We start from the raw sequence: 56,991 nt of genomic DNA on the forward strand, positions 1-56,991 counted from the left end.
AAATTAAGTATTATTTATCGGGTTCAATATGTGTCATGAGAAGTGGGGCCTTTAATGTGTAGAATGCGTATCAATAACTTTATGATTTAGTGATGGTCTAAATTATATAAAATTTGGTAATAATACAATTATGCTATTGGTCCCTGGGGAACACAATCAAATATGACAATGTTCCGTAAATAAGAAAATGCCCAATAAAACAAGTTCTGAATTCAGACCCGTTAAGGATCCAATAAGGAAAACAAGATTAATTAATTAATTAATTAATTAAATAAATAAATAATATAAAAGGAGGATGCGCCTAATCAGATGAGTCTGTATCCTCTCTTTAATTAATTAATTAATGAATAATATAAAAGGAGACGCCTATTAGATGAGTTGTATCCTTTTATATATATCATTAATGGGTCAACAGGCGCCGATGCTGATGGTTATATATTTATGAATGGGTCTGGATCCTTTTGATAAAATAGACGCCTCTCTCTCTCTCTAGTTTTCTCTATCTACAAAACAAAGATTAATATAGAGTGGTTAAGGAGAGGATTTTCAGTTCAGAACTTGAATCAGGTGTCTCTCTTTGTACGGAAGAGAACGTTGCCACAGCCGTCTCTCTCGCTCTCTCCATCGGACTTGAGAGGGATTACTTGGAAAGGAAAGGCTTCTGGTGATTAACAGTGATTGTGTATCTCTGGAAGACCATGGCTACCGATTAAGATAACTTTAAATTTCAAATTAGGGTTCACTAGATGATCATGGCAATTTAAGGTTTATATATGCAATACGGTTCTGCATAAAATTAAATCCTACAAACCATTGATGCAAGGTTTGCATTATGATCCGTACTTCTAAAGAACTGTCTGTGTTTTTTGGAGAGGGAATTAAGAGTGATATTGTTAGATATGCTGATGTGGACACCGTCCCCTGGGGCTGAGATCTTGAGGCGTTCAACTGTGATCGATCGGCACTGGTGGATACCAACATGGTAGTATTTGCTATCCTTTAGTGTGAGATCAGTAATCGATCCAGTAGAAATGTTTAGGAACCTCAGGGACTGCAAAATAGGCAACGTGAAATGTTAATTTTGAATGGAATAAAATATTAATGCATCTTTTGTATGAGTAATTAAATTCTGGTTATACTTGTTTAAGTCCATGTTTGATCTAATAAACCGGACTGGAATTTGTACTCATATGTGTTTAATTTATTTATCAGTGGCAGGATAAACATTAATAAAACAGATTTTAAGGGTACATATCGATAGTTAAATTGACAATTTTGTGTGTGTGTGTGTGTGTTAGATTGCTGATTCATGAAAAAAGCTGAATTTTGCTCTTATATTATGAGTAAGGCTATGGTACTATGAATAGCGTGAATTGGTCTGTACTATGCATGGATTAATGTTTTTTGTTTTCAAAATTCAAACAGTCGATATGAACCATTCAATATAATCTCTATATGAAAAAGTATTTGGAGACTAAATTTTACATTTTTTAGAATGTTTTACTATCTTTTTAGATATATTCTAATTATTCACAAGATTTTGTTTCAAAGAAATTTACTATCTATTTAATATAATAGTATTAGATTATTTCTTTGTTTTTGGAGACTAAATTTCACATTTCTTTGTTTCAATATAATCTAATAATTAATTTTTTTTTCTTTCTTAGACTCAGTAGAGTATTTAGTAATCCAAGATACTGTATCGGAGCTTGTGAATACAAATTAATATATCCTCATGGCATGTTTATGGGATAATGTTCTCGTACAAGCTTTATTTAGCAAATAAAAAAAAACAAAAAAAAAACAGAGATATGACATTAATTTTTATAGAAATTCTGTCATCGTCTAGATGCAAGTAATTAGTTGGTTGATTGTTCAAAAATATAAATGATGATAATATTCGGCAAAAATAATTAATAATAAATGCATTTTTTTGGCGATTACCCTGTTTTTTTTATAATATGAGCAAGGGACTTTTATACAATGAACAGATTCTCCTGCTGAACTCGTACTTAAAACAAAAATATATTTTGACATTACAGAAAAATAGAAGGTCAGTAAAGAAACTTAATTGTTCTAAATAAATTATGTCGAAATCACATCGACACGTGCAATATATATAATTATAAGAAGGGATCCAATTACATCATTTTATGGTGACACATCTCAACATTATATTTTTATAAGTTATTTTTATAATTTTAAAATCTAAAAAGACGATTTAAACCGTTCAACATGATCTCCATATTAAAATGTGCTTGGAGACCAAATTTTACATTTTTTGGAATTTGTTTAGTATTTATTAAGATGTATACAAAATTCTTGTTTTCAGGTAATTTTGGACCATTGAAAAATAACAATTTAAAAAAAATTCTAAATAAATAGTACTAAATTTCCAAAAAATATAAAATTTGGTCTCCAAGCACATTTTAATATGGACATTACGTTGAACGGTTCAGATTGACTATTTGAATTTTGAAATTGCAAAAATGACTTATAAAAATATGGTGTCAAGATGTATCACAATAAAATAGTGTAATTAGATCTCTCCTCTATAATTATATCCATTTCTGAACAACTGGGATTTCATTTTTTTTTTTGTGTGTGTGTGGCTCGTATCCTATTTCTGATTAATTACTACTGTCAAGCATTATTGTTATTTTTTAGTGAAGTGTTAAATAAGAAAATTTTGGACTTGGAGTTGTCTTATAATATTTATCACACTATCAATATTGATTAGGATTTTTAAGTTGCACCGAAGTTGATTGCTAATTCCGTAATTAGTTGTCATTTATGTAGTCAAACTAAAAGGTTTTTTGGCATTTGGAACCTTTTATTCACCTCATGACTTCTCGAAATTTCTATATTTTTCTAATCACTAAAACCATTACCAATCAAACTTCTGTTCATACGGAGTCCGATCAGGGGTGAAACTAGACAATTTTAATTGAGGATTGAAACATAATATGAGGTATGTGAGAATATTTTTATGAAGTGTAATTCTAACTACTAAGCTATGTTATAAGTTCACTCTAATATTCTATGAGGGACTGAATTATATTAAAAAAAATTAAATTAAATTTCAATATACAAAATAAAAATGTTAAATTATTGTGTTTCTGATTGGTTGTAAACAAGGGCGGATTTATGTATAGGTCAGGGGGGCTAAGTCACCCTATGATTTTAAAATTCTTAATTATGTATATTACATTTTAATTAAACTTTTGAGTTTTTTGAACTTTTATATAATCTAGCACCCCTCGTAAACAAACAAATGTTTATTTGTAGTCTAATGGTTTGAGTTATAGTTGTCGCGTGTGAGGTCATGGGTTGAATTAATTTCCACTAGTCACATTTTTTTTTTTTTTTGTCTTTTTCACATATTACATTTTATAAATTAGTCTCTTCTATTTAAATTTTCTAGTTCCGCCCTGATTGTAAATCAAGAGTCTAATAGAATCTCAGCAACAAAACTCTGTCAGATGCTCAACAAATCGGAAAGACCGAAAGAGACTAGAGGTTTGCTAAACCCCTAACGGGTGGAGCCCGTTTTGCCCGGCCCGTACCCGTTACCCGTGGTACCCGTACCCGTTGCCCGGGTACAAACGGGTAGACGGGTAGACGGGTACGGGTAATAAACGGACCGGACACCCCTATTTTGAAATAAACCCATTGTACCCGTACCCGTCTACCCGCCAACCCGTACCCGCCTACCCGTACCCCTATACCCGCCTACCCGTACCCGTACCCCTTTACCCGTACCCGTATCCCTTTACCCGGTTGCCCGTACCCGTTACCCGTACCCGTTATCCGTTACCCGTACCCGATCCGTACCGCAAAATTCAAATTTTTTTGAATTTTCCGCCGGTTCAAGACGGGGCCCGAGCCAGGTCAAATCAAACCCGGCCGGACCCACCCGGGTCACCTCAACCGGTGGTTTTTTTTTTTTTTTTTTTTTTTTTTTTTTTTTAATTTCAAATTTTATTCCCTCTCCAATTTTTTTCTTTAAATACACCCCTCTAATCCTCTTCCTCTCCACACTCAAATTTTCAATCTCTCAAACTCAATCTCAAATTCTCATTTTTCATTATTCTAAATTTTTAAATTTATTGTTTGAAAAACATATGGTTGTAATTTAATTCATTTTACAAATACGCAAACGGAATTAGAGGTTCGCTAAACCCGTGACGAAATTACGAAGGTATCGAAATTACAAAGTTGTGCACCTCCCGCAAGATTTCTCCGCGAAATTTAAAGGTTAGATTTATTTTATGTTAGATTAATTTATTTTTGTAGAGTAATTTAAAATTTCATATTAGATTAATTAATTTTTGTAGAGTAATTTATTGTTGTAGATAAATGTATAATTTAAATTGAATGTTAGATTTAGTTTATGTTAGATTTGTTACATTTATTTAATTTATGTTAGATTTGTTAGATTTATTGAATGTTACATTTATTTAATTTATGTTAGATTTATTAGATGTGATTATGTGAACTTGTGAAATAATTAGATTTATTTTGAATATGTTAGATTTTATTTTTGAAATTCGGATTTATTTTTAATAGGTTAAAAAAATATGTTAGATTCATTTTTGTGAATATGTGAAATATTTTGAATATGTTAGATTTATTTTATGTTAGATTAATTGATTTTTGTAGAGTAATTTAAAATTTCATATTAGATTTATTGTTGTAGATAAATGTATAATTTAAATTGAATGTTAGATTTAGTTTATGTTAGATTTGTTACATTTATTTAATTTATGTTAGATTTATTAGATGTGATTATGTGAACTTGTGAAATAATTAGATTTATTTTGAATATGTTAGATTTTATTTTTGAAATTCGGATTTATTTTTTATAGGTTAAAAAAATATGTTAGATTCATTTTTGTGAATATGTGAAATATTTTGAATATGTTAGATTTATTTTTGAAAATGATAGATTTATTTTGAATAAGTTATATTTTTTGAATATGTTAAGTAATTGTATTTATTTTTGAATATGTTAGATTTTTTTTAAAATAGATTAGATTTTATTTTTGTTTTTTCAAATTCTTTTTTTTTTTCTGTTTTTTCCGGATTTTTTTAATTTTATTTTTTTCTGTTTTTTTTAAAAGAAGTTGTATTTGAAATTCATTATATAACTAGGTTAGATTTATTTGTTGAATATGGTAAGTAATTGTATTTATTTTTGAATATGTTATATTTATTTTTAAATAGATTATATTTTTTTTCTGTTTTTTTCCAGATTTTTTTAATTTTATTTTTTTCTGTTTTTTTTTTAAATAAGTTGTATTTGAAATTCATTTTATAACTAGGTTAGATTTATTTGTTGAATATGGTAAGTAATTGTATTTATTTTTGAATATGTTATATTTATTTTTAAATAGTATATTTTTTTCTGTTTTTTCCGGATTTTTTTAATTTTATTTTTTTTAATATGGTTGAAGCGTACAAAGATAATCTACATTTAGTCGCAACCAGGGTCGAGGCATACGTGGATGCGAAGTTCGCTGAGATGTTTAACATATACAACTCAAGAATTAGTGGCAACCAGAACCCCTCTTCGTCCCGGGCTGGTCCTAGGTATGAATAAATATACATTATGCTTTTAATCTTTATTATTTATAATATCTACATTATTTGTCCACTAATTTTTTTTTATTTTTTAATAGGTCCACTTTCAGGAGCACTAGCAGTAGTGGATTGTTAGCAGATTTTCAATCAGATGGCGAACCGCACGCATCCACAAACGAGTTAGTGAGCTATTTGAATATGCGCAACGAAAATGAAAACGTTGACATCATGACGTGGTGGAAGAGGAATCAAAGGTCTTATCCAACACTGGCGATGATGGCCCGCGACGTCTTTGCCGTACCCGTGTCAACCGTCCCTTCAGAAAGTTGTTTTAGTTCGGCGAACAGGATCCTCTCCGACAAACGCAGTAAATTGGGTCCACATGTTTTTGAAAGACTTGTGTGCTTGAAAGATTGGATTAATGCTGACGAGCGCAACCAACATCAAGCTCAAGAATCATCTTCTGCAGCTGATACTGAAGAAAGCGTTACCGAGCCTCAGCCTCAACCTAATTCAGATTCAGACGGTGCGGAAGAAAACGAACAATGGTATATGAATCCAAACTACTAGATAGGTAGTGTCGGTATAATTTTCTAACCTCTTTTAATATTTATGGTTATTTTAAAAATTATAATTTCTAAACATTTCAATTAGTTTTTAAATTATTCATTTTAAAGAACAATTACTAACAAAAAAAAAAGTTAGAACTCCGCCTATGTTATTTTACATAGCCGGTCCCAAGCCCGGAATAAAGGAGGAGGGTAACTTTTATTTTTTAATCTATTGTTTTCAAATTATTCATAATTATTTTTAATGTAATAAATTAATTTAAGATATTATTATTTATATTTTATTGTTTTAATTATAATGAGAATTTGAAAATAAAATAAAATGACTTGCTTAAAGAAATAAATAAATAGATTTGTACTTAGCCGTATAAATATACAAATTTTCGTACGAATAATTTTTATATATAAGGTACAAATTTTATTCATTTATAAATTATAAAGACGCGAGTTGATAATTTCATGTATATATATACTCTATTTGATATCGAACTATTCATATTATAAAAATTGAATTATAAACACGTAATAATATTTATACGACACTGTAAAAAAAACAGAAAAAAAATATTAAACAAAACAGAAAAAAAAAACAGAAACAAAGACAGAAAAAAAAAAAACGGAAAAACAAAACAGAAAAAAAAAAAAAAAAAAAAAAAAACTGACAAAAAAAACAGACAAAAACCGGAAAGAAAAACAGAAAAAAAAAACGGAAAAAAAAACGGAAAGAAAAACAGAAAAAAAAAGGAAAAAACAGAAAAAAAAAAAAAAAAAAAAACCGGGCGGACCGGACCCGTACCCGGATACCCGGACCCGTACCCGCGGTACCCGTACCCGTCAACCCGCAACGGGTACGGGTAATAAACGGACCGGATATATGTTTTGAGAGTTTTACCCGTCTACCCGTTACGGGTTTTACCCGTACCCGTTGTACCCCTTTACCCGTCCTACCCGTTACCCGTAACGGGTAACCCGGAACGGGTCACGGGTAACCCGTTAGCAATTGACTAAAAGAGACTAAGAAACTGTCATCGAGAAAAAGGTTAGTAATCAATGCTAGTAGAGCTATCCAATTTTACTCTGCTTGCTATTGTCGCACTTGATGATAAGTTTAATTGCATATTTTTATTTAAAATATTATTTTAAATCTCAAAAGTTCCGAAGATTTTTATTAATATCCCTGAAACAAATGTAAATTTTAAAAATGCCCCTGTCCCCAATTTTTTTTTAAAAATGCCCTGACCGCCTGGGCCCAGGGCGGCCCAAAATTCCCTGTGGGGCGCCAGACCCTGGGGCGGCCCAAAGCACAAGTGAGGCGCCACACAGCAGGGCGCCCCATATTTAATCTGATTTAAACCCCGTTTTCTGCCTCTGCCACTTCTCGATTTGAGAATTTCGCTCGAGGCGAGAAACTGAGTGAATAGGTATGTTTTTTAATTATAATAATTAGTCATTACTGTAGTTATTTTTTACTGTTGTAATTACTGTTGCATACTGTACATTTACTGTTGCGTACTGTACATTTACTGTTGCGTACTGTACATTTACTGTTGCCTACTGTAAATTTACTGTTGCCTACTGTACATTTACTGTAGCGTACTGTACATTTACTGTAGCAATTTAGTTGTACACGCACTGTAGCGTACCGTATATTTACTATAGCAATTGCTGTACACGTACTGTATTAACATTGTAATTTTTTTTAAAAATTTTTTAATTATTTTTCAATTAGTCATTTATTTTTCAATTAGTCATTTATTATTGTACCCATTATTATGTCATGTAATACTTGTAATTTTTTTTTTAAATGTAGTTTGTTAAAGAAGAGATGTTAGTAGCGTACTGTACATTGGGCCGCCCCAGGGTCTGGCGGTCTTGCTGTGTGGCGCCTTGCTGTGTGGCGCCTTGCTTGTGCTTTGGGCCGCCCCAGGGTCTGGCGCCCCACAGGGAATTTTGGGCCGCCCTGGGCCCAGGCGGTCAGGGCATTTTAAAAAAAAAATTGGGGACAGGGGCATTTTTAAAATTTACATTTGTTTCAAGGATATTAATAAAAATCTTCGCAAAAGTTCAGAAGCTGGGAGTTAGGCTGGGTGCTATGGATAGCATAGTGACCTCTATGCTACGGCTCAATATTCGAGTTTTCAAAATCCAAACGGTCGATCCGAACCGTTCATCTTATTCTACATATTAATATCTGCTTGGAGACCAAATTTTACATTTTTTTGAATTTTTTTACTATTTATTAAGTATTTTACAAAATTGTTGATCCAACGGTGGCTGCACAAAACAGTAAAACTGTTGGATTAGCGATTTTCAAAGTGGCTTAATAAATAGTAAAAAAATTCAGAAAATTATAAAATTTGGTCTCCAAGCAGATATTAATATGGAGAATAATATGAACGGTTCGGATCGACCGTTTGGATTTTGAAAACTCAAATATTGAGCCGTAGCATAGAGGCCACTATGCTATCCATAGCACCCCAGCCTAACTCAGAAGCTAGTACAATATTTTTATGAGGATTCAAATCCATTTATATTTTTTTTTTCAAAAAAGAAAAGTCTATTTATTTTTGTCTTCTTTATGTTTTCATTTTTAACATTTTAATAACGAAAATTTGAAATATTATATGTTAGCATAAAACTGTTAGATGTGATATGTATTATTTTTTCTATATGTACATAAAAAATTATTGGATTTTTTATTTCAGTTTTATATGAATTATTACATTGGAAAATCAACGTTCAAAAATTATTTACATCAATTCCGAAAAAATATTCAACTATTCGAATTTGGAATTGCACTGAACTGAGTTAGAATGTAGGGTGGTTGGAATGGACGGTAAGATATCAGCAGAGTCAATTTGATTTCACACGACGCATGATTAATAAAGACAAAATAAAAAAATAAAAAAACATATGACAGCCAAATAACTTACCTTAAAAAAATATTTCACAAAAGTCAAACATTGTAAGAAAAAAAAAATGTTTTTAGTAAGCCCACAAGTTGATAAGTTGATATGCATCATCAGCTAATAAAGCGATATATCAGCGAGACGTACGACTATTTGAAATAAGAAAAAAGTATTTCAAAAAAGAAAGGGGGAATTTCACGTATACCCCTCAAGAACTTTCAAATTACGTATTTTCCCCTCTAGATTTTAAAATTACATAGTTACCCCTCTAAACTTCAAAAACTCACATATTTATTCATTTTTATTATCTTTTATATTCAAATTTATTCTAAATTTATAAAATACATATTTCACCCTTCATTAAAAGTATAAAATGTCCCATTGAACTCAAATTTGAATCTAAAGAGTCTCTCTACCGTCCGATCCATGCACATCACAATAAGATTATTGCATGTTTGCTTTAAGATTTGTGCTAATCTAGCATGCACAAATATCGAAGCAATTTTGATCCGCGTGTATCGCATTAAGATCTGTGCACATTGTTTCAATATTCGTGTGTGTTCGCTTCAAGATTTGTGCTAATCTAGCGCGCATGAATCTTAAAGCAATTTGGATAGTAGAGGAACCTTCATATTCAAATTGGAGTCAGATGAACGTTTTATGTTTTTTAATAAAAGGGTGAAATAGGTATTTTTTATAAATTTAGAATGTGTTTTAATATAAAAGACAATAAAATGAGTAAATATGTGAGTTTTTGAAGTTTATTGGGGGATATGTAATTTTAAAATTTAGAGAAAAAATAATATAATTTTGAAGTTTTTGAGGAGCATACGTGAAATTCTCCCAAAAAGAAATATTATAACAAAGCCTGCTCCCTCTCGACTTACCTCAACACATTTTTAGCAAAATGTGTCTTGTTATTTCTTTAAAAAAAATTATTAGAGCATCTATGTCGTTTTAATTTTTAATTCAATTTTAGAGATGTGAGCGAGTTTTTTAATTATTTAAAAACTATATAGTAAAGTTTCTTATTAAGAAATTATTTATAAACTCTATGCTGACCAAATGATTGACTCAAATTATTTCTTCTTTTTAATTTACTGCTAACGTGGTTTAATAGAAACTCTAAAATTAAATTCATAGATGTAAGAGTTAGAAACTTTAGAGACCTTAACTTCTAAAAAGTAATTAATAGTTATTTAGAAATTTAGTTGAGTTTCAGAGTTGTAGATGCTCTTAGTGTATAACTCCATTCAAAATTATGATGTATTAAACTTAAATAAACTATATATTATAATTTCAACAAGTGCGTATATATTGTACTATAATCATATGTAATGTGTGCATGCTATCAAAATTGCGAGGAGGAAATATATAGCTGTCAAACTTTTGCTGGTTGTTCAAATTTAAAGAAAAACCTCAAATTATAATGAGTTACATAGAAAATTAAAAATGACATGCTTTGTTGAATTCCGTTACGGAATGATGCGACACATTAGAACATGTTACAATGCACATTTTTATTGCATAATGTGAATCGAATATCTTGTGATGGGTCATTTTGCGCGACGTATTCTCTTTTAGTAAAAATTAGCACTATGCGATACGCTCGAGTGAGGTCTTGACATGCAAGGCAGGTCACTAAACATCACGTAGTCACTTATGAGCACATAATCTCCATTTCTCTATTCCATTACTAAGTATGTTAGGTGTCCGATCCGCCAACATCTATAATTGAAAGATAAAATTTCAAATTTAATCTATGTCCTCAAATTAAATAATGTCTTTTTTTATTAAATATATCTTTTTTACATGTAAAAGTCTAAATATAGTTAAAAATATAATCACCACACATATGGCCACATAATATGTTACTATTTAAATTAAATATACACTGACTTTTAGTGACTTTTTTATTAATTTCTTTGTTTTCTTATATCGTCTTCTTTGTGTAGAATCAAACTTTTCTTTGTTTCCTTAATTCTCTTTATTTGTTTCTATAGAAATCCCTATAATGGAAAATTTTAAGGTCTCTAAAAAGCAAATCAACTCTCTTTCCATATCACTTGATAAGCAAATTAAGTTATATTAAAGGGTCTATGTCCAACTAAATTGTACGTTTACTGTTAAGTTCGAACCTAATTTATGTATGTTATGACTATAGTTGCATATTAGCATCCTTTATCAAAATTTATTTACATAAATTTCTAATGCTCGTACAAACTTGTTCCTTCGTGATATTTGCACAAGTAACATAAATCAACATCTACATTAATCATCCATCCGAATATGGTAAATTAAGTGCATTTTTTAATTTCTCTTGAAACTTATTGCATTTCAAAATTAAAAACATAAATGTTGAAAACATAAAATCTAAAGCCTAACCAGATTATCAGAACCATATTGGCCAATTGTGGTTCCAACCTTCAAAATCTCTTGATTGAAAATCTCGAAATGCAATAAAATAATATGAAGAAAATGATATAATGTACTATATTTCCACTCATCTTATTTTGACAACAATTTATGTTCATCTTTATTAAGTTAGTTTTAATAACCAATACTTGTTTGGTATAAATAAATAAGAATATGTTTTTTCACCATCAGTGTTGAATGAAGAAATAAAACAATTATTTGTTTATTCTTCGAATTTAGTATACATGGATTATTTGTGTTGTAAATAATTCAGAAACAAAGAAAAATTGTGTATGCTATCTTCTACTAAATTTTATTATTTATCTATATGTTCAATTTTACAGTAATCTTATAATATAACTTTGTTGCAATGCACGGGTACAATACTAGTAACGTCATAACGCAAGATAGTACGTGACACCACATATAGAAATATATCTCTATTTTTAGAGTGGAACTAGGGTGTTCTGAAGTTCACCAAGGTGTTTGGTGAGCTTAACTCCAAAACCTATTAGATTAGTTTTAAATAATAAATCCAAACTGTTAAAATCACTTTACTTGCCGAGTGATGAATTTACATGTAAAGTTTTTAGATTTTTAAATTAATTTTGTATAAAGTCAAGTGGTAAAAAAAATGTTCAAAAAATGAATGCACTAAAATTAATTTATAAACCTTCTAATTTTGACTACTTGACTTTATACTAAAATAATTCGAAAACTTAAAATCTTTGCATGTAAATTCATCACTTGTAAAGTAGATGGATTTCAACGGTTTGAATTTGTCGTTGGAAATCGATATAATATATTTTGGAGTTAAGCTCCCCAAACACCTTAGTGAGCTTAAGAACACCCTAGTTTTATTCCCATTTTTATATTATGCACATAGATGTTCTAATCTGCAGACAACTATGATTGAAAGATAAAATTTCGGATTTAATATCAGCTCTCCAATCAAATCATTTGTCTTATTTTGATTAAATGCATTTTTTTATGTGTAGAAGTCTAAATTTCGTTAGAAGCATACTCGTTACACATACTACCACACGATATATTACAATTAAAATTGAATAGAGAACAAAATTGAAGAAAATTACTTTATTCATTTCCATATTTCTCTACTTCAGCTATCTCCTATTCCTTATTTTCTTATTTAAGAATTATGATGGATGACCAATTTATTTTTAAGAATATAAAATATTAATATCTTTTAAAAATATTTTATCAGCATTTGATATCTTATCAAATTATTTGATATTTTCAAATTCAATACATTACTCAATTTAAGCTACAATGAATCTTTTTACAATTTTACTTCTTCAATTTTGATAAGATAATTTTTTCTATTAGTATGTTCAGGTTCGTTCTTAGTTTCAGTTGTTAATTATGTATAACATATATTGAATAGGGCATTTTTAAATTTTAATCTAAGTTATAAAGTTCGAGTGTGTTCTAAAGTTATTCTTGGCAGAAACTTAGAATAACTTTGTCCTAAACTAAAAGTATGAAATAAATAAAGTAAAGATTGGAGTTTAGAGACACTTGACACAAGAGTTGTTATCGGAGTTTGACACTAACGCCTACGTCTTCGAGACCCCCGACCTTCGAGATGGTGCGCCTTTCTTTATCTAATGAGAAATGATTACAAAGTGGAACCAGTGAGCCCTTACAATCTTCTGGAAAGTCACACGGCCCGAACAAAGAGCACTGAAGGCTCAAGAAAGACAATCTGATTCACGAGGACTCAAGGATTGCTGGGTGAGCACAAAGGCTCGAAGTAGTAAATGGTTTGATCACGCAGGATCACTCTAGGAGTTGTGTAATTGATTGAATAAGCTTGAGATTGATTGTGAGTATTGAAGTTTAAGCACACATGCAACAATAACTTTCTCTAGATCTGTAAATACAAAATATTAAAGTTGGGGACGGCTAGAGTGTCAATCCAAATCTTGGTATAGCTTATATTTATAGAAAGTAAGTGATGCTGACCGTTGCAATAGTACATGGACCATTACAATGGTAGGGTAGTTCGAACATGTTTGGATACGCAATGATCAAGGACCGTTGTAACGGTCTCCACAACGGAAGTCTTCGTCTCAACTTCCGGCTGGAGCCGCTTGATTTCGATTAAATGCGGCACAGTCATTTTTGTGAATTTATTTATTCAGTTGCAATGGTTCCTGGACCGTTGCAATGGTAGGCCTCACTTAGTTCAGTCTTAAGCTTATTTTATCAAATTTACATATTAATTGTCCTTAATCTTGAGTTATGCTTTTGCTATCCATACTCTTGTGCTTCATAACCACATCCTTAATGTTATATTGCAGTTTATTGATTCATCATCGATGTGTATTTATTGTATCTCCAGTTGTCATTAACTTGCACATGTTTCAAGAAGGAAAACTGTAAAATGCAATTATGTTTGTTTTGCAAATCTAGCCAAACAAGTAAGTCGAGGGCTCCAAAAGCCAATAAGGAGGGATTTTAGTAACATTAACTATAATTAGTGCCACAAATGGAGCAATTAATTTATTAATATGAATTCACTTTCACTAAATATTTTATATTCTTTTGAATTTTGCCTATGGGATGTATATATTTATACAAGTCATTTGTTTTTTTTTATCAAATTTCTTTACTTGCATCAAAGTTTAAAATTCAAATTGTAAATCAAAATTTTGATCTTCTTCATTTTATAATATAATATGTTTCCGTTGCAACGCACGGGTATAATACTAGTTATTTAAAATAACCAGCTTTCAAATTTATATTAATTTTGTCACATAATCTCGAACTTTTAATTCGGTTTTTGTCTCAACAAAAATAATTATACAAAATTTTACGAGCTAAAATATAATAAAATATTTCTAGTATTTTTTTTCTTTATTTTAAAATATTTTCCAAATATTTTTCACAATTTTTAGAATTTTTTTCAACCAACAACTTAAAATCCGACAAAAATTAAACATGATGGTCATGTCATGTTTAACACGCCATGACAGATCGGTGTATCAGACCAACTGTGATATGTCATAGGCATGATATGCCTTTTTTTAGCCATTTTGTCATACCACATATTAAACACCCTACTTGTGCGTATGCAAGCGTGCACTCGACGCTATATTTATATTGCATTCCAATAAATTAAGTGTGATATTGATTGTTTATTACTGGTGATGCCTCTGGAAATGAAATTGCATCAATCTTTCTATTTCTAATGTTAACTTAATTTTCTATATATCTGATGGATCGGTTGTTTATTTGGGATTGGGTTTTGTCCGAAGGACTTTGAACAAATCCTCATTTAAAATCAAGCTTAAACATTCGATTTACATTGAAAGTCGTACAATATTTAAAACTTAATAAATTTAAATGGTTCTTTGAATCTAAATCTTTCTACGAATTTTGATGCAGATCGAACGATTTAGGTAAGACTTTGGATGAGACTGTCCAAAGTTGTTTGGACACCCCCCCCCCCCCCCCCCCCCCCCCCCCCCCGCCCCACACACACACACACACACACACTATTTATTAATATTTATTTCTCACTCAGTAATATAAACTAATTTTAGTGATCTGAGATATTTTCTGTCTAAAAAAAATATGACTGATAATAAGACAACGAGACCAACTCTAAAGACTATCGAGGAACAATTTAAAAAAAAATAGTTTCAGTGTCAATCAAAATAAATCTACCGTAACACGCGGACTAGGCGTTTGCTAAATTAATGCAAGTTGGTGCGTCTTTTCAAATCTGAGATTAGATTCCGGCTAACTACCTACTGACCATATTTACATATTATTTAAACAAATTCATGTTTAATCATTGGTGGGACTACCATTAGATGGCATACAAGTACATACAGCAAATCTTAAATTCTTTTAAGTGTTGAACTGCTGTTGTTCAGGTTAGCAGTATCATGCTATCCTTAACTGAATGTACCATGCCCATTTTCTTATTAGTAGAACTGTAGTTTCTTTTGATCAAGCAAATCAACACATATTTGAAAAAAAAAAAAACACAGATAATCATTTCTTAATTTAATTGGTATAGTTAGATACGCTTAAATAACGAAAATATAATTGTTGAAAGACAAAAATCATAATAAAATGGATCTTAGCGGCCTTCATTATCTATTTGTATCTCAACCCAAGCTATTTATAAGAATATAAAAAAGAAAAACAGAAAATTTCACATTTTTACACAGTTTACTTCAACATTTGCTATCACAGAACTTTGGTTTGTTAACACCAAACAGAAACATAAATTATAATTAATGATACTCTTGCTGTATGGACTTATAAGAAAATGTTTCCACTTCAAACAAAAATCAAGGGTTTACTGAGGTTTAATTGGGTGCCAAGGTAATTAAATCAAGCTAACTGGTACAATGGCATCATAACTATGTGCAGTTACATCAAGCTAACTGGTACTGCATTATCATAACTATGTATCTCTAATACACACCTGTACCTGCTTTCATGATTGAAGTTAAAAAGGATGAAACTTTCCTCTTATTGTTTCCCCAAATAACTTGCATACTGTTACAGCTGACAAAATTTAAAAATAAGAAAATTAAAAGAAATAACCGATCTCATGATAAAACCAACACATACTATGAATAAGACAATTTGCAAATGTAAAAGCTTTCATTTAAATTACCAATAATTCTACATCACGGAAAAAGTATCCGAAATTATCATATTTACAAAACAACACCTTTAAGCCTCTCGGGCATAACTGTTTTTTCATGCAATATATTTTCCTAGACTATTTTTCCAAACATGACAGTATTATTGTATCACAAAAGGCTTTTGAGCTGCACATATAGCCTTGTTTCTGTATTAATCATACAAAAGAAACTACCCATAGATATAAGTAATAACTACATAAACTAAAATTGTATCTCAAATTAGAGAAACAAAAAAAAAGAGATCGGATCAGATAAAATTACACATCACCTTTCTGACTTGTCTGACAATCGACCACCACAGACCCACAGTTCTCCTCCCAGCCTGAAATTGCCATGTCAAAACATTTGACACCACCAATCTCACACTGTTTCTGAAATGGGAAAATCCCAATTTCTGAATCTATTTTAGTTTTAAAATCCAAAAGTAAACTTCTCAGCCTAACTACCTCAGCCTCGAGTGCTGCTTGACCTTGCAACCTTTTCAGAAGCTGTTTGTTGATCAGCCTAAGTTTTTCTACCTCCTCTTCTAAGAAGGTAGTATGAGCTTTCTTCTTCTCCCGGTACTTGCGAACTGCTTCACGGTTACCTAATGGCCGACGTGTATTTTTCAGGCTGGAATTGGGCTCATCAGCTAGGTCTGTTTCATCTAAAGAGGCAAATACTTGGGTGTGTGTGTGGTGGCATGTGTGGGTATGTGAAGTTACAGCCAGGCCAGGAGGGTTGCACGTGTGAGTGTGCGTGCATGAGGTCTGTGTGTTCTTCATGAATTCTTCCAAGGCATTTGACATTTCAGGGTCGGGTAACAGTAGCTGGCTTGACAGGTCTAATTCTCCATCATCCATTTTTACTGGGGCTTCAAAAATACTCAGCTGGGAATTTTGTCGAATACCTAGTGTACCATTGAAGGAGGTGGTCTTCTTAAAACATGAAGCTCGGTAGGTGAAGAAGCTAGTAGATTGCACAAACGATCCGAATTAATAATTAAATAGTATTGTTTGAAATAGTGCCAAAATATCTTTAATTCATTGTCCGAAAGCCAATGCCCTTAAAATATCTAGCAAAATCGGACCAGAAACTTCCCAAAAATAAAAAAAAAATCAAAGCAATAGAAAGAATCCCAACAAAATCAAAGGGGTACCTAGATGGGAAATAGCATCAAGTGTCGAATTTGCGTTTAGGCCAGACTTTCATGGAGAAAGTTATATTGACTAATTCCGCTTCGCCTCAGCTATCAGGTCGCCAAAAGAGAGATTGTAAGAGCTGATTGAAGAAGCAATCGGACGAACCGAGCCAATCAGCGAAGGAACACAAAAAGAGAAAGTCTTTTATCGCTCCGCTCCTTTAATTTTTTAAATTTTTTTTGCCATTTTCACCTTTTTAAAATATACGGCTTTGAGATTTACACTTTCTAGTTTTATCATGTTATTTTAGAAAGGAAACAAAATTTGGTGTGGAACTGTGGGAAACAGAATCTACCAAAGAAAATGAAGGTCGGGTCCCCTAAAGTAGTCCAAATTTTGAGTTTATATACGGACTGTCCGATCAGAATACGGATCAATCCAGCTCGAGGTGAAATGAATGAATTCCTTTAATATTTGTGCCAGAGCAGATTGGACGGTCCGGATCCATTAAAATTTGGTTAAGGAGTTAAGGGGAATCCGAATTCAGAAAATAACATGGGTTTCATATCCTTTGCAATCAGTCAATCACAATAAAATATTGGTTTAAACTTGAATCAATAGTCACTGATAATAGATTAAAAGGACAATTATTATCTTTTAATAATCACTACAACTAATTCTTAATTTTAAATTTCAAGAGGGATTCAATATTTATATCAAGTACATTAAAAGTAATCAAACTTAACTTTTTTTTTCTATCATTCATACGACGACTTCAAATTTCCAACCGTTTATATTTAATGATATCTTGATATACATATCATATTCATATAAAAGTCAAATTGTATAAAGTTTAATATATAATCATCCATAAATTTAATAATATATAATCCTCAACCCAATAATAATTTGTAATTTCGAAAGATCGTTAATTCCCACTTCCTAGTTCCTACTGCCACATCGACAGCTTCAATAAATATTCCCGTTCAAAATTTTCATATATTTGTATTACATTTACTTGCGTGTCATATATGTGATAATGTGAAATGAACATTCTGAAAGGTATCTTCATGGTAAACATCACTCAAACTCAAATAATTTAATACTAATTATTAGAGCGAGGCTATGATATTCTGTAATAAGTGTTATGGTTATATTTCCATAATCAATTAACATGATCTCCATATAAAGGTATATTTGTAAATCAAATTTTATATTTTTCAGATTTTTTTTATTATTTTATTAAGTGGAAAATCACTTAGATCTAAAAATTCCGAACCATTCAAATATAATACTTTAGTTGAAAAAAAATACCAATTTGCGCTATACATGTTATCATAGTCTCACTCAAAATTATTCATGTATGTGTTCAGAAACAGAGTCAGACTTTCAAACTATAGGAGTTAAATGTAGAGGTGAAAACATATCGGTATTATATGACCGAATTCGAATATGTGTTAAAAAATTAGAGACAAAGATCGGATATCGAATATCCATACAGATAGTGGTACAAATATGGTTTTAAATTTTAATATCTGTATTCAAATGGTTGATATATCACATATCTCCATTCTATTATTATGCACGTTGGGTGTCCGATCCGCCAACGGCTACGATTGAGAGATGAAACTTTGGATTTGATCTCAGCTCTCCAATTACATAATTTGTCTTCTTTTGATTAAATGCATCTCATTTATGTATAGAAGTCTAAATTTAGTTAAAAACATACCAACCACATGTGCTGCCACACGATACGTTACAATTTAAAATGAACAAATTCTGAAATATAGCTATATATTTATTTGTTTCCTTATTCCTTTATTTCCATTTTTTTCCTCTTCAATTGAGAAGACTCCACCTTCCATTTTCTTATTTATTGTTTCCTTCTTCGTTTCTATACGAATCACAATGGAAATCATTTTTTTTTTAATTTCTTTATTTTTCTTTTTTTTGTTTCTATACATATTGGTGTGGGCAATTTAGAATATATTTCCAATATATAATATATCAATGTGTGTGTGTATTCTAAATTGAAAACAAAGAAGAATATAAATTGGAACATGTGTGTGAATATATATTTTTCTTATAATATGTGTGTGTGTGTGTGTGTATATCCTATACATACAAACAATAACACTTTTTATTTATGTTTTTTGATATCATATTATATGTTGATATGGAATTGTTGTATGACATTTGATATTATATTCGAATCGAGCTATTATTTGATATCATATTATATGTTGATATTGAATTGTTGTATGATATTTGATATTAGATTCGAATCGAGCTATTATTTGATATCATTGGTACTTAAAAATAAAGAATCATCACATCATCAAATTGTTATCAGAGATCACGATTAAAGTTAATTAAAAATACATAATCATATAAATTTTCTATTAACATGTGTTTTAATTTTTAGATAATTAGTATTTTCATTGATATATTTGTTTCTTATAATATGTCCCCGTTGCAACGCACGAGTATGATACTAGTAGTTTAATATAAACTACGAAAATATTTATGTATATATCTACGGATATCCAATATCTAATCTGTATCTGTTTTCATATGTATCCGTATGATATCTGATTCGTGTATATATATCCGTATCCGAACAAAAAATGGAAACAAATATGGTTTTATCACTATCTGATCCGTTTTCATCTCTAGTTAAACGTGAACGAGAATCAATCATAAAAAAGAAAAAAAAATGCTACCAACGAGGTCAAAATGTCAAATTAATAAATATACAACACACTCAAAACTATATAGAAATTTGTGTATAAATAAATAAATATATATAGATAGATAGATAGATAGGCTAACGTGCTTTCAATAGCATATGAGTCGAAATACACACGGTCCAAATTTGAAATTTCAAAATTCAAAAAGTCGATCTGAACCGTTCATCTTGTTCTCCATATTAATATGTGCTTGGAGACTAAATTTTACATTTTTTTTGAATTTTTTCACTATTTATTAAGTCACTTGGAAAATTGCTGATTCAATGGTGGCTTAACAAAACAGTAAAACCGTTGGATTAGCGATTTTCAAAGTGGCTTAATAAATAGTAAAAAAATTCAGAAAAATGTAAAATTTGGTCTCCAAGCACATATTAATATGGAGAACAAGATGAACGGTTCAGATCGACTTTTTGAATTTTGAAATTTCAAATTTGGACCATGTGTGTTTCGGCCCATATGCTACTAAAAGCACATTAGCCTATCTCTCTCTCTCTCTCTCTCTCTATATATATATATAGATGGGCTATGGTGCATTGCAATGCATGGGCACCCTTGTGCATTGGAATATAAATCACAGATTGAAAGTCCAAATGACCGATCCAAACCGTTCATCTTGTTCTTCATATTAATATGTGCTTGGGGACCAAAATTTACATTTTTTGGAATTTTTTTACTATTTATTAAGCCACTTTGAAAATCGCCGATCTGGTGGTTCAGAAATTTTTACTATTTTTACTGTTCATCCAGATTTTCAAAGTGGCTTAATAAATAGTAAAAAAATTCCAAAAAATGTAAAATTTGGTCTCCAAGCACATATTAATATGGAGAACAAGATGAACGGTTTGGATCGGTCATTTAGACTTTGACCGCTTGACTATGTAGCAAATAAACTCGAAACTTTTAAAATTTTATATGTACATGCATCACTCATGAAATACAAGGATTTCAACGGTTTGGATTCGGTGTTTGAAGTCGGTCCGATATACTTTTGGAGTTATGCTCACCAAACTCTCTTGATGAGCACATCACACCCTAGCTTTACTCATATATATATATATATATATAATAAATGGGGTCACCCCATATTGAACATCACTCCACCTTTGTATGGGTCAGAAAATTATTTATACGTCCAGCACCCTTTCAAAATCCAAATAGGTAAATCCAACAAAAAAAAACACTGAGCCTGAGGTCATTTAAGAGACTGTAGTAAATAAAAAGAAAAGATTTGATCGAGTGGCCCTGTTCCCTTTCTAGTTGAGTAGTTTCTAGTCGCATAAGACGTCATTTAAAAGATGGTGCTTTCTTCCTTTTGCTTTCAAGCTCTTTTTAGCTGCATTTCTATTCCCTGTAACTCATTTTTGCCCATGAATGGAATTAGGGCTGCAAACGAACCGAACAAAATCGAACCTGTCCTAGTTCGAATTCGAATTTGAAATAATTTTGAACCAAACCTGATAGGGCCATGTGCCCAAGACCCTTATAAAACCAACCTTGGGTCACAAAGATTAACTTGAGTTGAAAACCATCCTAATGAAATCAGCTCGAGATCAAACAATAGGCCCAAAGGTAGAGTAATATAAACAGCCTGACTACATGGTCCAACCCGAGATGGGAGCATCACGATCCAAGGCCCGGCCCAGAGTCGACTTAGGGTCACCTCCAGTAGCGTTCCGTACAGGGCGGGTGCAATTTAGTCACTGCTTCCTCTACGGACGTCACCGCTCTCTATGCGAACCTCGCATTTCGAATATACGGGTGTTATTGCGTTCCACGAAAGCCTGATCGTTCTTATGCGATCTCCTCTGACAGTTCTTGACAATGTCGGATGTTAGAATTGGAGGAGGCTATTTAAGATGAACAGTCTCATTGAATCGGGGCTAGCACATTCACTACTTGAGACATAACACAGGCTAGAGTTATAGTGTCTCACAATTCCCATCGAGTTCTTAATCTCGACTTACACAATTCGGACCGTCCTCTCGGGACGGAACGCCACACACACAAACACATATCCCGCTATAAAGCCCATTACGAACCTCGAGTCTTACCTTGACATAGGCTGTATCAAAATCCAATTCGAAATTGAAATAGATTTCAAACCTAAAATGCCAGTTCAAATTTGGTTCAGTATAATTCAAACTAGTTCGATTTGATTTGAAATTAGTTCGAAATTGAGGCAGTAATCATCAAAGTTTGATATTTTAAATCGATTTCGATACACAAGAAATCAACAAAATTTATTTAAGCAACAAAATAGAGAGACAGAGCGAGAGTGAGAGCGAGTATTCTTCGTCGGCTAGGTTTAGCGAGAGCGAGAGCGAGAGCGAGAGAGGGAGATAAGAGGGAGACAGTAATGCATCCATAATATCGCAAAGAAGGAGAGAAGAGATAACATTGTTAAATTAATTGGACGATAATGCATCCATAATAAAGCCCATAGGGGCTGTTCGGCTCAACAGGATTAAGCTTCCTTAAGGCTAAAGAAGCCTCCTTTAGCTTCCTTAGCCGCTTAATCCTACCGAACACCGGTTCCTTAGCATGGATTAAGCCTACCTCCTTTAGCCTCCTTTTGCCCGGATCTTAATCCGCTGCTCATTCCTTAAGGCACCTTCCCCCCCTCCTTTAGCTTCCTTAATCCGTTGCCCCTTCCTTTAGCTTACCGAACACTGCTTCCTTAAGCTTCCTTAGGACTTAATTCTAACTAGGATTAAGGGGTGTTACCGAACAGCCCCATAGACTTCAGCAATATTTTCAAGTCGCCCAAAACCAAATTACAAGTACTTGTTGGCATATTTGTTATAGTTGCAAAAATCCAATCTTATTTGAATTCTCCCCCACTGCCATCTATTCTTTCCCCAATGATATAATTTATTATTCTTTTGTTTCGTTATCTAAAAAGCAGTAAACTCCGAATTGGCAACGTGTCGAGTTGGCAGTGACTTTAGTAGCAAAACCCATGTGGCTTGCTTGCGATCGTGAGGTGCTTACAGCCCAATTCGAACCAAATAAATTTGCGAACCTATTTGAATCGAATCTGATCAAATTTGAATTCGAAATTGAATTAATTTTGAATCGAAATGGTTTGAGTTAATTTCAAAACAAATTTATTTTGAACTTTTTCGAATCAAATTCAAATCGAATCACGAACTACGAATTTTTTGTGCACCCCTAAATAGAATCAATATTATTGCATGCTTCTCCATCGGTTCAGAACAGTTTTTGGTTTTATTAGATAACTGTCTTCAACATCTCTCCAAATATTTTTGTATTTAATAAATTATTTTCCGTAAAATACTAAAAAAAAAAAATCTATTTGTTCTATTTACAAGTATCAATATTTTAGCAAATTATTTGAATTATAAAACAACGTCTATTTTCAAATTGTATTATATTATATTTATATTACGAAATTTAAACCCCAACAAAATTTCCGTTTTTCAAACCTGTCACTATGCCTGAGAAGGCGAGAAGGTGCATATTATTCTATTTTGATTGCTTAACCCTCATGAAGTATTCGGGTTTTCTTTTCGCTCTTCAATTACTAAATTTATAATAATTATTATTTTTTTTCTGAGTAAAAGTCAGAGATTAAACTATTTAATATTAAAAAGAGAATATTTTCATTCGGATTTTGAACATACGATCTCTCACATAAAGAACATTTTATCACTAGATCATAAAAGTTAATTCTCACATAAATACATATTTTCATTGTTGTATTTTATTGATGAAAATTTTCAATGCGAATGATAGAGAAGGATCGTAATCCCTCATCAAAAATATTAATAAAAGACTTTCACAGGGAACAATTTTCTTCTGATGGATATGCATTTTATTGACATGAACTGGCATCACAAATTAATTAGCTTTTGTACAAAAAATTTACAATAAAAGACTTTGTTGGAACAAATTGGAGTTTAGTTCCTTATATATGACAATTCAAAATTTAGGGAGCAGACTATCCTTTGGCCTCAAGAAATTCATCCCCACCGATAAAAAAAAAAAAATAGAATCGGTGATTCTTCTACCGATCTTAATACTAATAAAAATTCTCATGCACTCTTTCTATTTATTTCTATAAATAAAAAATTCTCCATGTAACCCGAGGCCTGAGGGGAGGGGAATTCGGTTATTTGACTATCTGTTCTTTAAATATTGTTTATACGGGCCATGAAACTTGGGAAGATTCTTATTTTGGGCTTTATCTACGTTCCGGCCCGATAATGCTCCAGAAGTATTAAACTGATGAGTAACTTTTTAAGACCAAACTGATCAGAGGTTCAGAACTAGTTGCCGGAAAGGAACAAGAGCGAAAAACCCTTCCTTCCCCAACTCACTGCGCAGTTGCCCCAAAACCCCAAAATGTATGCGATCCGGTCTCTTCTCCAGTCCCGCCATCTCATTCCTCCAGCGCGATCCCTTCTATCCACCTCTCGCCGCCTCTCATACTCCACCTCCGGTGGTGAAGGCGGGGGTCCATCGGATGAATGGGATCTGTCCGGCTCATCCTCCCAACCCCCACCTCAACCCCCGTCGAGCACGGAAACCTCCAATTCCGCGGAAGACTGGGGCGATGCTCCGTCCTGGTCTAGCGGGTCCACTAAGGATCACTTTGACGGGTTCTCGAGCAACATGCTGGCGACCGTTCGCGCCATGGATGACCAGGAAGCGATGTTGAGAGCTGTTGATCGGGAGAACATTGCCAACGAGAAGTTTGTTGATGGTTGGGATGATCGCTTGGATGAAACTTGCGATCTTCTCAAGCAGGTTGCTCTTTTTGTAGATGATTGGATTTTTGACATGCAGTGAATTAAACCCTTGATTGCAAAATTTGCTAGATATTTCATTGGGAAGCATCAGTTAAGTCTTGATCCCTGGCTGAACCTGAATTGAATGCCCATTGAAAACCCAGTCTGGTACCATCCTTAAATTCTGGTGAACAAGATTGATATGGTTTTGATGCTGAATATGGTATTAATAAATTGGTTTTTGTGTAATTTAAAAATTCAAAAGACAAGCAAAGATTAATGATCATGTTTGTTACTATCTTATACATACATAGCTTGCAACCTTTTCGCTCTAGGTATGCGAACAACATGCAGATGCAAACTAAAGTAAAAGGAACCTCTGGTGAAATTTTTGTGTGTAGGTGAGAGAGCCAGGTGCAAGAGGGAGCTATCTAAAGGACTCAGAGAAAAAGGAGATGTACCGGCTTCACAAAGAGAATCCGGAAGTTTACACAATTGAGCGCCTAGCAAAAGATTACCGTGTGATGCGTCAGAGGGTTCATGCCATTCTCTGGCTCAAGGAAATGGAAGAAGAAGAAGAGAAGAAACTGGGGAAACCATTGGATGACTCTGTTGAGATTTTGCTTGATACCTTTCCTGAGTACGTGCTAGTGTTTTTCTTAGTAGGAATAGTTTCATATTTTCTCCTGAAAGAACAGTAAAATATTAACTGTACCTATGAAAAACGACTAGTATCATGTAATTCCTCTAAAACATGGTAAACATTTTCAGTCTCTCATCACAGTGTTCATGAAATGCCTAACTATATCTGTTATTTTTAACAATTCCCTGTCCTTGCATATATAGAGCAAGAAACACTGAGAAAAAAAATTCTTTTTTGGGTATCTTTAAAGGCAGTATGGAGTAATGCAACTGCAGTTAATGGAAATTGGAATGACCACAACTGTAGTTTGAGTTTGCTGGGAAGCCCAATTGTGGGAGTTTGGCCTACCCTGGCTTTTGGGCATAATTTGAGTCGCTAATGTTAATCCCCCCTGGCTGTAGGGGTGTTCATTCGGTTGGTTCGGTTAAAACTGAATTAAAATAGTCAAACCAAAATTTTATTCGGTTTTCAAAAATATAACCCAACCAACCGAATTGTACTTGTCAACAGATTAACAACTGAACCAAATTAACCAAAGTAAATTTTGATTTGTTTGGTTAATCCGAACTTAGAGAGATTAAATTTTAAAAGGTCAAAACTCAAGACATATACAAACACCATTTAATAATCATAGAACCAAATATAAAATCTGAGTCCGGCTACTCTACTAGTGGATAATGCACCCCTCTCTATCCTTCATAATCCCTTTACATAGTCAGAGCAAACTGAAAATAATGTTTGGTTGGGTGCCACCATTGCATGTCAAGTTTCCATAATACTACAGGTGGAGATTTTCCTGACTTCTCTGACAAGTTGCGTACATGAAAGTCTTGCTGAGTGGTTTGATGAGCCATGGATTTGGTTAGGGAGAGGAACTAGTAATATTAACTAATTAATAATCATTGTAATTTATGGTTTTAAGTTAATTAATAGTTGTTGGATTTGTTTTTCTTGAATGAATACATTAGAAGAATATGGAATTTCATTTGAAGGAGGTTCCTTAATTTGCATCAACATATTATAACTCCATTTATTGACTGCAATCCAAACAGACCTTTGTAGTAGATGTGGTAGGTTAGGGGCAGAAATGAAAAGGGCTATGCATATTATTTAGAGGTTATACCTGCGGAATTGCATTCTTCCATTATATGTCCTTGTTGTTGTATCTTGTTTGGCATTCTGTAACAACAGTTTGCTGGTCACTTTATGCATATGTTTTTCTTTTGTTGACAAACTTATCTTTGTTGCTTGACATGTCTTGTATTTGTTCATCCTTTTTGCCTCTCTACTTAGGTTCTTCAATTCACATGATAGAGAATTCCATGTGGCATCTCTACCATATAAACCTGATTTTAAAGTCATGCCAGAAGGCTGGGATGGGTCCACCAGAGATCCTGACGAGGTGCTATATGAAATTTCCATGAAAGAAGATCAGATGCTCTATGAAGAATTTGTACAACGACTCGAGTTCAACAAAAAGAAGGCAAGCACTTCTGTATATATAGTTCATTCTTTGAATTTTCATATAAAATAAATTCTCCTTTTAGAGGAACAAGCTTTCTGAAAAAGGAAGGGTTATGCCCATTACCAATATGTCATATTTTTAAAACATGAGAAGTACCTCCTACATCCTTCCATTATTTTAAAAGAAAGGTGCTTGTACTACCCTTAACATGAGAACAAGCTTTCTAAATCATAGTTTTGTGATTTAATTGTTTATGCCTTTACAGGTGGCAGGGGAGGTGAAGTGCCACAAGTATAGCAGGAGGCGGCCTGATGAGGGATGGAACTTTACAGTGGAGAAGCTGGGTCCACGTGACAAGCGTGGTGCTGGAGGGGGTTGGAAATTTGTCAGTCTACCTGACGGGTCAAGTCGAGAATTGAATGACATGGAGAAGATGTATCTGAAAAGAGAGAAACCTAAGATGCGCAGGAGAATTATTGCTCCTTTCAACTAGGCTAGCAATGTCGTTTCTTTATTCGAGGTTTGTTCCTTTCAAATTGTTAGTTCTGAAAACTTAAAAAGGCCGTGATTATTTGAATCATGAGGATTTATACGGAATCAATGTATTGTTACTGGTGGTAGCATAGATTGGGTGCATTTTGCTTTCTTGTAGGAGCAGAAATAATGTTATAAGGTGTAATCTAGAAGCAATGAAAATTTGGAAAAACTTCCTTTTTTGTGGGATTCTTAAACTGGTTTGACACCACCAGCCATGGAGCAATGTCTTTTTCTTTTTCAAATTATATTGCAAAAGTAGCTCGGACTTTATTCTTAGAACAATATACTAGGAAAGCAAAATGAAAGCAATCCTTATGTGAGACGAGTCTTCTTGCTTTTTGATGTTTGAGAGGCATGTACGGTTAAGATGCTGTTTGAAGTTAGTTTGAATAGGAAGGGTGAGAACCGGGTTAAACTGCTTGTGTGGGAACTTAGGTGAATATTCTTGATTACTTTTCAAATTAAATTGATTGATGAGAAACTGTTTCTCTTTCTTAACATAATTAAAGATTGACGGGAAACTATTTTCTTTCTTTTTGGAAGAATGCTATTTTTTATATATTTAATGGGAAGATCAAACCCAGTTATTAGCATCACAGACTTCACGGCCTAACCTCTGTTAGGCAAATATGAAGGGGTTAATGGCTGTGTTTGATCCAAGAAAACTGGAGCCCATATATTCTGAGGTAACAACATATTTCTGTTTAGATCCATACTGTTTGATCAGAATTTGGCTGGATTGACCTGAGGTGGAATCAACGGGTCTCTTCAATTTTCGTGTGGATTATGATCGGATGGTCTGGATCTAAACAGAAATATTCTGTTACATTAGGTGATATGAATTCAGAAAACTGAGACGAACTCATTGTAACTTCTCTCACCTCCATTTCAGTGAAGAAAACAAATTTACAGAATTGATTAGAGAGAAGCATTAGAGTTGAATCTAAAAGAACTTGCATTAATATAGTGAGCCTATTTATTTTCTAATATTAAGCTTCTCTTTTTGGCACTGGGTTAGTCCACTGTTTATTGGTACTGCTAGTGTGCTTTATGACAGTTGGTGCAATGTACCCTTGTAGTCTTGGCAGCATTTACAAGTTCTCATCTATCAATACAATTTCATAGCAGAAAACTCATGGAATTACGAAAGATGCCCCAGATCATACTAAAAACTCGGCAAATGCCAGCGCTTCTTTCCTCTGTTATAAAAAAGACGTGCAAAGGTAAAGACCAAAATGCAAAGATCAAAGAGCAGAAATCAAATGGAAAAAAACTGAAAAGGCAACATATCCTGAACCCAACTGTTAGATCTGATGGGGGGCTTTTTTATATGGTATGTATACATCATCATCTGCTTTGATGGACCATAGTAACAAATGACGGGTTCGGTTCGGCGAGATCAAAAATTCGTGATTCGGGTATAATTCGGGTATAATTCGGGAATGATTCGGAATTATTCGGATCAGAAATCTTAGTCTTGCAAGGGAGCAAAAAAAACAAAAAAATAATTGTTCTTGGAAAAATTTGTAAATAATTCGTAAAATTCGGGAATTATTCGGGTTTAATTTGGTCAACCGAATAATTCGGCGTTTGGTTCGGCATTACCCCCAAAAAGAATTAAACGGGTATAATTCGGGTATAATTCGGGTATCTTGTCACTATGTGATGGACTATACGATAAAGGGTTACAGAGAGTTTTAGCCGAGTGAACTGGGAGTCCCTCTTATTAATGAGTTGATAGATGGTAGATATAGTTAAGTCTGATATTTGCAATGACAGATAAATCACAGAATACATATTTTCTGCTCTAATATGAAGAAGTGAAGAATCTTGTATGCAACTTTGAACAAATGTTACCATTAAATTGGAGAAGATATTAGAATGTCTACTGGAATTCATATCCTCTGAGTTAACTCAAGTTTTGAATTTAGGTCTGACGTGTCCGATTTAAATCCGCATGAATATTAAAGGAACCCGTGCATTACAGATGTGGGCCGGATTGTGATCGGACGGTTCGGAACTATAAACTCAAACGGTGCGTTAATGCAGAGGATGGGGACTGTTTCCTGGTCTATCAATATGCCAACTATAAAGCGCTGATGGATCTCAAATTCTATTTGCAAGTTTGAATTTTCAAAGGACCAACAGCCGAATATAATATCAATTCTATTGAATTGTTGTAGTCTGCGATGACTCACCGCCAGTGTTATAAAATGCGGTTTCTATGCGGTATGCGGAAGGTCACCGCATATTGCATATACAGTATACGGCCGCATATGCGGATTTTTATGCGGATTTATATATGCGGATTTTAAAATAAAAATTAATATATATTTGGAAGCATAATCTCACAACAAGAATAAGAATACACATGTTTATAGAACTATTTTATATTCATTATTCTCTAATATAAAAGCAACATACATATATAAGAATACACAATAACAATATCATATGCAGTTCATATGCGGTTCATATGCGGATCATATGCGGTTCATATGCGGTTCATATGCGGATCATATGCGGTTCATATGCGGATCATATGCGGTTCATATGCGGATCATATGCGGTTCATATGCGGATCATATGCGGTTCATGTGCGGTATGCAGATCATATGCGGTTCATATGCGGATCATATGCGGTATGCAGATCATATGCGGATCATATGCGGTATGCAGTCAAACTTTGTTCAAACTTTGTCTAGTTCGGCTCGTTATATTCATGAGCATTGTTCAAACTTTGTCTAGTTCGGCTACCTAAGCTCGTTTTACAACCCCATAAATAGAGTGTAGTTATGACTTCTTAACTTATGGATCATCATCATCATCATCATCATCTCATCATCATAGTTTCATTACCATGACATTATCATCATAAAATATACTACAATTATAGTATTTAATTATAAATATTTAGTAATTAATATTTATTTATTATTATCATCATGATCATGATTACTATTATTATAATACTAGTACTAATAATGATAATATATTTATTATTATTATTATTATTATTATTATTATTATTGAGTATGGCTAATATAACATCAGTGTCATTTCAGTCTATATAACACCAACTTTAAAACCTATCAAATAGAGTTCAAATGGTGAATCCAAACCGTTCAAACTAATTTACTTTATGAGTGATGCGTTTACATGCCAACTTTTTATATTTTCGAGTTATTTTAGTATCAAATCAAGTGGCAAAAAAATTGAAAAATGAATGTATTAAAATTAACTTAAAACTCACACATTTGACGGCTTGACTTGATACCAAATAAACTAAAAAACTTATAAATTTTACATATAAATGCACAACTAATGAAGTAGATCGGTTTGAACAGTTTGGATTCACCATTGGAACTTGATTTGATAGGTTTTGGAGTTGGTGTTATATAGACTGAAATGACACTGATGTTATATTAGCCATACTCATCATCATCATCATCATCATTATTATTATTATTATTATTATTATTATTATTATTATTTTATTATTGTTACCGATTTATATTTATTGTTTTGATATCACTATTTTACCATTAAAATAATAATTGTTATTTTATTACTTAATTATGTTTAAAATACAGCAAAATAATGTTGTTTTCTTTTTAATCTCTCACTTGTTCAACCAAACTAGAATTATTCATGGCGACATAACTTTATGTAGAAAATATACTTGCATAACTTTATATATGTCGACACAAACACTATGAACAATCATAAGTATATATAGAAATTTGGATAATAAATACATAATTTCACAGTTTTTAAGTGGTATATATGAAATTCTCCCTAGAAATTACATCAGATCTTCATCTGCGAAGTTAATGTAAAGACTCCAGTATTTGCATTGAATTTACATCATGTTTAAAGAAGGAATGCCGAGTAATTAGACCCACTACACGACATATATGTAAAACAAAATTTTTTTCTATTAAAGGAAAAGGAGCTGTTTTGAAAAAAATAATTAAATAGATATTCCACAAGATCTTTTCATATTTTTTGGAAGGAATGAATCATACAGAAGAATTCTACATAGAGAATGAGAAAAATGAGTGCTCATCCTTTCCTTTGTGGGACCCTCAGTTGGTTTTTAGAAGGATTTTTCTAATTCCTAAAAATTCTAATAATCTAAAAGCTCTGAAGTTAATTGCCAAAAATCAATATTTAATAAGAAATATGTTATGTTAAGTTTGACAACCAAAAAGTATTTAACAAAGTTAAAAAAAGCCTAAAATTGAAGATATATCTTTAATTATACATTGTATCATATTTACTATAATCAGTCATCCACTGAATATGTATAAAATTAACTGTTTAATTTTATCGTCTTCGACATTTATCAAATGATTCATAAATTATTATGACTTTTTATTTTGATAAATATTTTGTCACAAATAAATTTACTTGAGTTACATTTAACAAATTTACTTGAATTTCATAATTAATCGTTTTCTAAAAAACTCTGTGTTGATCTGATAAATGATAACCGGATATTGCTTTTGTGAATAGAGAGATATACACGGAATGTGACTCATAGGAAAAATGGTGATAACATCTTGAACAAGAGTATAACTAATATAACATTAGTGTCATTTCAGTCTATATAATACCAACTCCAAAATCTATCAAATCGAGTTCAAATGATGTATAATTTACTTTATGAGTGATGCGTTTACATGCAATTTTTTTATATTTTCGAGTTATTTTAGTATCAAATCAAACGGCAAAAAAATTAAAAAATGAATGTATTAAAATTAACTTAAAAACTCACATATTTGACCACTTAACTTGATACCAAATAAACTAAAAAATTTATAAATTTTACATGTAAACGCACAACTAATAAAGTAAATCGATTTGAACGGTTTAGATTCATCATTTAAACTCGATTTGATAGATTTTGGAGTTATATTAGCCATACTCCTTGAACAATATTGAGGTCACTGTATTGCTATGCCTTGTCAGTCGATATTTCCCTTCCTATATGACAACCTACGCCAACCAAAATTAACAGACTTACACAAAAATAATAATAATAAGGCTTGACATTCAATATGTCCAGAATATGCCCATCCCAAAAAAACAAAAAACAAAAAACAGTCGCAAAAAAAGTACTATTATAAAAAACGGATATCCGTATCCGTATCCGGTTAATATCCGATTCCGTATCTGTATCCGTCTAATATCCGATCCGTATTCATATCCGGAAAATAAAAACATATAAGAATATGATTTTACCACTATCCGATCCGTTTGCACCCCTACTTAAAATGTAGAGCGTAAATACCGAGGGTTGAAGCAGCCCCAAGTACCCAACATGCGGCGCATTTGCATGAGACCATTTCATTCATCATAAATCTTTATTTTCTTATTCCTCCAGAAACCATGCCTATAATATTATAACAGAGCATTCATTTTTGTTTTCCTCTTCACTTTTCCTTTCCGCTCGGTTGCTGCTGACAAAAAGGGAAGGGAAGAGCAGAGCAGCCATCAACTGATTTAAAAGCGCAATTCCAGTGGTGAAGGTGTGTGGTGATGGATAGCAGCTACGGTAATGAAAGCATGGGTCGCCGCAAGTGGCGCCTTCTCCAAGGGAAATTCATAAAGAACACCAAACGCCTCCACCGTCACAGCTCCAAGCCTGAAATCATCCTAAGCAATGAGCGGATCAGAGTAACCTCTCTCTCTAACTCATATCTCTGATTCCCTTTCATATTTCCATGGCCATGCCACTTCACGGATTACAGTTGTCATTTCATTTGTTGACTTATATTTTCTCAGATTTTTTTTAAAAATGGAATTTCTTGAGAAATGCAAACTCTGCAAACGCATGTAAAGATATTAAATCAAGGATATCAAAGTACAATACTTCTATATATCATTGAATTACCAATTTTAAGTACTAATTTCCAATTGTCATAAGCAAAGGTGTGAAAAATGATGTTCCCATTGAAACCTCCAACAGTACCTTTCCAATGTGAACATCATGATGCGACCATTATTGATGAAAAATGAAATGAATAATAGGAAAAATGGTTCACGTTCAACCTCTGTAAATCTGTCATCAAGAAATTCCTGGAAATTGCAAAGAAGTTTCCCATGTTATTTTTTGCCAAAAAAAATAGTGAATTATTAATTTAGTGTCAATGACTTGGTCGTCAGGTGACTTTTCTGGAAATTCCCTATATTACAAATTTTGTTGGTATATGTGATATTAGTATATGCGTGGCCATTCTATCTCTATGATCTGCTTTCTTTTCTATTTTCCAGACTTCATCTCGAAAATAAAAAAAATATGGCATTAGAAAAAATAATTTTATAATTTGGGTAAATATTATCTATTAAAATACAACATTCAAATATATGTAGAAAATTTAAATTTTTAATAGATATTGACATAATAATATAATTAATTTTGTACATTAAATTAGATATATGTCACACCCTGGTTAGGAATTAGTAAGAAGTTAAATAATTTTTACTTATATAATTAAATAATACGTAATAATTAATCAAATGATTGAATATACTTGATAACTTAATATGACTTTGATATTTTTAAAATATTTTATTTCATGGAGTATTTATTTCAAAATTTTATTTACTTTTATATGGAAAAAAATGGTTAAGTTCTATTTATATTAATTCTGTTAAACGCTAAGAGGTTAGTTTAAGCAAGTTTGCTTTTGAATTAAATATTTTGTCGAATCTTTATTAGTGACTATATATAAGAGCACATATTAATGACCAATATTTTAGCTCTACAATTTGTCAAAATCGACAGATCATAATTCCCGCGAATGTTCTGAAACTTTTAAAAACTTGCCATTGGGTGATATCCACTCCAGTTTGGAAATTACCGGATGAGTCCATTCTCACATCATGGATACTCTAGTAGTCTAGTGTTTGTCCTCAGTTATAAAAGTACCATCAACAGACCCCTCCAGTTCAATAAAGATGGGGACAAGGTGGAGTCCACATCGTCTGCATTAACTCAAAAGAGAATCTTTTGAGTGTGTATTTGACGGTCCCCAAATATTAACTCAAAAGATTCCTTTTTGAGTTAATGCAGAGAATACAAATTCGACAAGGTGATCTCTTTCTCTATTAAAAAAAATAAACGGACATCACGAAGTTGCACTAGAGCTAGCAGTGAAGACGGTATAGATAATATCTGATTCGTATTTGATCTGTATTTGAAAAATTAGATGTGCATATCCGATATTTAAATATTATATATTATATATATTATGAAAAATTTATGTTATACACTGTTATAATTAAATAAATATTACAAACTTTAATATTTTTAATATTATCCGTTTCCGTATCCGCTCTGTTTTAACCCCTAACTAGCTCTATATATAATTATGGAGCTCTGAACGTTAATAACGACTTAACCATATCTATAATAAAATCAAGCATGACAAGAACTGCAAATAATATTAAATTGCTTAGAATACAAATGCACTAGTACTTATATTTAGTCAGCATGCATCTTCTACGGGATTGTATAAAAAAAATGGGGAATTCATCAGTAGTTTAAAGTTTAAATATTTTACTGTGTGTGTGATTAACTGGTTCCTTATAATAGAATGCATTTGTCCATAATTGGAATTGTTTAAATATGGCCAAGGAAAATCCAGCTTAATAAGTTGAGAATTCAAATAAATATAGAATAATAGATTTGTATCCTAATCATAGAATTATCAGAAAGTTGTGTTTCTCAAAGAAAAACAAAGGAATTGATGTTTTCTTCAAGAGCCCGGGCTGTAAATCACTGGCGAACTGCAAATAAAACATAATTCAAACAAAAGCAAATAACATAAAAAAAGTGGAATGAATGGTCCAGGTATGGCACAGGACTTTTGTAAGGAAACCTGTACTTCTAGATTTTTATAATTTGGATGATGCAACAAAGCTCCAACATAGAAATTTTGCTTGATATTTCTGTCATTTTCTGGTTTTGTCAGGATAGGATCCGGGTGGCTATCAAAATAGGAATGGCAGCAGAGCGTTTCATTGATAGTATGATATCTTCCATATACCAATTGTTCAATGTTAAACTGTACGAACTTAAAAACTTTTTGAGTTCAAGGTCTAATAATTAAGACTTTGTGTAAAAGAATCCCCAATAAGCAGAGAACTGAAAAAACAAAAATGTCAAGATTTCCTCATACCGGACCTTACCAAGAAGCTCTAGTAGGTAATAAAACAAGCAGAATTCATGTGTATATAATCATATATAGGACCACATATAGTATCAATATTGGGTAATTTAGTTGAACTCAGTGACTTGCTTATACAACTTTTTTTTATTAGGTGAAATTGGACATTGGCCTGTATCTGCGGAGACACGAAAAGCAGGATTTAGCATAAGCCCTGATGAACTTGCGGTAATTGCTAGCAACCACCGGATGTCACGTCTAACCCTACATGGGGGTGTTGATGGAATATCAAAGAAAATTCGAAGCTCATTAAAAAAAGGTATCTTAGAAAACGATATAAAAGTAAGAGAGGCTATATTTGGTACCAACAAGCACACCGAGAAACCTTCTAGAAGCTTTTGGAAGTTCGTCTGGGATGCTTTGCATGACCTAACACTCATTATACTTATGGTGTGTGCTGTAGTTTCAGTAATAGTTGGTCTATTCACTGAGGGATTTCCAAAAGGAATGTACGACGGTATTGGTATTATACTTAGTATTTTCTTGGTGGTGATTGTAACATCTGTTAGTGACTACAGACAATCGCTTCAATTCATTGAGTTAGATAAAGAAAAGGAAAAGATTTATGTACATGTCATGAGAGATGGGATTCGACAAAAGGTTTTGATTTTTGATGTAGTTGTTGGAGATGTTGTGCATCTCTCAATTGGTGACCAGGTACCAGCTGATGGGCTTTTTATATCGGGTTATGCTCTCATGATAGATGAGTCGAGTCTAACTGGTGAAAGTGAGCATGTTCATATTTCTCATCACAAACCCTTTCTGAGATCCGGGACTAAAGTGATAGATGGCTCCGCCACAATGCTTGTCACGGCAGTGGGGATGAACACCGAGTGGGGGAAATTGATGAGTACGCTTAGTCACGGAGGAGAAGATGAGACACCGCTACAAGTCAAGTTGAATGGTGTTGCAACTCTAATAGGAAAAATTGGCTTAGCATTCGCCACGTTGACATTTTTAGTACTTCTAGGTAGGTTTTTTGTGGAGAAGTATATAAATGGTACAGAGTGGTCGGCAAAAGATGCTTCGACAATAGTCAACTATTTTGCAATTGCTGTCACTATAATAGTTGTAGCAGTGCCTGAAGGTTTACCATTAGCTGTAACGCTCAGTCTTGCAGTTGCTATGAAAAAATTAATGGATGCTCAAGCACTTGTTAGGCGTCTCTCGGCATGTGAGACCATGGGCTCTGCTAGTCATATTTGTACCGACAAGACCGGTACGTTAACCACCAACCATATGATGGTGGATAAAATTTGGTTGTGTGATGTGTTGTTCAATTCCTTGAGTAGCACCAGTGATACAGTAAAAGAGTTGCACATTGCCATACCGAAATATGCTTTAAGTGTTCTCCTACAATGCATTTTTGAAAATACCAGTTCAGAGGTGGTCAGGGGCAAAGATGGTAAAAAAACTATGTTAGGCTCACCGACTGAGATCGCTTTGTTAGAATTTGGATTAAAACTAGATGATTTTAGTGGGGACCAGTTCCAGAAAAATGAAAAGATCAAGGTAGAGCCTTTCAATTCTGAAAAAAAGACGATGTCAGTGGTCATATCAGTACATGGAGGGTACCGTGTTTTTTGTAAAGGTGCATCAGAGATAATTTTAGGTATGTGTGATAAAATCCTAGATAACGAGGGAAATATTGTTCCTATGTCAACAAACAAATCTAAGGAAATTTTGTCTATCATAAATGAATTTGCATGTGAGGCTTTGAGAACACTTTGTGTGGCATTTAGAGAATTGGATGAATTTGATAGTAGAGAAGCAATACCAACAAGCAGGTATACCTTAATAGCAGTTGTGGGGATTAAGGACCCGGTACGTCCTGGGGTGAAAGAGTCAGTTAAGACGTGCATGGATGCTGGCATTATGGTACACATGATCACTGGAGACAACATCAACACGGCAAAGGCAATTGCGAAAGAGTGCGGGATTTTGACTGAAGACGGTATTGCCATCGAGGGGTCCGTCTTTCGGTCTAAGAGTCCAGAAGAGTTGAAGGAGCTAATGCCTAAAATTCAGGTCTAAGATAAAATATTATATTCTTATATTAAAACACCATGTTTAAATATCTGGATGGGGTATCGCTTGTGGATATTAAATAGTTGGGTTGCTCGACCTCCAACCTTTACTAAAAAAAAGACCATGTTAATTTTTTTTGTTTTTGTTTTTGCAATGATATTTTGGAGAACAAATGCAAAAATTATGCTTCTCATACAAAATAAATTATTCCTAATTCTAAATTTTATTTGGCTTCCCCTGAATTAAATATCTTCTCCTTGTTTACTTATTTATCATGTATATTTTTTTAGGTGATGGCAAGATCATCGCCACTAGATAAGTTCATGTTCGTGGAGGTATGGAAAGATATGTTTAATAAGGTTGTTGCTGTGACTGGTGATGGTACAAATGATGCTCCAGCATTGAACAGAGCAGATATTGGGGTTGCTATGGGCATTTCCGGTACAGAGGTACTGCTAAAAATTTCTTAACTAAATTAAAAGCTACAATGTAATTTTACCCACATAATTGCCATTTAATCATCTCATGATTGGATCATGGTGTTTGGATTGTAGGTGGCTAAAGAGAGTGCAGATGTAATAGTGCTAGATGATAATTTCTCAACGATAGTTCATGTGGCGAGGTGGGGCCGTGCAGTTTATGTAAACATCCAGAAGTTTGTGCAATTTCAACTCACTGTCAATATTGTTGCACTCATCATCAATTTTTTCTCTGCATGCATCATTGGTAAACTAATTCTTTCCATGTTCTGTTAATTTAGTGCAATAAGAAATTTACTGTACTGCCAGGCACTAGTATGTAGCTGATGGTATAAGGCTATACACAGTTATCTGTTAGGACTTAGGACCCTTGTATCAGAAAAATTTCTACTTAAGAATTTTATCGAATATCCAGTGTGCAGAGGCAAACAGACATGTACCACAGTACCAGCATCGGTACGATCACATAGCAAAAACAGTTTCAGGGAGGATAAGAGATTCGAGTTAAGTAGATCTAATTTCAGTGCAAAGCACTAATTTCAACAATTATAAAAAGGCCTTTAATTCTTAAAAACTTATAAACACCGACTCTCAACCTTATAAATATACAAGAGGTATTAAATAAATGAAAGTAAGAATGAAAAAGAAAGTCAAATCAAATAGAAGCTGCAGCAAAGTTACTGCAACAAACCAAATTGGATGGCCAGCAGATGTACCGCTAAGTTTCAACAAAGGTACAACATGTACCAGTCCATAACTCCACTCTCCAGACCTATTATTTTTCTCCTTTTTCATTCTGTTTCTACTCTCTCTAGCAAAATGAGCGGTGCCAACTACATGTTCTATATCTGACCTCGTGCACACTACTGTAAACAACATCAAGGAACCAACAGCTGTTGCATATATCACAATTTTTCATCTCCTTTTCTTTCTCATATTTAGGACACATTTTTACGAGTCAATCTAAAATGACCTATCAATATAGATGTGATGGGCTTGCATGGGCTCGTGTCAAATCTCTTCAGAATTTTGTCAATATGCAGCTCTTGCAATAACCAACGATCGTGATTGTTATTTTCTAGATCTTACAGAATAAGCGCATGCTGAGAATTCACCTGATCATTCAGCAAATGCATTGCCGAGCTCCTCTTTTAGTTCTCTGATTTTGACAGCATCCTGATCAATAACCAACCCGTCATCGACATAAAGAAAGAGGATAATAAATCAGACACTTGAACAGTTGAACGTAATTAATATGTTGATATGACCCTCTATCCACTAATTTAACCTAAATTTAGGCCAAGAATAGTGAATCCAAATAAGGAGAGACCAACATTATCCAACCAATCAGTTTATAAATTGCATCTGTTAAATCTACATAAAGGAGAACTTCACATCTGACAATGTATTACCTTCCAAAAAAACACACCCACCAAAATGTATTCCTTATAATGAAAAGGGAGATTCATCAGCAACTCTCTCCTAAATCCAACAATACAAAAACATCTTCTGTGACATGTAGGGTCCGCGCCACTGACGGCTGTACAGTTGCTCTGGGTGAACATGATAATGGATACACTCGGTGCATTGGCACTTGCAACCGAGCCACCGCATGAGGAGCTCATGGAGAGGCCGCCTGTTAAAAAGGACGATAACTTGATCACTACAACAATGTGGCGCAATATCATTGGTCAAAGCTTGTACCAGCTGGTTGTGTTGGGTGTACTAGTGTTTTGTGGAAAGAAGATTTTCAATCTTACCGGTACCAATGCAGATGCAACTTTGAACACACTTATTTTTAATTCCTTCGTATTTTGTCAGGTATGTTAATTGCCTCATAGTATTTATCCCTTAGCACACTAATCAGTATGATATGATGATAATAAGAGCACTGATTATATTTGTTTTATCTCCTTTAGCTGTTTAACGAGATAAATAGCAGAGAGATGGAAAAGATTAATGTCTTCGAAGGAATTTTCCGCAACTGGATTTTTGTCGACATAATTACTGGAACCGTGATCTTCCAAGTGATAATTGTTGAATTTCTTGGTACTTTTGCAAATACGGTGCCGCTGAGCTGGCAGTTGTGGCTCATAAGTATTATTATCGGATCCATAAGCATGATTATAGCAGTTATTTTGAAATGCGTACCAAATGAACTGTTGAGCTTGAAACCAAGTATAGTTCTACCAAAAGACTATGTACCGCTTCCTGATGGACCTGATGGTGTTTGAGGTATGAATGAAAATACTTGTTAAAAGAATCGTGAAACGAAATGAATCATTATTTTTGTGTATAAATTAAATGTGGGTTATTCTGTTGTATATTTTTCCACTTGATTGGAGTTTTTGCATGGTGTGTTCATAATTTTACCCTGCCTATTTTGTTTCGGACAGTGTAAATTATATTGGCTGAAAGATTTAATGATATTAAGCTTTGAATTGAGTTCCGAATGAGAGAGTTCATGAAATAATCAACAATTTGAAAGAACGAGAGAAATGAACAGAAAATTTCCATTTAAAAGCTATCATTTATTTAAAGTTTAAAAGTGATCCCTTTAAAGTTTAATGCATAAGATGGTTTTTTAGGTTACGTTTCTATTCCTTGTACGTAAGACTGGAAATTTTTTCTTTGCCTTGGAAGGATCGTCCTAGTCAATTGTGATTTCTGAAATAGTGGCAGATCATGGTGCATATTATACGAGCGGATGCATTTTTTTTTTTTAAAAAAAGGTAACAAAATTGGATAGAAAATTGATCCCAATATAGTGACTTGTGCGGATCCAACAAAATGAAAAATATGATAGTCCACTTGTCTAATTTAATTTTTTTTAATAATGCTCAAGCTTGTCTATGTAACATAAACCTAAATTCTCTGTTGCAAATTGTCTATAATAAATAATGTCTCACCATCACCTCTGACAATTCTGAATTAGTCAAGTGGATAATTATTGCACTCATCTGAATGTTGACAGTTCTAATTCACTGAAAGAAAAAAAAATGATGACGGTTCCAAAAAGGACCGGTTGACAGCTCTTAAAATGTCGATTTTTTATTTGCAACATTAAAAACAATAAATTTAACCATATATTCTACACACTTCTTCTTCTCGGGTATTGATTAATGGAGATGCTTCCGGTTTTATCAAACACAAGCGCGGTTTGAGACAGGGGGGCCCGCTTTCGCCTATGTTATTTAACATAGCTGCGGATGTGTTGCAAAAAATGGTGATTGCTACAAATAAAACGATACAGGGAGGCATCACAAGAAAGGTAAAGGACTCAATTCTAGCATTTCAATATGCAAATGACACGGTTTTAATTGCTAAACCAACTATCACGGTATTGATATCACTCAAAATAATCATTCGATTATTTGCCTCTGTATCTGGACTTCAGATAAACTACAAAAAAAGTAGCTTTATACCAATCAATGTGAGTGAGCAAGATCACCAGTGGATGGAGAGGGTCTTAGGCTGTTCCAGAACTAAGTTCCCGATTTCATATCTTGGGATGCCCCTCTCGATCAATAAACCAAAAAAAGAGCACTTTGGTCCTCTAATAGAAAAAATGGAGCGAAGATTAGGGGGCTGGATGACTAAAATAATTTCAAGGGGGGGGGGGGGGGGTTGCAATTAATTAAATCGGTACTTTCCACCATTCCAATTTATCACATGAGTTGTTTTAAATTGCCATGTTGGGTCATTAAAAGAATAGATACAATTAGACGGTCGTTTTTATGGGCAAAGTCGGGAATCGGTGCAAGAGGGATGTCACTGATGAATTGGAACCAAGCATGTACCCCAAAAGAGTGGGGTGGTATGGAGATCATCGATTTAAAGTGGTTCAATATCGCACTTCTACTGAGGTGGTGGTGGAAGGCGTTTTTTGACAAAGATTGTCTTTGGACCGTTACCATATCAATGATAAGAAGAAGAGGAAATGAAATTCAGGGGCCTGACATATGGTTGTTAGCAGGGTCTTTCTTTTGGAAACAACTTTTCTCAATCAAGCATCTGTTTAATATGTGCATCAAGTGGTTGATAGGCAATGGCAAATCCATATCGTTTTGGTTTGATCCATGGAACGGTAGGCCATTGAGACTAGGTAGTGTACATGGGTTACGGAAACCGTCAATTAGCTTGAAAGATGCGTGGCCTACTGCTCAGGTTTTAGAACCAGAATTACCAGACGCACTGAGTATGTTGTTTAATACGGATAAAGATCTTATTATTTGGAGCCTTGAAGGGTCGGGTCTATATTCTTCTAGATCTGCATACAAATCTTTCTTGAGCATAGGCACGGCAAGATGGCAATTTTTATTCACCTGGAGATGCTCTGTACCACCTACAGTCAAGATCTTTGCATACCTGGTACTGCAAGACAAGGTTCTTTCAAGAGATGTTCTCAACAGAAGGGGCATGCATGATGGTGGACCTTAGATGCGTTATGTGCACAGGGTGTCAAAATGAAACAACGTGGCATATTCTTTTCATGTGCCCATATGCAACTGCAGTTTGGACAAAGGTTTCGGACCTGCTTCAAACTAAAATTATGCCTCGGACAGAAACAACCCATGAAGTTTGGGAAAGATCATGGCAGGTAGTTGTGGCAAGGGGAGGTATGAGTAGAAAGACTTGGGCATATTTGGAAACAACGTAACAGGGTACCTGGAGATGCTCTGTACCACCTACAGTCAAGATCTTTGCATACCTGGTACTGCAAGACAAGGTTCTTTCAAGAGATGTTCTCAACAGAAGGGGCATGCATGATGGTGGACCTTAGATGCGTTATGTGCACAGGGTGTCAAAATGAAACAACGTGGCATATTCTTTTCATGTGCCCATATGCAACTGCAGTTTGGACAAAGGTTTCGGACCTGCTTCAAACTAAAATTATGCCTCGGACAGAAACAACCCATGAAGTTTGGGAAAGATCATGGCAGGTAGTTGTGGCAAGGGGAGGTATGAGTAGAAAGACTTGGGCATATTTGGAAACAACGTAACAGGGTGGTGTTTGGAGATGCAAGACTAAACTCAGGGGTGGTTGGAGACAGATATTGTGTGCATGAGAGTAAACTTTGGCTAATGCACTGCTAAGTGGGGGGAGGCATTAAGGTTGTTGCTGATGCGAGTTAATTGTTTGTTGTGGTGTTTGTTTTTGTTTTAGTGTAATTGATGTGTTAGTTTTGAGTTAGGTAATATGTAATACTGTAATCTTTCTATTAATATAATCTTGGAAGCCTCTTCCAAGTTTTCAAAAAAAAAAAATATATATATATATATATATATATGAGTTAGGCTGGGGTGCTATGGATAGCATAGTGGCCTCTATGCTACGGCTCAATATTCGAGTTTTCAAAATTCAAACGGTCGATCTGAACCGTTCATCTTATTCTCCATATTAATATCTGCTTGGAGACCAAATTTTATAATTTTCTGAATTTTTTTACTATTTATTAAGCCACTTTGAAAATCGCTAATCCAACGGTTTTACTGTTTTGTGCAGCCACCGTTGGATCAACAATTTTGTAAAATACTTAATAAATAGTAAAAAAATTCAGAAAAATGTAAAATTTGGTCTCCAAGCAGATATTAATATGGAGAATAAGATGAACGGTTCGGATCGACCGTTTGGATTTTGAAAACTCGAATATTGAGCCGTAGCATAGAGGCCACTATGCTATCCATAGCACCCCAGCCTAACTCTATATATATATACTAAATTTGTAAGATTTCAGACCTCAACACAAATATTGTCACGGATGACATTTTTTTGTCCTAGGAAAAATCACGATCAAGAACCACATTTTATATTTTATCCCTTTCAAAAATATTAACCTTGATAATAATTATTTTAGAACAAAAACATTACCTTTGACAGCGTTTGTACTGAGTTTACAGATTTAAAGATCCGAGTCATACGATTAAATTTATTTATTTTCAATTTTACATAAATAGTCCCACAAGTCGGTAACCTATAATCTCACAATGTCTGTTTTTTGAAAATCTTCGTAGAAGCTGCAAAGTCGTGAGGGAGAATCGAACTCTCGACATTTGAGTATAACAACTCTAGAACATTTTTCTAACCAATTGTATTACCTCCCCTTTCTCAAATCGCTCACAATGTCAGCGGTGGAATTTGTTTAATACCGCAGCTAATGTCAACACTAGATTGTCTCAAATATTCGGCTGCCATTGTCTCTGACATGAATATAATAGTTTTTATAATTTTCTAAAATAAATAAAAGGGAAAATTGTGAAAATGCCACTCCAAAACCTTCAAATTGTGAAAATGTCACTCTAAACTTTGAAATTGTGAAAATGCCACTCCAAACTTCATTAATTTGTAATTTTGCCATTTATACTCAATTCTTATACTATTTTTATTAAAAATTAACTGAAAAATATTGTTTTGAAATACGTATTTCAAAATTGCACAACCCGGTACAGAAATACGTATTTCAAAACATTATTTTTCCAATTAATTTTTAATAAAAACAGTATAAGAATTGAGTATAAATGGCAAAATTACAAATTAATGAAGTTTGGAGTGGTATTTTTACAATTTCAAAGTTTAGAGTGGCATTTTCACAATTTGAAGGTTTTGGAGTGGCATTTTCACAATTTTCCCTAAATAAAATGTTTTACAATTTAGATGTATTTGAAGGAATACGATAAATGATTCAATATCAAGTTTAGATCACGATCAATGACTTGGATCAAAATATTCTTTTCAAGTTAGATTTTTTGTTGCTGGAAGTAAATATTGGATCAGAGTTATTGATTCTAATAGAAACTTTGAAACTGAATCATTTATCACCGTCTTTCTAGTATATTCTAATTTTAAAATATTCTATTTATTTTCTAGAAGCTCTTTTAGAAAATAATAAAATATTAAAAATATAAAAAAGACTTCCAAAAATATAGATGAATTACCTTAGAATTTAAATGCATTAGAAGGACCACGGTAAATGACTCGAATCCAAAGTTTGGACCGAGGCTAATGGCTCGGATCTAAACATTTTTCAGATTAGATTTTAGTGTTTTAACATTTTTATCATATTGTTGCTGGAAAACAAAATAAAAATGTTTTGATATATGTTATTGGTCTCAGTCCAAACTTTAGAGCCGAATCATTTATCGCAGTCCTTCTAGTACTTTCAAAGTCTAAGGTATTCTATCTATTTTTTTTAAATTTTTTTTTATGAAAATATTAAAATATTAAAAACATAAAAAAAAATACTGCTAGCTGGATCGACTACCTAGATTTGGATGTCTAGATGGATTGCGATAAATGACCTGTATCTAATATTTGGACCGGATCAATGGCTCGGATTCAAAAATTTTAATTTTTTTTTCCAGCAACACATCAAGCAACAATACGATGAAAATGTTGACCACAAAATAATCAGGCCTGAAAATGTTTAGATCTGAGTCATTGATCACAGTTCAAACTTTGTATCCGGGTCATTTACCAAGGTCCTTCTGGCGCATCTAAATTCTAAGGCGCTCTATCTATTTTCTTAGAAACTCTTAGAGCTTCTAGGAAAATAGATAGAGCGCCTTAGAATTTAGACGCACCCGAAGAACAACGATCAATGATCCGGATCTAAAGTTTTAACCGGAATCAATGGCTCCTATCCAACTTTTTTATTTATTTTTACATCAACGCACCAAGCAATTATATGGTGAAAATATTGACCACAAAAAGCTGGACATGAAAAATATTTAGATGTAAGGTATTGATACTGGTTTAAACTTTAGATCTAGGTCATTTATTACGGTCCTTTTAGTATATCTAAATTCTAAGGTACTATATTTATTATTCTAAAAATATTTTATTATTTTTCTAAAATAACTTATAGGAAAAATAAATATAGTATTTTAAAAAGACTGTGATAAATTATTCGAATTTAAAGTTTAAATCAGGATTAATGACTCAAATTCAATCTTTTAAATTTTTTGTCAGCAACACATCAAACAACAAAATGATGAAAATGTTAGATTGGAGTCATTTTCGTAGTCTTCTTAATCTAATACATCTAAATTTTAAAATATTTCATCTATTTTTAAAAATCATAAAACTATTGTATTCATGTCAGAGAAAATGGCAGCCGTTTTTTTAGGAAATCTACCGAGCGGCGAGCAGTACTAAATCTATCGCGCTAGTGTGATAATATGAGATTTTAGATATCTAACAAGTGATAACATATGTTGAGCAAAGTTAGGATGTGATGTGCTCACCAAGAAAATTTGATAAACACAATTTTAAAAGTATATCGAATCGATTTCAAACGCTGAATTTAAACCGTTAAAACCTATATACTTCATGAGTAATGCATGTAAATACAATTTTTTTTAAAGTTTTGAATTTATTTGCTACAAAGTCAAGCGGTCAAAGAAATTAATCTTTTATAAGTTATAAATAAGTTGTTTTATATATATATTCAATTTTTATTATTTCTTTGACCGCTTGACCTTGTAGCAAATAAATTTGAAATTTTCAAAGTTTTGCATGTACATGCATCATTCATTAAGTACATGAATTTCAACGGTTTGAATTCGACATTTAAAGTCGATTCGATATACTTTTGGAGTTGTGCTCACCAAACCCTCTTGGTGAGCACATTACACTCTAGCTTTACTCACATATGTTTGGATTTCATACTTTATTTATGTTATGAATGAGTAGAATTAGGGTGTTTCAAATTTATCAAGTTTATTTGTGAACTCAATTTAGAAATTTATCAGATTAATTAATTTCAAATAATAAATTTGAACTGTTGAAATCCATTTATTTTATGAGTGATGTGTCTACATATAAATTTTTAAAATTTTTAAACTAATTTTATATAAAGTCAAGTGATAAAAAAATATCTAAAAAATAAATACATTAAAATTAATTTATAATTTTTTTAATGTTGACTTTTTAATTTTATATTAAATTAATCAAAAAGTTTAAATTTTTTGTGTGGTAAACAAATTACTCATAAATAGATGAGTTCAAATTTATTACTTACAATTAATATAATAATATTAGAGTTGAATTCAACAAGGAGATCAGGAACACGCTGCTTCTACTCGTTATGAATAAAACAAGCGGTGTATTCTGTCTACACGTGTATTTACAACTGAAATCTGAACTCAAGGCAGAATAGCAAGTTCGTTTGTATTCTTCCGGCCATTTTTATTAATAACTCAAAAAAAAAAGTTTTTTACAAAAGTAACCTCAAAATCTGAGTTTTTTCAAATATAACCAAACCGCCAGGCATGCTGGCGGTCCAATTCCATACCAGACCGCCAGGAACCTGGGCGGTCCAGTAGGGACCAGACCGCCAGCGTTCTGGGCGGTCCGCTTTTTTTTTTTTTTTTTTGAGATCTGATTTTTTTTTCTTAATATTTTCATTTGTGAAGTTTTAGTTTTTTTTGCTTAGAGTATTTGCCAAAAAATAAAACATTTGATATATTTATAAGTGATGTCGTAACTCTTTATAACTTTCAATTGATTTGTCAGTTGGATATCACGAGTATAAAGATAACACTAATTAAGGACTTGGCCTTGATTCAAAAAATTTCAAGCTCTGACAGCTTGTTGATTTTGCCCGGGTGGCACACTGGCACCGTCGCATCGGAAGCATCAGAATTTCAAAAAAACGTCGTTTACGACCTCAAAAATCCATTTGAAGTTTTCGTTCGATGGTAGGCATTAAAAAACAACGATTTTCAAACCATCTTAATAAATAGTAAAAAATTCAAAAAAATGTAAAATTTGGTCTCCAATCACATTTTAATATAGATTAAACATCTAACAATTTGGAATTTTAAAAAAAACGTCATTTAGGGAGAACCCCTGAGCATCCGAAGCATCAGAATTTAAAAAAAAATATCGTTTAGTGCCTCAAAAATGCAGTTTAAGTTTTTGTACAACGATCGATATTTTGTTTAGTTAAAAGCCTAAGAGATTATTCAAGAATTATCTATAAACAGCCGACACTAAAGCTAAAAAAAATTCTCAGTTATTAGTGTCGCCTATTTATAAACAGCCGACACTAAAGCTAAAAAAATTTCATTTTAAGTCCCGCGCACCTCTTTCAAACGCACGCCTAGGGTTTAAAACATAGCCTTCACTTCACTTCACGCTTCTCTCCGATCTGATCTTCTCAAACCTAGTCGCTTCTTTTAGGCAAATACCAGAAGATGTGATGCAATATGGTCCTGCGCATGCTTCACGAAAAGGGGCGTAACTTTTGATCCGTCCGTCGGATCGGGCTGAAATTTTGACAGGAACTCCACAGCCCAAAACCGGATACGAAACGAAACGAATCTATGATTCATTTCGCCATTTTGTGGGCTCAGATTCGCGATCCGAGTCTTTCTTCATGGACTTTTGGACCTTTCTTTATAATTTTAGAGTTTTTAGGATCTTTTTGTTGGGGTTTCGCGGTTCTAACCAAAACCCCTTTTAGGCTTAAGGTGCGGAATGACCGCAGAACAAAAATTTCTACGGCCAACTTAAGCTCAGGATTAAACGGGGTATGTCAGGAAACTTTCTAAGGCGGTCCACCTTCAGTATTCCTTTGGCATCAAAACCCAATTTAATCCTTTTACAGATCTACTCCATGATTGATTTCTAAAACTTTAATCTACTTACAAATTAAATAGATTAATATAACATATTTATACCTTGTTTCCAAATCACAGTTGGAATGCAGACCGAGCGAGTAGAGCCTCACCAGGGAAGGAATCGACTCGGAACGGAGCATCAGACGTCTGATGCCTCTATCGGTTATCCACCAGGACTAACCGGAGAGCGGTTTATTTCTTCTGCCAGAAATACCGTAAACCGCGGAATTCTGCAAAAACACTATTCACGAGGAAAAGACGAAAACCCGTAAACACGAATTTTCGGTTGCTCAGTTTCATCAATATGCAAAACTGATATACCGCTAAATTCGGTAAAACACTATTCATCGATCCCGTAAATATTCTCCACAACAACCCGCAAGATTATACGTCAACTACGTATAACTTTCTTTTCTCAACCGAAACACTATTTGGGAGAGAAACCGAGAAAGAGAGAAAATACCGATTCGTTTCTGCACGAAAAGATACATGTGAATGTGCATATGTATATATGTGAATATATCTTTCTCTCTCTACCCCTCCACCCCTATTTATAGTGTTTAGATTCGGTTGCAAAAGACCAAAATGCCCTCCAAGTTCGGCCTATTTACAAGATATGCCATTGACACCTCATCCTTTTATATGTGAAATGACCAAAATACCCCTTCCACACCCTTCCACATTCTTCTCCATGCTTCTACACATGCAAGGTGGCATAGGTGTGAAATGACCATTTTGCCCTTGTGGATAGGATTGATGACATGTCATCTGGATAGGATCAATGACGTGTCATGCGGATAAGCACGAATCTGAAAAGACCCGAATGCCCTCGGCCCGAACACAAATAATATTCGTATAATTATTCTGAACAATTATATATATATTTTTCTTTCGGTTATTTGTTTCGGTATCGATGACGTGTCATCTGGATAGGATCGATGACGTGTCATGCGGATAAGGACGAATCTGAAAAGACTCGAATGCCCTCGGCCCGAACACAAATAATATTCGTATAATTATTCTGAATAATTATATATATATTTTTCTTGCGGTTATTTGTTGTTTCGATAATTTATACAATGTGTCCTGCACATTTATAAATTAACCGGTTAACTTTTATACAACGTGTCATACACGTTTATAAATTAACCAATGTTTTTGCTTGTTATTTTTACATAACATTTATAATTTAATTATAACACGTATAATTAATTATAACCATCTTAATATTAATTATAATCAATTTATAATTAATCAGTAAGATTCTCCGAGTAGCTCCTATATGGTGTGACCCAATAGGATCTGTGTTATGTTGGTAAACAGAGTTAAAACTGTTTTAACTTCTGTTAGTCATGGGTGGCATCTGGCAACACATCATGACCATCCAATTACACAGATGATGCTGTACTGTACAATATCACGATCCAGTAAACAATTTACTTGTGTCTGTTCTTCTGTCTCATAGCTATCAGATTAGTTTCAAGGTAGATGTGTGTCATCCTTGCTAACTTAATCTTTTCTTGATCTTGAGCAGATTATCAAATATAATTACTCTTGTAATTATACCGCTAGCAGATAATCTTACTCTATCAAGGGGCCCAGTGATGCTATAGCTCGTATAGAGATACGAGGGACAAATAGTATTCTTGGTAAACTATCACTTCCTCAGCTAAGCTATACATATGGAAAAGCTACCGTTATGACTGCTTTTTACGGACAGCGGTGGATAACAATCACACATACATATTTCTCAGTGTGAACGATAAATACCTCATACTGTAGAACGTGACACTGAATGAAAAACATAAATGACACGAACACAATTCTATTTAATGTTTCATTCGGGGTCTGTCAAATACCATGTTCCTAGAACATGTATCTATGTGATTAAAATGACATCTCGTGTCAGGTGGTTTGTAAAACTTAACCATCTTTTAATCCACATACTAACCTTATCGCGGTAATTAGTGTTCCTGCTAATTACCTTGGTCAGTGACCTTTTAAGAGTATATATCATCTATATTATGGAGTTTCACAATTTCAGTCATGAACTCGAAATGATCCATAAATTCAATAATACTTAAGGCAACAAAATGATATATAAATAAACATTCAATTCATGAACAAAGCTTTATGATAAATTATCGTATTATTGACTTCTAGATTATTACAAACTAACAATCTCCCACTTAAGCTAGGAGTCAATCATCGTAGACCCTACTTATATACAAAACTCTTTATTCTCTAAGATCTCGTAGATCCTGAGAAAATCTCACAGCCAATCTTCTATGTGTTCCAGACCCATAGAAGCATTAAGCATCTCGTGCTTGGCTTGAGGAAGAGATTTTGTGAGTGGATCAGCTGTGTTGCTGACTGTGTCAACTCTACTTATCTTTACATCACCTTTATATTAATTATATCTTTTATAATTAATTATAAGCATCTTATGATGTTTACGATCTCTCGTATTAGGTGATAACGTTGTAGACGAGAAACATATCCTTAGTTCTCCTCAAGAACTTAAGGATATTATTTACAGCATTCCAGTGCTTTATGCCTGGATTAGCCTGATATCTACTCGTTATACTCAAAGCATACGAGACATCTGGGCGAGTGCACAACATGTCGCATATGATAGAGCCAATAGCCGAAGCGTATGGTACTCTACTCATAGTGCTTTGCTCATCAGTTGTCGAAGGACACTGAGTCTTGCTAAGCAGTGCACCATGATTCATTGGCAGGAATCCTCTCTTAGAATCCTGCATGCTGAACCGATTCAGCACTTTGTCAATGTACGTGCTTTGACTTAATCCTATAAGTCTCTTTGATCTACCTCGGTAGATCTTTATGCCTAGTATATAGACATCCTCGCCCAAGTCCTTCATCGAGAAAACTTTTCTTTAATGAAGACTTGGCTAATTCCAATAGAGGAATATCGTTTCCTATTAATAGTATGTCATCTATATATAAGATTAAGAAAAGCGATGGCACTCCCACTAGTTTTTCTGTACACATAAGATTCTTCTTCGCATGTGACGAAGTCAAGCTTTTTGACTTCTTTGCCAAATCGAAGATTCCAACTCCGTGATGCATGCTTCAATCCATAAATGGATTCAAGAAGCTTGCATACCTTCCCAGCATTCTCTGGATCTTCAAAACCCGTAGGCTGTGTCATGTACACATCCTCTTCTTAAATTTTCATTTAAGAAGGCGGTTTTGACATCCATTTGCCATATTTCATCATCATGAAATGCGGCAATTGCTAGGAGTATCCGAATTGACTTAAACATAGCCACGGGTGAAAAAGTTTCATCAATTCCCAGAATTTGTTTGAAACCTTTTCGCTACTAGCCGTGCTTTGTAAATAGTCATATTGTCATCCATGTCTGTTTTCCTTTTGAAAACCCACTTGTTAGCTATGGGTTTCACCCCATCAAGTGGTACAACTAGGTTCCAGACCGTGTTGTCATACATGGACTGTATTTCGGATCTCATGGCCTCCAGCCATTTATCAGAGTCAGGCCTATCTATTGCTTCCGCATAGGTCAGAGGATCTTCAGTGTCAAAAACTGAGATCTCGTGCAGTCCCATGTACCTCTCGGGTACATGGACTATCCTTGCTGACCTACGTAGCACTTGTTCTTATGGCTGTCGAACTTCATCCACAACAGTGTGCGGATTTAGTTGTTCTTCAACTTGCGTTGAAGCACTTGAGCTCGGGACTAGAACCTCTTCCACAGCTACTTGTGGATTTGGTTCTTCCAGATGCTTATCAGCCGAAGTATCAAGTGGTGGGATTATCTGATCTGTTTCAGATATTATATTGTGTGATGTATCTTGAATTTCTTCAAGTATTACATTACTCCCACTACTTCCTTTTGCAAGAAACTCGTTCTCCAAAAGTATACCATGACGAGCAACAACTAATTTGTTCTTGGACTGGTAAATGAAGTAATATCCTTTCGTTTCCTTAGGATACCCTACGAAAAAGCACTTGTCAGATTTGGGACCAAGTTTGTCAGACGTCAGGCGTTTGACAAATACTTCGCAACCCTATTTTTAAGATAAGACATATTTGGGATTTCCCAAACCATAACTCGTATGGAGTCTTTTCAACTGACTTGGATGGAACCATATTTATCGTTAGTGCAGCAGTATCTAGTGCGTGTCCCCAAAATGATTTTGGAAGGGTGGCGTCACTCATCATGGAACGAATTATGTCCAGCATAGTTTGTTTCATTTTCTTGGCAACACCGTAATCATTGCGGTGTCCCTAGAGGTGTGAGTTGTGAGACTATCTCACATTCCTTTAAGTACGTTTTGAAAACCATAACTCAAATATTCGCCTCCACGGTCCTACCGTAATGCCTTAATACTTTTGTTCAGTTGATTTTCTACTTTAGTCTTAAATTCCTTGAACTCGTCAAAGGATTCAGACTTATGTCTCATGTAAGTCAATACTTTCATGAAACGTTTTGAGTCTTTTGTTATTGATGTTAAACACGTGGTTTTCCATTTCTAGCATATAAAGATCATTTAACAAGTAAGATGATCCATAATATGTCTCATTTTTATAAATAGAACATCTATTGTCCTTTATAACAAACGAGAAACCATTCATCTCTAAACATGAGATTGATATGATATTTCTAGAAATGGTAGGAACAAAATAAACATTTTCTAGTTCCAGAATAAACCCGCTAGGCAAGTACAATTCTATCCTACCGACTGTAACGGCTGCAACTTGTGCTCCGTTTCCAACTCGGAGTTGTACTTCCTTATTGCGTAACTTCCTCTTAGTGAGTGCATATTCGTGCAAATATGAGCACATGATTCGGTATCCAGTACCCAATCATTAAGAGAGTTCGCAACATTAATTTCAATAACATAAATACTTGAGACTGAGACTTTTGAGACATTCTCAAACTTCATATCTCCAAGATACTCCGGGCAGTTTCTCTTCCAGTGACCTTTGCTATTGCTAAAATAGCAGTCAGAGTTAGCAGAAACATTTATCTTGGGAGAGTTCGTTCCTGGAACCAACTTCCCTTTGCCTTTGTACTTAATCGCCGTTTTTCCCTTTTGCTTTCTTGATCTTCCTCCCACCTTCTTGGATCATGAGGACATGAGAGCTATTCTCGATGTCTTTATCAGTGATCCTCAGCATCCCTTGGGGCTCCTGCAAGCTCTTATCCAACTCTTGCTTATGGGAGTTCACAATGAACTCCGAATAACTGGGAGGAAATGAGTTCAGGATAACTTCCGTGGCCAACTCGTGGCTCCACGGACAGTTAAGCTTCTCCAGTTTCTCATCATCGCTTGTCATACGAAGCGTGTGAGTACTGACAGAGCTGCTCTCTACTATTTCAGCAGGGACCGGTGTATTTAGGATATATTCCTTTTTCTCATGTATGTCTACCTTTTCGAGTAGGTAGCGTAAAGAGAAAGACGTTTCTTTAGCCATATTTCTACAACGTTTTAAAGTAAAGATTTTAGCTTTGTTCATGTAATGTTTTATTCAATAATAAAACTCCCACTGCAAATTTGTTCTATTCCCGTTTGCAGTAGGACCAAGATCCATATTTTCACTAATAACCAAGGCAGTGTATGCATATCATGGCTGTTAGTTATCTTAGGTAAGCAAACTTACTAATCACATCTCTTTGTGATTCTTGGTTTCGTTAAAACATCACGTGTATTTAACGAAGACTTTGCCCCGAGCCCAAAACTGTTTTGGAAATCATCGGTAAGTAATCTCACTCTATTTGGTTTGATATGTCGGACATAACCCTCGACCACCAAAGGTAAAAGGCGATGTCTACTGAGTAGTTTACCCATCAACCAATGAACAGTGGTTTGAGGAGGATAGAGTGGGAAGGGCATACTACTTAATATTTAATGGGTTGGTGTTTATGCTTAACAGTGCCAGCAATCTCCAAAGGGGAATGTGAGAAAGAACGACTAATGTGATTCTATTCGTATCTTTATAGCGACTTCTTTCATATGCTTCATTAAGCAATTATGGAAATGAAGTCTTGAATACTGAATGTGATCTCCATTTCATTTCTTATCTTATGTCAGAAAGAACGATTAATGTGATTCTATTCGTATCTTTATAGCGACCTCTTTCATATGCTTCATTAAGCAGTCGTGGAAAGGAAGTCTAAAATATCGAATGTGATCCCCATTACTTTCTTTTCTCAGCATATGTAAGAATGACTAAATGTGATTCTATTCGTATCTTTATAACGACCTCTTTCATATGCTTCATTAAGCAGTCGTGGAAAGGAAGTCTTGAATACGAAATGTGATCTCCATTAGTTTATGTTCTTATCAGTACCTCTTTGATACGCTTAGCTTTGTTAAGCAGCCAGTTCTTGTAACTGACTTTAGCTACCGTCTATCTTGTAGAGGTAGTTTATATGGTTTCTTATAAAAACGGTAAATCTAATCTATACGTTTTTATATGATAGCAGTAAATCTGATTTACCTATATATGTGACCGAGTCACGTATATTTCTTTCAGTTCGTAATGTTGACCTTGGTCAGCGTTACGGACACGTGAAAGTTGCTTGTCAGAAAAATATCGATTGTGATCCAATTCCTATCTTCCTCAAAGACCTCTTTCATATGCTTCACTAAGCAGTCGTGGAAAGGAAGTCAGACAGAAAGAATAGTGAATATGATCCCATTTACATTTTCCTAAAAGACCTCTTTCATATGCTTCAGCAAGCAGTCGTGGAAAGGAAGTCAGAAAGAAACAATGTCAAATGTGATCCCACATTCATATTTTTCTTCAAAGAAAATTTTCTTTCACGGTTCCTTGGAAAGACGGTAAATCTAGTTTTACCCATTTTCATTTTAAAGCAGTAAATCTAATTTACTCTAAGCTGTAAATCTAATTTACTTATATACGGGACCAAGTCGGGTATATAATCTATCAGTTACCAATTCTTTATTTTGCAGCTATGCTCAGTTCTTATTTATACCATTTAAAGCACATAAACAATTTATATGTTTTAAAATCATATATTCTTTTCGGTCCATAAAGCAATTTGGTAACGTGACAAAGTTCCTTTTGGGCCAGTCATTAGGACACGTGAAAGGGGCTCCCAGGAAAGATTGGGGTCACGAGGACCGCTTAGACTCAATCTTTCCTAGACAGAACCATCTCTTTCTTGTGTGGAAATGACAGCTCTTACTCAGGTACTTTATTGCTTCATCACATTCTTCGATGAACTTTACTTATCCGAAGGTTTTCGAAAAGGCGAAAAACTTACACTAAATTTTGCCATTTCAAAAGCATTAAAGCAATTTGGTAACGTGACAAAGTCCCCTTTGGGCCAGCTATCAGGACACGTAAAAGAGGGTTAGACGAAAAGCCGAGACTTTTCTTGTCATTAACCTTGTCTTTTACGGGTGGAGATTAGCAGTTCTTACTTGGGTACTTTATTGCTTCATCACATTCTTAGATATACTCAAACGCAGTTGAAAGTTTTGAAAACGAAAACATAAAGAAAGCATAAAATCCTATTTTATCTTTCTCGGTCGGAAAACCGATCCAAGAAATGTGAAAGTTTACATTTCATAAGAAAGCATAAAGAAAGCTTAAATCTAATTTAACTTTCTTAGTCGGTAGAACCGATCCAAGAAAATCTCATTTCTAATCGGTTTTGGACTTAAGCTGCAAATGTAAGAATTAAACTGATATGCGGTATATGCACTTAATTTGCATAAGTTATAACTTTTAGAAAATCAATCAGCGGGAGAGCCTTGTGCTCTGATACCACTGTTGGGGTTTACGCGCGGTGCTAACCAAAACCCCTTTTAGGCTTAAGGTGCGGAATGACCGCAGAACAAAAATTTCTACGGCCAACTTAAGCTCAGGATTAAACGGGGTATGTCAGGAAACTTTCTAAGGCGGTCCACCTTCAGTATTCCTTTGGCATCAAAACCCAATTTAATCCTTTTACAGATCTACTCCATGATTGATTTCTAAAACTTTAATCTACTTACAAATTAAATAGATTAATATAACATATTTATACCTTGTTTCCAAATCACAGTTGAAATGCAGACCGAGCGAGTAGAGCCTCACCAGGGAAGGAATCGACTCGGAACGGAGCATCAGACGTCTGATGCCTCTATCGGTTATCCACCAGGACTAACCGGAGAGCGGTTTATTTCTTC

The 56,991-nt window shown here is 33.7% G+C and overlaps 3 protein-coding genes and 1 long non-coding RNA gene across 7 annotated transcripts; 3 read left to right on the forward strand and 1 right to left on the reverse strand.

Moving 5' to 3' along the window:
- Nucleotides 1-15,634: 15,634 nt before the first annotated feature.
- LOC144576295 (basic leucine zipper 23-like) lies at nt 15,635-17,109 on the reverse strand. 2 transcript variants are annotated; one of them, XM_078326625.1, is made up of 2 exons: nt 16,614-17,109; nt 15,635-16,538 (listed from the first exon to the last, which is right to left on the reverse strand). In XM_078326625.1, exons 1-2 carry the CDS (start codon nt 17,007-17,009, stop codon nt 16,425-16,427), a joined length of 510 nt encoding a protein of 169 aa, XP_078182751.1. In that variant the 5' UTR covers nt 17,010-17,109; the 3' UTR covers nt 15,635-16,424. The 2 variants fall into 2 exon arrangements, with proteins under 2 accessions (XP_078182751.1, XP_078182760.1); XM_078326634.1 differs by having other exon boundaries at nt 16,268-16,489; nt 16,614-17,009.
- LOC144576309 (uncharacterized) lies at nt 16,996-17,370 on the forward strand. Its single transcript, XR_013518628.1, has 2 exons — nt 16,996-17,118; nt 17,310-17,370. It is a non-coding gene; the product is annotated as an uncharacterized LOC144576309 (long non-coding RNA).
- A 6,946-nt stretch (nt 17,371-24,316) lies between these two features.
- On the forward strand, nt 24,317-27,645 carry GCD1 (ribosomal protein L20). Its single transcript, XM_078326652.1, has 4 exons — nt 24,317-24,808; nt 25,191-25,429; nt 26,726-26,915; nt 27,163-27,645. Exons 1-4 carry the CDS (start codon nt 24,404-24,406, stop codon nt 27,388-27,390), a joined length of 1,062 nt encoding a protein of 353 aa, XP_078182778.1. The 5' UTR covers nt 24,317-24,403; the 3' UTR covers nt 27,391-27,645.
- A 5,141-nt stretch (nt 27,646-32,786) lies between these two features.
- LOC144576322 (putative calcium-transporting ATPase 8, plasma membrane-type) lies at nt 32,787-40,478 on the forward strand. 3 transcript variants are annotated; one of them, XM_078326665.1, is made up of 7 exons: nt 32,787-33,116; nt 35,417-35,471; nt 35,766-37,699; nt 37,990-38,148; nt 38,254-38,425; nt 39,701-39,999; nt 40,098-40,478. In XM_078326665.1, exons 1-7 carry the CDS (start codon nt 32,979-32,981, stop codon nt 40,410-40,412), a joined length of 3,072 nt encoding a protein of 1,023 aa, XP_078182791.1. In that variant the 5' UTR covers nt 32,787-32,978; the 3' UTR covers nt 40,413-40,478. The 3 variants fall into 3 exon arrangements, with proteins under 3 accessions (XP_078182791.1, XP_078182808.1, XP_078182800.1); XM_078326682.1 differs by lacking the exon at nt 35,417-35,471 and having other exon boundaries at nt 32,992-33,116; XM_078326674.1 differs by lacking the exons at nt 32,787-33,116; nt 35,417-35,471 and adding an exon at nt 35,529-35,649.
- The last annotated feature ends 16,513 nt before the right edge of the window (nt 40,479-56,991 follow it).

This window comes from Carex rostrata, chromosome 2 (assembly GCF_964058835.1).
Source record: "Carex rostrata chromosome 2, lpCarRost1.2, whole genome shotgun sequence".
NCBI classification, from domain to species: domain Eukaryota; kingdom Viridiplantae; phylum Streptophyta; class Magnoliopsida; order Poales; family Cyperaceae; genus Carex; species Carex rostrata.

What these genes read in the sequence shown, in the direction of transcription:
- LOC144576322 (XM_078326665.1), top strand. Translation starts at nt 32,979, where the DNA reads ATGGATAGCAGCTACGGTAATGAAAGCATGGGTCGCCGCAAGTGGCGC. An exon ending in AGCAGAGCGTTTCATTGATA is followed by an intron (nt 35,472 to 35,765) that starts GTATGATATCTT and finishes TTTTTTTATTAG; the next exon opens with GTGAAATTGGACATTGGCCT. An exon ending in TTTCTCTGCATGCATCATTG is followed by an intron (nt 38,426 to 39,700) that starts GTAAACTAATTC and finishes TGTGACATGTAG; the next exon opens with GGTCCGCGCCACTGACGGCT.
- GCD1 (XM_078326652.1), top strand. Translation starts at nt 24,404, where the DNA reads ATGTATGCGATCCGGTCTCTTCTCCAGTCCCGCCATCTCATTCCTCCA. An exon ending in TTGCTTGATACCTTTCCTGA is followed by an intron (nt 25,430 to 26,725) that starts GTACGTGCTAGT and finishes CTCTCTACTTAG; the next exon opens with GTTCTTCAATTCACATGATA. An exon ending in TCGAGTTCAACAAAAAGAAG is followed by an intron (nt 26,916 to 27,162) that starts GCAAGCACTTCT and finishes ATGCCTTTACAG; the next exon opens with GTGGCAGGGGAGGTGAAGTG.
- LOC144576295 (XM_078326625.1), bottom strand. Translation starts at nt 17,009, where the DNA reads ATGGATGATGGAGAATTAGACCTGTCAAGCCAGCTACTGTTACCCGAC. An exon ending in AAGCAGCACTCGAGGCTGAG is followed by an intron (nt 16,539 to 16,613) that starts GTAGTTAGGCTG and finishes TTCCCATTTCAG; the next exon opens with AAACAGTGTGAGATTGGTGG.